At 31.8% G+C, this 72,089-nt stretch overlaps 1 protein-coding gene across 2 annotated transcripts; it reads left to right on the top strand.

The window, feature by feature from the left end:
- Window positions 1-24,842: 24,842 nt before the first annotated feature.
- On the top strand, window positions 24,843-54,396 carry LOC143063041 (LIM homeobox transcription factor 1-alpha-like). Of its 2 annotated transcripts, none has more exons than XM_076234957.1 (9): window positions 24,843-25,020; window positions 37,730-37,918; window positions 46,164-46,381; window positions 46,833-46,981; window positions 47,450-47,527; window positions 49,309-49,429; window positions 50,496-50,531; window positions 51,270-51,344; window positions 52,532-54,396. In XM_076234957.1, exons 2-9 carry the CDS (start codon window positions 37,734-37,736, stop codon window positions 52,714-52,716), a joined length of 1,047 nt encoding a protein of 348 aa, XP_076091072.1. In that variant the 5' UTR covers window positions 24,843-25,020; window positions 37,730-37,733; the 3' UTR covers window positions 52,717-54,396. The 2 variants fall into 2 exon arrangements, with proteins under 2 accessions (XP_076091072.1, XP_076091073.1); XM_076234958.1 differs by having other exon boundaries at window positions 24,846-25,020; window positions 46,845-46,981.
- Window positions 54,397-72,089: the final 17,693 nt, after the last annotated feature.

The raw sequence follows: 72,089 nt of genomic DNA, 5'->3' as shown, positions 1-72,089 counted from the left end.
TATGATAAATATATACATGTATATATATATTTTTAAGTGCCTATAAATAGCAGCACATGACATACAAATCTATGGGAGTGTGGATTAATCAGTACAGAGATTAATTCAATTACACAAATAAAATTATAGATTGCCTAACAATGTAATTTTAACACATTATGTAGTATGTAAATATAAGAATGTAAAGATGTAAGACCTAAAAACATTCGTGACAAATTAATGACATCTGTATTAGCAAAGCAGCCTACTCCATAGCCCGGTTGCTACAAACAATGTGGTCGAAGGAATTGTTTTGTGTTGTTAAGCTGCCAATACAAGCAGTTCTTTCATTAGCTCCGTTACTAAACAAAATTATACCATCTACTCTAATTCCAACTGTAAAACGGAGAACTCAATTTATATATTAACATGTGACACTTGTGGCATTCAGTATGTGGGAGAAACAATGGACAAATTTAATATTCGGCTCAATAACCATCGTTCATTCTACAAAACCAACAAAAACTGTCCTCTCACAAGACATCTTCGTTCAACGAAACATCCTTTTGATAATGTTACTTTCCAAATTATAGAAGTCAACACCGAGTGGGACATCTTCGTTCAACGAAACATCCTTTTGATAATGTTACTTTCCAAATTATAGAAGTCAACACCGAGTGGGACACGACGGCGAGAAGGAGAAGAGAAAACTTTTGGATCCACCAACTCCACACTTTAGAACCAGATGGTCTTAACGAAAAAGACGAGAAAAGATACGGAAAGATAAAGAATAATTTAAAACAAAGCATCGTCCTTTTTATCCCGTAATATTGGCCAGTGAACGTTGCTAACTTCAACTACCAATTATATATTTTCAAGGCAGCTAAATCCAAGTGCAACATATACATTGAGCAGCAAAAGTTTCTTATCATCTACATCCGATTTCACCCGGATAGATGCACGCGTGATAAAGCTAGTTGGTCTGGCGAAATATTGCGTTTATTTTCATCATTTTGTAAATATTTTAAACATTCTTTTATTTACATACTGAATAGTGTGCTAAAATTACATTGTCAGGCAATCTATATATATGTTTATAGATAGACAGATATGTATGTAGGTAGATATATGGTTGGTTACCTGAATATAAAATGGCAACCTTGCAGATAGATAGATATATATGAAAATGAAAAAATGCACCGTGGGATACACTGGTGCTTTAAATTTAGAATGCAGCGTTGGATATGCAGGTGTAAATATCCAAAAATCAAAAATGCCACAGTTAACACTAAAATTATATGCAGCAAATTCTGTCATTTACTGGGGATCTATTCATGATGCTTAAAGTTCAAATAAAAGTCGCTAGCCTAAACAGCAAACACGTTAACATCATCATCAAGTCTGTGTTATCACTGCCACAAACAGAACAATATTGAACAACCTGAAAAATAAATACCAAAGATCAGTATCTTGTATTAAAAAGAAGTTGGAGGGCGGATTTTCAATTTAACCGCTAACGAAATTTAAACAGTTTGCTTGCTGCTTGGAAATTTGGAAAAGGAGTAAATTACGTCACTCATTTTAGGTAAAGCTAAAACATGAAAAACAATCCGAAAGAGGCGAACTTGCAGAAAAAAAGATATGTATGAAAATGTAAAAATGCATCCGTTTTACGTACATCGACATAAAAATGAGATTGTGTCTCATTCAGGGGCTCACAATCACAATTTCTAAAACCCTATTTTTAGTTATTCTCGAAGTGTATTCGCACACCCTTTGTCTTCTGTAAATAAAAACATATTCAAAACAGTGTCGCTTTGGCCATTGCTTGACGACCTAAATTATCCAAATGACTGGGGCAGATAAGGTGAACGTGTGTCTGTAACGACAACTGCTCACTACTTACTTACTATAGAATTTAAACCGTGGGGTCACCAAAGGTTCTTAACGCCTTTAATAATAAAATAATTCGAAAAAATAATCAGGAATAACCTTTATGTTTTGATTATATTATCATATATAAATCAAAGCATCTTGTTATTCCTGATTAGTTTTTCGAATTACTTTATTTAGGTGTTGAGAACCTTTGGTGACCCACAGTTTAAGTGTCTTTAACAAGTATATAGTGAGCAGTGATCGTTACAGACAAACGTTCACATAATCTGTCCCAGTCAATGGGATTATTTAGTTCGTCAATCAATGGCCACAGCCACACTGTTTTGAATATGATTCTATCGATATATCTGCTGTTTTTACAATTGTTCATCTGTTGACTTGGCGAAGCGTTTCGGATTTTTCCTCTAAGCGATGTTGTCTTTATAAGGGGACGTACTATACTAATAACCGTGTATTCGAATAAAACATGCCCACTGACCAAATATTATATATAAACAGTCTCCATGTGTTCACTTTTAACCAATGATATTCTTATAGGAGTTCATACAAAGCCTTTTAGCATTTCCGTTAAACAAAACCTTCCTGTGTAAACCCAATCTAGCATACCTTCTAAAATACAAAATTTTCTGTGGAACTTGTTTATCTATAAATAGTTTCATATATGTAAATATTTTGTATTTTAGTTGACTTACAAGTAGAATTTGTATTGTTATATGTAAATTCTTCAATTACGCTTATTAGATATAGGTAATTAGTTTAAGAAAAATAAGTGTTATAATCCAGATCCTTGAAAGACCATTCAAAACAATCGTATTATAAGTAAATGATATTTCATTAATACCGCTTTTTTAACGCCTGAACCAATTCAGAAATCTCCGGCCTCCTTTGAAAGACTTATTTTGTTTCTAATTTTCACTTATTATATGTTTCGGTGATTTCGCTGAATAAGAACACATTTTCGTTCATGGTCCAGATCAAGCCCGCCTTTGTGTTCAGAATTTTCTCGCGATGTTGAAGTCCAAACAGTTTCCTTGGACGTTTTCTGCACTTGGGTCTGGTTGTTTTCTCTTTAAAACATCCCCCGTTTCCATTCTCATTTTATTATGACAGTGAAAATTTAAGCGGGAACCTTGAAAACCACATGATAAATAAACATATAAGATTTGTATCATTTTTAAAACTTGGAAAACTTATTGAGTTTGAACAAACATTCCAGTGTATGGTTTTAAAAGTCTTGAAATACTTTATAATTCTTTAATCGACGTATTTAGAGCGTCACTGATGAGTCTTATGTAGACGAAACGCGCGTCTGGCGTACAAAATTATAATCCTGGTACCATTGATAACTATTAATAAAATCCTTTGGTTAGTAAAAAACAGACCTAGTCGGTAGCTACATCGAGTTAACCGAACTAAACTAGTCCCCCATTCCACCTAAATGTTCCAAAAGATTAGCTTTGGTTAATAACACGATTTATTTCTGTCATATGTCGTCAACTTCTATTAAGTCAAATATCTGAGTGTCCATCTCCTGAACAACGTATAGCTTCTTCTCTTGAGTCTCTACTGTTGTATTTTATTGTCTAAGAAAAAAAACATGTACAAAGATGTAAAAAAAAACCAAACAAATGGATGTTATCGTTTAAATGCAATAACCTCCTATCGTTGTATTTATAAAAGCTTCGATAACAATATAGACAATGGTAACTGCCGTTATGATAAACAGTGAGTACTTGTGTCATTTTGCATGATTTTGTCGTTAGCATTTTTGATACTGCACTTCTGTGTAATACTCCTTTGGTTTTGATTTTCTCCATAAGGCATGGCATCAAAATGGTGAACCATATGGCTATAGTTCCTCCGTTTGAATTAACAAGAAATGTGTTTCATATAAATTGTATTTATGTAAGATGTAATGAATACTGCGCATAAGGCACCGTTACTTGTATTAAGGCGAAGCGTAAACAATACATAACGATAGTGACGTTAGTAGCACAGTCAGCGAATAGGGTTTGGTATTTTCTCTTCATTGAATAGCCTATTGAAGCGTGATATAGGCATCCAATCAAGTTGCATATAATTCTGACATGTGCCACAGTTTTGTCAATGTAGATGAATTTTGTGCCTTTTCCCGAGTGTTTTTTTACATCGCAATGCTTATGTTATTTCGTTACAGTTTCGATGCCACTGTTTGTGGACGTTTCGTCCCCGAGGGTATCACCAGTCCAGTAGTCAACACTTAAGCGATTAAGTGTTGACTAGAATATCAATAATGTGGTCATTTTTTATAATTTTTCCTGTTTACAAAACTTTGAATTTTTCGAAAAAAAATAAGGATTTTCTTATCCCAGGCATAGATTACCTTAGCCGTATTTGGCACAACTTTTTGGAATTTTGGATCCTCAATGCTCTTCAACTTTGTACTTGTTTGGCTTTATAAATATTATGACATGAGCGTCACTGATAAGTCTTATGTAGACAAAACGCGCGTCTGGCGTACTAAATTATAATCCTGGTACCTTTGATAACTAATTAAAACATATTGTTCTATGACGTCATTTACATTGATTTAAATCAGTAAACTTGCGCGTAACTCATTTATATAAAACAACACGCGAGATTGCTGTATGTGTATGAGAGAGAGAGAGAGAGAGAGAGATGTAAAAAAACATGATAAAAGCGTTAAAAAAACTAAATGGACGTTACCTTGTAAATTCAATTACCTTCTATCATTATTCTATAAAAGCTTCGACAACAATATAGACAATGGTAACTGCCGTTATGACAAAAAAAGTCCTCTGTAGGGTGACAAAAGATCGTTTGCGTTAATAATAGTTTAATTAGCTTATGTACGTTATTTATTACAGTTGTCGTGATCGTGTAAATTACTGATCATAGATGTGCATTGGAAAATAACAATTGAAACTATCTATCCGTATGACTATTGTCAATCTATTAACACCCTGTGGGGAAATTAGAGAGAAAAACGAAATTTGTTTGAGTTCGCCTGGGCAATGCCAGATATTGTCAGAAATTAGCACCAACATATAATTCCATCTTTGTGATTAGTGGCCAACTGCAACCTAATGTAACATTCATGAAGTAATGAGCTTCCAAAATGAAGTTCACAGGTAAATAAAAGAAAACCCTAGACATCGTGCTTCCATGATCCTAACAACAAATGTAATTATAAATAGTCATGGCTTATAAATTTGTTGACCGTGTGCATAGTTTTAGAAACTACCTACAAAATGAACTTCGGTCAACGCTTGTACACCCTAATAAATTTACAAAAAGAAGCATTCAATTTTCAAGTAATAACCCATCAAAGTTAACAGGATTGTTAAAAGTTGTGACACCGAACAAAAAATACATGATTGTTTTATAATATTTCATTTATACATGTTTAATTTGATCTATTACATTTTTAGACCTCGAATTTGATATACACAGTCATATTAATATCAGAATCTCAGACAAACGAGACGATTTCAATCTTGAAATTATTAGTTTCCCCAATCTTAGTAGCAATATACTAACTTCACCTGCATATGGGATATACATTTCTTAACTTAGTCTGTATTCAAGAGCTTGCAGCCCCTACTCAGACTTTGTAAAACGTCATCAGTGTATGAGCAGAAAGTTGAAGACCAGGGATATGTCAAAGAACGTCTCGCCCTTTTCTAAATGAAGTTCACCTGAAAGTACCAAGACCTTGTTGATAAATATTCCGTATCAACCTGACAAATAAAACAAGATGGTCTTAAGGTATAGATTCTCTGTATTAACAGTGTTCTTTTTTTGTGTTTATTAATATTACTTTAACTGTTTGTTCTCTTTTTGTTGATATCCATTTGATGTGGCTCTGTACTAATGCATCTCGTCATTGTGTTTTTGTATTATGTTTAATTTTTGCTTGTGTGCTTTGTCCGTGTGAGTTTTTGTGTTTCTTTGATACATATGACGTGGCTCTGTACTTTAAACATCCCACCATTATGTTATTGTTATAATGCAATTCTTGCAAACTTTGAACGACATAATTTTTGTATATCTCTACCTGTGTGACGTTTACATTCTGACGTCAAACGCATGATTCTACGCCAGAGTTAATGTTTATCTAACCGTTCGGTCCCAGTACTTAACATCGCTCAATCATTTATGGCTTGATTTAACATACATAAATAAAATACAACAATAAGTAAAATATGTATAAGGTTGCTAAATGTGATATATGATTTTTTGCTGCTTCTTTGTAAAATATTTGTTTGTTTTTGTTGTGATTAAGATTATGACACGGTGTTGACTGCTGTACTCCTATTTAGAAATATGATGTCTTTTTGTTTTGTTCACTCATCGTTGTCAATATAATGGAATTTGTTCAACAGAAAAAAAGTACCTCAACAAATATGTCTGCTTCTTTCGAAGGCATATTGTGAGCTTAAATGAACAGTGACCCCATTTTTTTAGTTTATATTTTTTACTAAGTATATGATAAATTTCATTTATAATAGAAGAAAAAACTAGCGAACTCCTGTATTTAAAAAAAATAATTGATACCCTCGAGCTCTCTTAAGTTACACAATATTCTATAGAAGAACCTTTGTTAAGAATAATTACATTCATAACTAAAATGGAGAATGGAAATGGGGAATGTTTCAAAGAGACAACAACCCGACCAAAGAGCAGAAAACAGCCGAAGGCCACCAACGGCCAACCACGCGCAAACATGACCGGGGGTTAAACATGTTTTGTGAGATCCCAACCCTCCCCTTAGCAAATGTAAGAAAAACAAACACACAGCAATACCTGTCTTGTGTATTTCAAAAATATATTTTTTATAATTGGTCTTAGGAATAGTATACATTGACCTTATTACTCGCACATTGCTTTATGATATATTTGACAATCCATAACATAAACAGTACACCATCTGATATGCATTTTGACAATTAATGTCAGTTATGCTCTGAGCCGAAATATTGGAAAATCCATAATGTAAACAAAGGTTCATTTATTGATTTTCAAATTTAGTGTTAACTTTTATCATAAATGCAGAATACTTTCACTTTTCTCGCTGTGTTGAAGAATCGTTGGTGGCCTTCGGCTGTTTTCTGCTCTTTGATCGGGTTTTTTTTTTTTTTGTCTCTTTGATATATTCCCTATTTCCATTCTCATTTTTTTTCCCACTTTCTTATAACTCTTTATAATTAATGATTTCATCGATCGATAAATTAACGTTTACATTCTTATCTCATCAATCATGATTTGTTTGTATATTTTATATAATAGTGTTTATCTTCTTAATCATGATTAACATCATGTTCTTCATCATTATTATATATCTGTTCGTCATGTTATCAGTACAAAACATATTGGATATAATAAATAAGTTTTTATTAAAAAATATTTCTTGACATGTTGGATATAATAAATAAGTTTCACTAAAAATATTTCATGACATGTTGGATATGAAATATAAATAAAATTTCATGGCATGTTGAATACAATATATAAGTTTCACTAAAAAATATTTCATCTCATGTTGGATAGAATACATGACATTTCAGTGCCAAGAAAATTAAATGTATGAATAATACTGTTGTTGAGAAGGAACTTCTTCTTATGGATTACATCTTGGCATTGTCACTTATGACCCACCTTTGGATTCTATTCAGGAGATGCGTTTGAGTAGTCTAATGACCTTTTTTCCAAAAAAAATAAAAGTATTTGTTTTAACTTTCTGGCAAATGCAAATAGTGTTACTATTATTTTCTTTTCTTTTTTAAATATTTTGGTCTCGAGCATCACTGAAGAGACATTCGTTGTCGAAATGTCCATCTGGTGCAGAAAAGTTGGTTCTGCATGTTGGTTCTGCTCGTGTTTACTGTGTTGATTTGTATCTGGCGAGTGGTCTCAATTCCAATCATACTACATCTCTCATTTTTACATTATGCGTTTTCTTCTTCCAAATAGGTGATTTGGTATTTTTTATTTTGGACTTCTTATTGCTTGCTATATGGTATATGTTTATCTCATTGTTTAAGGCCGTTCCGGGACCTATAGTTTCTAGCTGTTTTGTCATTTGGTATCTGGGAAAGATTTTTTACATTAGCAATTCAACCACTTCTTCTTATTTTTTTGCAATATATTGAACCAAACAATGTGATCCAAAAACATGAACTTATAAATGTATAGAGAATAGCAGAAAAGAGGGACGAAAGATACCAAAGGGACAGTCAAACTTATAAATCTAAAATAAACTGACAACACCTTGGCTAAAAATGAAAAAGACAAACAGACAAACAATAGTAGAAACTTCGACCTAGAAGGAAAATCTCATAAAAGAGATACATGTAGTTAGGAAAATTATATGTCTTTCCAAAAGTTTAAATTTCTTGTCCATCTTGCCAAAAATGTATTTCATAAAATCAATTGTTTTCTATTGTCTTTCGTTTCTCTTGTAAAAAGATTTTTAAAACTTAAAATGTTTTTCTCCATACTTCTGAGATTAAAAAAAGATGTTATAACCACAACTGTTCTTGTAATGCATTATGATCATAAGTGACAGTTACATTGCAAACAATAAATGAACACATCACAAGGTGTTAACATTTGAAATTTAAAGGTTAATATAACAAATATGGCAAACTACCGCTAAAAAGTAGGTTTTTGACATTTCCTTCAACTTCGTCTAAGAGAATACACAAGGTGTACAAATGTACTTTATAAAAAGGTTATTTGTTGCGCTAAGTAAAAGGCGGAATCAAAATTTAATGAAACAGTTCACAACTACCATCGCACATAGTTTAAATCTCTGATATCTTAACGACACTCTCATCGGCCTTCAAATCGAAAACAATACAAATATAGAGCTCGACAACCGTAGAATAATATACCAAGATACGTCTAACACTATTTGGTATATTTTGCAGAAACAGTTAGAGACAAGACAATAATGTTTAAAGGTCTACCTCAGATGGACGGACAGACTATTGAGAATGAATTTCAGGAAATGCAACAACACGGTGATATGCGTGCAAATCATACAGGTTAGTTATTTGGCATAACTTTTTGGAATTTTGGGTCCTCAATGCTCTTCAACTTTGTACTTGTTTGGCTTTACAACTATTTTGATTTGAGCGTCTTATGTAGACGAAACGCGCGACTGGTGTATTAAATTATAATCCTGGTACCTTTGATTACTATTAGTGCATCAAATTACACTGTGACATTTTCATCAAATTTTACCAAGGGTGTACGCACAGTTTTAACCTTGTCAAATGAATAATCTCGTATAAATATACAGTTAATTTCTTAACTTGTTCGTTTATAATCTAAGTATTATAAGAAATCAAGGTTAAAACTGCCCCAGGCAAGGTTAATCTTGAATGGATTTGACTACATCTTTAGGGTTTTTTTTTTGTCGTATAGGTTTCCCACTTTTCAATTTTATACATTTGTTTTAATTTTTTATGGGGAAATGTTGTTGAAGGGCAGACTATACATTTGCAGAGATATCAATAGATAACACAATAAAAACAAATGATTTTTTAAGACATGTATATTTAAGATCCAGTTTTAAAACAAAACAACCTATTTTTTTTCATTTGATACGGTCCATCTATTTCTCTAGTTAGTGTTGGTATCTGTGTCGGTATGGTCCACATAGATGACTTTTCGAAAATGTCAATAAATAAATTATCTATCTTAATTTGATTTTTTTGATAATTTTCATATGGCGGCATCGTAAATAATTACCATTCTTTACGACAGACAAAATATATCTGATATGAAAAATACACCATTTCTACTTGCCACTATATAACATGTATAATTCTTCCCAGGTTTTATGAAATTGGTATAATTGATTTACATTAATAATGTCTCTAAAAATAAGTTATATCCAAACTTCTGAAGATGTTTAAAAAAACAACAACAATTTTAAATGATTTTTTGCCTTTTTTGAAGAAACAAGAGTTTGTCAAAGGTCTTTGATGATAGCTAGAAACAGGGATGTCTTTAACAGGATGCCTAGTAGTCTACATCAATTTGATGGACACACTGTAGATGATATTTTCCAGGACATGTTGCAAGGAGGTATGTAAATCGACATTGTATTTACATGAAATATAGATATGTTTATTTCCCCCTAAATGAGATGAGTTTTTTAAGTTGAATTATTCGAAATTATAAAAAAAAAGTTTCGAGTTAAGGATGTTCTCTCCTCTTGTGTTGTGCTATTTTAAGATTTTGCCCACTAACCCCTACTTTCCTTCAATAATTTCTTTTCATGATTTGATTACATATAGTTCAAAATGTCATCTTTGAAAATCTTATTAAATCCTTTTCATTTTTCATCAATTTGAAAAACAAAAGACCATGTTAAGTGTAAGAAAAATTTAGAGGGAATTAAGTCTCGCCAAATTGTCAATGGCAGATATATCAAAGATAATTGCCCCTTGTGCTGATTTTTTTTTTTTCATTTTTAATTCATCCGTGGATCCTTACTTTTTTTATCTGACAGGTTTTCCTGTTTAAATGCCAATGTTCCTAAGCTTAAAAGTTGAAACAAGTCAAGAATGTGACAGTTGTTTTTATTCAATCGATGTGTTTAAGCTTTTGATTTGCTATTTGAAGTGAAAATACATTTTGATTTTTTCTTTTTAGATATCAGTATTTTTGTTAATATACTTTGAACAATACATATTTAATCTATGAATCAATTGTTTGAATCTGAATTTAGAGACACGTAGATTACAATCAATATTTTCAAAATACCTGGCGTTAATGATTCTGGTCTAATGGTCTGTCTGAAACACGTGAAATTCTTCGAGCTACAGATCAGTTTGTATATAAAAATTTACTTTTTTCACAAATAACTCGCTAAATCTGTATAAAAAATAGTACTTAACGATAATTATTTTATCTAATTCATTTTATATACTTCCTTCATTTTCTTTTTTGTTTTGCAAATTTATGCGTATTGCTGGTAAAGTCATATGGAAGATTTCCAATGCAAAGGGAGAAAACTTTGCATCAAACTATACTGTTTGTCTAAAAAGTTGATTGAAAGAGTCCTATTTGGATTTTTTTATGAACGATGTTGTTTCGAGGTCTGATGAAAAAGCACCTTTCAAAAACATGAAACTGAGTGTGAGTGCACGGTCTTAAATGACAATTATTTTCAAGTCGTTTGCTGTGTTTGAGCTTTTGATTTTTTCATTTCATACGGTACATTTCGTTTGAATTTTCTTTGCAGTTTATTATTATTTATTTTTTTTTTTACTTTTTGACCTTTTTACAGAAAATGAAGTAACAAAGATACCAATGGACATGAGAAAGACTGAAATAGACAAAGTAAATAGACAGTCTCGCTGTGTAGACTATATAAATGAACGGAACATTGATGACAGCACATTAAAGAGAATTCACCAAGACGGAAATATGCAAAACACTAAACAATGTACATGTACGTATATTTCTTTCAAAAGTGTATCTGTTACGGAATCCTCTGCAATCCGATGCACCAGATTCCGTGAGAATACATAATTAGTTTAATATACATAGGAATTTTTTACCTTTACGTTTCTTAGCTTGAAACGTGAGGCAATATACATAAGTTATATTCAAACTTTTAAGTCGAAAGCTAACTGACAACGCCATGGCAAAAAACAAAAACGGCGAAATGCAAGCAACAGAACACAAAACACGACGTAGAAAATTCAAAGACTGAGCATCACAAACCTAAAAAAAACTATCGGGTGGCGATTTCTGGTATTCTGAAAGGTTGAGTTGATTTTGCTCCACCTGTGGAACACGTCGTGTTGCTCAGAGAGATATGTTATAAATCTATAAAGAAAACCTGAAAAAAGATGGACTGCATGATATTCACAGATGACAGATTGTTATAAAACTTCAAAAAAGATATGACAAGACAAAGATGAGATGCAAATAAATCAACAAACTGATGAATAAATCAAACTTAACATTACTCATGTTGTATAAGTAAAAGATTTGTATTCCGTCAAATGATTGAATGAGGTAAATTGTGTGTGACGATTAGTTACAATCTTCCTGACATTTGGAACAGAATATCTCAAGATATAAGCCATATAGATGGATATATTATGAATGAAACGCTTATGTGAATAAAGCAAAAAAAAAAGAAGAAAAAAAAGTCCTATAAAAACGTGAAGGTATAATAATTTAAATAATTACACACAGGAAAAAAAGCAAAAGACTGAGCATAATTCTTTTTTAACAGTCAGAGGGATTTCGTTTGATATACTTATTTTTCATGATGGTTTCCAAATTTAAAGAACATGTAGACGGGTCATGTAAAAATGTAGCATATCTCAGTACTTCGGGCATACATCTCATTAAGTTAACAATAGAACACTCTGTAAGATAAACTCCTGTTTCAAGATATAATTTTGGTTCTTTTAATAGATACTGGTGTAAACAACTCTACAGATGTTAAGACGGGAAAGATGTCAAAAGATATTACTAGTATTGATGAACGGTATGAAAATGGTATATTTACAGAAAGACAACAAGGTACACAGTTGGAATTATCAAAGCACCAGACGGGTTAGTAAATTGAAGGTTTACTTAATTCACACAAACGGAAATGTATAGGTGATAGGCATGATTGCAAATATATCATTATGATTTTCCCTCTACATTGTGATATTTGCACAATATTAGCACAATATATACAATATATAGACGTTTTTATGATTCCATGAAATTCCACATGTAATCAGTCGATGTGAGGTGTAGCCTAATGTTGGTCGATATTTTTAAAAAATTATCCTGCAGAAGGAGGTTAATGGTGGCAAAAAGTAAAATCACAAAAATACTGAATTCCGAGGAAAAATTCAAAACGGAAAATCAAATGAAAAATATAAAGCTAAAACAATCAAACAAATGGATAACACCTGTTATATTCCTGACTTGGTACAGGCATTTTCATATGTAGAAAATAGTGGATTGAACCTTGTTTTATAGCTAGCAAAACCTCTCACTTGTATAACAGTCTCATTAAATTCCATTATATTGACAACGGTGCTCGAACGAAACAAACAGACATAATAGATAAAAATGTCAAAAATACAGTTGTCAACATTGTGTTATAATCTTAATCACAAATATAACAAACAAATATGTTTCCATGGTTTGAATCAAATGAACTAGTCGATAGACTACTTTCTGATTGAACATTTGCAGAGTCATCATGTTTGTTTAAGTATATGTAAACGTATTATGTAAATTTGTAATATAACTCATTATTGTAGGTGTTAGCTATTTATTTTTAGGAATTAAACACTGTAAAACAAAACCTATATCGCAATGAATTTAATGTTGGTCTTTTATTAGATATAAAAGAAGCGAACAACGCCATAATGTCAAGTAGTAACTGCATGGATGTTGAGAGGAGAATGATGTTAAAACGTCTATGTAGTATAGATGGACATCCAATGGATCGAATATTTACAGGAATACAGCAAGATGATAAGTTTGAACATTCAAGGAACACAACAGGTTAGTAATTTTAAGTATGAATTCCTTTGTTATAGGAGAGACAATTGATGAACATAATCGCAATAGACTAATTCCATGTTACCTTTTTTACTCCATAGTGTCTTTTTTTCCAGTTTACCCTCTTTGTGGTATAAGGTCAAATAAGAGCTACTTCAAGAAGTAAAATCAAGCTGAAAGTTAGTACAGTAGGGGACGGGGAATTAACTGTTTTATCTTTTCTATACATCTCAAAATTATAGGGAAAAGTTCAACTCCCTCCTCCCCCATTGCACCGATTATGTGTTTGATTTTACTTCTTTTTGTTGATCTTACTTGACCAAGTATCAGGATGTCCTACAACCGAGTAGGTAATCTGTCGAACAATTAGGTAATCCGGATCCAAAAGCTAGTAATAACTTTCATGGTTTATGGTGATTATTGAGGTTGAAATAGTCCAAAATTTATTCAAATTTATGAAAAGCATAAAAGACAAAAAGTAGACAAAACAGGACAATCATTTGTTAAAGCATATATGCACAAAATCTTTATTCGTATAATCAGAAGTCTTGTATGACCCTTTTGGTTGTAAGTTCATTTAAGTAGGGTTCTTGGAACAAAGCTTAACATTAATAGTACTCAAGTTGAGGCCATGTTATGAAGCGTGATATGATTTTTTTTTCAAATTTAAGACGGTTTAATGAAGAGTGCTCCGGATTCTCGAAGTCAATCGTTACCAGGACAAAACCATTCTTTATTTGCTGGTACATCAACATTTCGAAATATAAGGTAAGTACACAAACTGTATATATAATAAATAGACAACATTGCCTTGTCTTTTAACATTTATTTGTCAAAAGAGTAGGTTTAAGACTGAGAAAACCGTATATCAAAGTAAATTGAAATTATCAATAATTATCCATATATAGATTTGTATTTCTTTTTTTAACTTTTGACCATGCTACCAAGGTTCAGTATTCGTTACATTAACGTATAAGCGGGAGGTTTTGCTAGCCATAAAACCAAGTTCAAACAACAATTTTTCTTGAAATGTCCTGTATCAAGTCAGGAAGTTGTTATTACATAGTCCTTTTCTATGTATGTTGGTTTTTGTTTTTGTAGTAGTTCAATGTTTCTGTTGTTAGGTTGTTTCAATTCATTCAGAACCCATACTTTCTCGGATAATAGTATGGACTTCATAAATTTCTAGTTAGGAATAATTTTGATAAGAATCCCACAGAGACATTAGATAGTTATCAAAGGTACCAGGATTATAGTTAAGTACGCCAGACGCGCGTTTCGTCTACATTAGACTCATCAGTGACTTATTAGAATTATCCGATAGTTTTATAGAGAGGCGATTGCGAGCCACAGAGACATTAGAATTATCCGATAGTTTTAATACAGTGGCGATTGTGAGCCATAGAGACATTTGAATTGTCCGAAAGTTTATATAGAGAGGCGATAGTGTCCCACAGATACATTAGAATTGTTCGAAAGTTTTAATAAAGAGACGAGTGTCCCACAGAGATATTAGAATTGTTCGAAAGTTTTAATAGAGAGGCGATAGTGTCCCACAGAGACATTAGAAATATCCGAAAGTTTTAATAGAGAGGCGATAGTGTCCTACAGAGACATTAGAATTATCCGAAAGTTTTAATAGAGAGACGATAGTGTCCCACAGAGACATTAGAATTGTCCGAAAGTTTTAATAGAGAGGCGATAGTGTCCCACAGAGACATTAGAATTGTTCGAAAGTTTTAATAGAGAGGCGATAGTGTCCCACAGAGACATTAGAATTGTTCGAAAGTTTTAATAGAGAGGCGATAGTGTCGCACAGAGACATTAGAATCATCCGATAGTTTTAATAGAGAGGCGATAGTGTCCCACAGAGACATTAGAAATATCCGAAAGTTTTAATAGAGGGGCGATAGTGTCCCACAGAGACATTAGAAATATCCGAAAGTTTTAATAGAGAGGCGATAGTGTCCTACAGAGACATTAGAATTATCCGAAAGTTTTAATAGAGAGACGATAGTGTCCCACAGAGACATTAGAATTGTCCGAAAGTTTTAATAGAGAGGCGATAGTGTCCCACAGAGACATTAGAATTGTTCGAAAGTTTTAATAGAGAGGCGATAGTGTCCCACAGAGACATTAGAATTGTTCGAAAGTTTTAATAGAGAGGCGATAGTGTCGCACAGAGACTTTAGAATTATCCGATAGTTTTAATAGAGAGGCGATAGTGTCCCACAGAGACATTAGAAATATCCGAAAGTTTTAATAGAGAGGCGATAGTGTCCAACAGAGACATTAAAATTGTCCGAAAGTTTTAATAGAGAGGCGATAGTGTCTCACAGAGACATTAGAATTATCCGATAGTTTTAATAGAGAGTCGATAGAGTCCCACAGAGACATTAGAATTATCCGATAGTTTTAATAGAGAGGCGATAGTGTCCCACAGAGACATTAGAATTGTCCGAAAGTTTTAATAGAGAGGCGATAGTGTCCCACAGAGACATTAGAATTGTCCGAAAGTTTTTATAGAGAGGCGATAGTGTCTCACAGAGACATTAGAATTATCCGATAGTTTTAAAAGAGAGGCGATAGTGTCCCACAGAGACATTAGAATTGTCCGAAAGTTTTAATAGAGAGGCGATAGTGTCCCACAGAGACATTAGAATTGTCCGATAGTTTTAATAGAGGCGATGGTGTCCCACAGAGACATTAGAATTGTCCGAAAGTTTTAATAGAGAGGCGATAGTGTCCCACAGAGACATTAGAATTGTTCGAAAGTTAAAATAGAGAGGCGATAGTGTCCCAAAGTGTCTTTAAAGCAGACTCATGTGGTACCTTCTATGTAAGAATTACAATCAAAATACTAAAACATTTAAATGTGAAATTTTTTCTGACTTTACCTTCACTGAGAAATCATAAAACTAAGTATTTGAAAACCATGGACGTTTAATAATAAAAATCGTTCATATGGCAAAAAGAGATCAGACGAATGGCCAAATTCGTCTCTGCCTCAGGGAGATGAGACCTAAGTTTGTTTTAATAATTGCGGATTTTTCAACTGAGAATTTTAAAACGGCTGTGTTACCAGTTTAATCTAATAGTTTGTTTCTATGTATGTTGGCGTTTGTTTCTGTTGCATTGCAGCGTTTCCGTTGTTCCGTTGTTTTTCTCTTACAGTTAATGTGTTCCCCTTCGTGAAAGTTTGTAACCCATATATATTTATTTTTTTCTCGACTTTTGAACAAGGTATATTATTGTTGCCTTTATTTGAAAACCATGCCAGTCACTACGCTCTGATTATTGAGCTAATATTACCAGCGACCCAGTGCTAATTAAACAAACAAACAACACTTTACGAATTTGGAGCGTCCAGAGTCATGATTTTAGACGGGCCTATGGACAAGGATAACAAGGTGTCAAAAAATAGACTCATAATAATCTTATTTCTTGTAAGTACCTGTGTCATCTAATAACAGCATTTGCACATATTAAAAGAGAAATTGGTCGAACTTGGACCGCGTTCACCAGCGTCTTCGTTTTGCAATGCAGTGTCACATATTTCTCAAAAATTGAACTACCAGAAAAAAGTTTCAACCACGGACAAAAATAGACAAACATGCATTTACAACGTGCGTATAGCGTACAAAATATTAACCCTGCTATATATGTCCATACAAATCACAATAAAGTATAAAGAAATATTAACTTTTACATTTCTTACTCACCAGAAGAAAGGTCAAAATACTTTACCTGTTTATATGAAATAATGTCCTACTTTATATATAAACTGTCTCGCCATACTACCAATTCTTTGCGTCAAAAATATACTCGAATTGTGGCAATATGACGACATAATTATACAAGTCAAAACTAACATATCTTTTATCACAAAAAATAGACATTTCACACAGATGTTTTCTGAAAGTAGATATGAGCAAAAAAAAGGTATTTAATACCAACATAACATCTTTGAATAATAAATTTTGTTGCAGAATATCTAAGTATTAATGTCAAGACTTTAGAATAGTAGGTCCATTTCTGTAGTTTTTGCAATTTTGAACTAAAAACAAGATATTTGAAACCTCTATACAAATATGAAATGTGAAATTCAAAATTATAAATACTGACATATATTTTATCACAAAAAATTGACATTTTATACAGATGTTTTCTGAGAGAAGATATGAGCAACTGCCTTACAAAAAAAGGTATTATACCAACATAAACATCTTGAAAAATAAATTGTGTTGCACAATATCTAAATATTAATTACTTAAAAATGAGATAATTTCGGTAGTTTTTGCAGTTTTGTATCAAATTCAACAATTTGAAACCTTAATGCAAATATGACAATACACCTATCTCATGAAATTGCAGGAATTCCGAATACATTTATGGCTCCATTACCCATTTTATAACAGGAGACCTTAAAATCGTTCGTGACCGAATGTTGAAATCATTCCTCAGTAAAGGACCTAAATATCGCCCCCGTCATTATTAATTGGAAAGAATGTCGTAACATCGTCCACGACTCGATCCGTTCTTCCTGCTCTAAATGGACAAAACGAGCGAGAAAGTGCTGACTAGAAATCATTAGATTCTTTTTAAATTCGGCAATGAACATAGGTGATATAGGTATTCAACATTTTAAAGATCATTTTACTCCTAACAACAACCATAATAGTTTCTCGTATTAAGCATAAGCTAAACGAACTCGCCAAGGTATTTGTTTTTATTCTGGCTTTATAATAGATGTAGGAAGATGTGATGTGAGTGCCAATGAGACAACTCTCCATCCAAATCACAATTTAAAAAAAAGTAAACCATTATAGGTCTATGTACGGCCTTCAACACGGAGCCTTGGCTCACACCGAACAACAAGCTATAAAGGATCCCCAAAATTACTAGTGTAAAACCATTCAAACGGGAAAACCAACGGTATGAGCCTGCTTACAATAACATTATTGTAAATTTTACATTGAGGTTCTACAAAGGGAAAAAAATGAATTCACCAATATTCAAACTGACTTCATTTTCGGAAAATGACATCTGTAACAAACATAAACTTTTAGCTACCTCTTTACAAGCAGAATAATGAAAGTTCCTACTATGTACTAGCTTCCGAAGCTGCACAAAACTCGTTACAAATATAGATTTAGTTCGTCTACAAGCCTTTGTCTCACTTCTAAACTATCTTGTCTACTTACTAGTTCACCTTGTATTATAAAACAAACTGTTAATAAGTTGTTAAAGTAAGGCCTTTAAAAATAGTGAAATTAACAACTTTTAGAGTGTTAAAAATTCGTTGAAAGTACTTGCTTATATTGATCATTTCAAAACTGTTCAAAGTTTTGATTTTTCTAGCCTATATACGACTTTGACTCATAATCAAATTAAGAAAACAATTACACATCTGATTATATAGGCATTTTAAAAAACGGAATGCGAATATACATGTTCACACTCTTTAAAGTCATTTTTTTAGTAACAACAAACAATTGAAACTGCCTTGATACTATAAATGCCCTTGAATGTTTACTAGATAACATTTTTGTTCGCCATGGAGATTCCGTATATCGTCAGGTTATTGGAATTCCCATAGCGACTAACCCTGCGCCCCTTATTAATGTATTGTTATGAGTTACAATATATGGCTAGAATCAGCAAAGACCCATCGAAACAAAAATAGCACTTTGTGATATTTAGATGATATATTGACTCTCAATAATGACGGCTTCAGTGAGTACACTAAAGAGATTTATCCTGCCGAACTAACTTTAAATAAAGCTAATACTAACTATGAACACTGTCTTTTCCGTGATCTTGATATCTATACCTTAAACGGGAAGCTTAATATCAGAATTTATGATAAAAGAGATCATTTTCTATTGTTCATTATCAAATTTTAGATGGTGACGTTCCCTTGTCACCATCTTATGGTGTTTATATATCTCAACTTGTTAGATTCGCTCGTGTATTTAATAACGCATTTGATTTAATTGAAAGAAACCTCTGTATTACTGAAAAATTATTACACCACGGTTTTCGATTCACGGTTCACAAACTAGTCAAACCATATTCAACTTTTAAGCATCGGTACAAGGACATCATTCGTAGATATAAATCAACATGCAGACATCTGATACGTTCAATTATTTCGAATTCAATATTTTATGGTAATATTCTTTACAAAGCACAAAAATGTCGGCATTCACCTCAAAAGCTAACCAAACCTTTAAACAGACGTATTCGGAAAGGATATAGTTAAGATACTGTTGTCAGGTCATTAAGGATTACATATTTTGTAATTGATATTGATTCGCTCATAGGTTCTTTGCATTGGAAATAAACACATTTATTCTAAAACCAGTTTTTGTCATGATACGAGTTATGTTCTTCTCATATATATTATGATGGTATAATACTATAATATTCATATAATGAATACATAATCTTTCAATCAGTTTAATTGAGATCTAGAGCTGGCATGTCAGTAACTGTCCCCTGTTATTGTCTCTTGTTAACTTTTCTTACATCGGACTTGGACTTCTTTTAAACTGAGTTTTACTGTGGGTAGTGCTATAAACTCATCATACCAGGACTTGATTTAGTATATACGCCAGACGCGCGTTTCGTCTACAAATGTGTTTCTTTATTCTACATTGGCTAGAGGCATAGGGGAAGGTTGAGATCTCACAAGACTTGTTTAACCCTGCCACATTTTTGAGCCTGTCCCAAGTCAGGAGCCTCTGGCCTTTGTTAGTCTTATATGTTTTTTTTTTAATTTTAGTAAATTTAAATGTTTTGGGCTGTAGTGTGACGTCAATTTTCACTGGACTAGTACACAATTTTATTTAGGACCAGCTGAGGACCACCTCCGGTTGCGGGATTTTCTCGCTGCGTTGAAGACCCATTGGTGGCCTTTGCAGGACTGTTGTCTGCTCATTGATCGGGTTGCTGTCTTTTTGACATATTCCCCATTTCCATTCTGAATTTAAAAAATAAATGTAGGATTCAAAATTTTAAATACTGATAGTTGTCATGCTGATAACTATAGTTATTATTCGCTATTATTATCTATAATACTATTTGGTATTCAAATTCATGAGGCAAAAAATAAACCCTCACCATACCTTCTCCTTTTGAGTGTACGTAAAATTTGACTTTTTGACTTGCACAAGCTAATAAATATCAAAATACAAAAACTGCTACACAAAAAGATATCAATAAGTGAGTGTATTATATGCTTATTCCCCTAATAAATGTGTGGCGTCATTTGTGGTCTCATTTGAGCTCAATAACAATTTAGTCGAAATATTTATGAAATTTAAATTGAGAATGGATAGAGGGAATAGGTAAAAGAAACAACAACCCGTCAAAAGAGCAGAAAACAGCCCAAGGCCACCAATGGGTCTTAAACACAGGGACAAAATCCCATACCGGAGGTGGTCTGTCCCCTTTACAAAATTGTGAAATTATACTAATTTTGCTAAAAAAAATCTTGAAAATGTCTGTTTTCAAATTCAACGATTAGCAAAATTAATATTCATATGGTGTAAGTCCTTTCTTTAGAAGCTTAAAAAAATATTTATAATGACTAACATATTTCTTTATCATTATTTTCTGTTAATTCACAGGTCTAATATAAGACTAAAAATGTGCTGTTTAACTAATATATTCAAAACACAATAAGAAATTTTGATCATATTTTGAAAAATAAGAAACCCGTAGGGTTCGTCCTTTATCTTTTGAATCATATTTACGTCACAGGCTTGCGTATTTTAAGCATGCTGCTTTTGGAGCTAATTGCATTAACTGTGGGGATGAAAACATCACAGGGAGCTTTGAAAGTTCATTAGTCGAATAAATGTCTGCAAAACAATACACGGAAAACAAAAATTGAGTATCACGAGGAACGTCAACAAGCAAGATGCACTCAAGTACTTAAGAATCCGATTTCATTGAACGGGAAGCTGTTCCTTTTCCACAAGTGGCAAACAAAAATTTGTTTTGTATATGATCATGATATATCTTTAGGTTTATAGTTTATGAATAAGTATTATATAGATTATAATAAAAAAAAAGGAGAATTTACAACATTTATACATAAGATAGACTTAAAATATATGTAACTGCAAATGAAATAAATGAAATTTCGTGTGTCCAAAGAGTTAACTTACCTTCATCAAGCCTAGAATGCGTGGATAGTCTACTATATATATATAATAAATAAATATATATATAGCAAAAGTAAATAAACACGGTGTACAGAATGTATATAATAATATTTTTAAATTTGCAAACTACATTTCACATCAAATAATAACAGTTCGTTAAAATATTGTCACTAGCGCTTTCATGCCTTCTGGCAATCTTCAGGCGACGTTTTAACAATGTCCTTGACGACACTGCCGTTGGTAACGTTTATTACGTTACAATAACGGTAAGGGGAGATAAATCAAACGTGTTTACGTAGATCCGTTTAATTTTGGCTGAAAGTCCTATATATATATACTATATAACCAAACAAAGGCCTAACAGAATAAGGAAATTCAACTAAGATTACCTTTTTCTGAGTGAGTTTCAGCCTTTATTTCTAAGTTATAATTTCTATGAACAGGGAAACTAATTCAGTATATAATCGTTTGATACTTTGGGGTTTTTGAATTTGCTATTTAAATAGGGACTTCCGTTTTGAATTTTTCTCGGAGTTCAGTATTTCTGTTATTTTACTTTTTATAAAATCGTGCCAGAAACGACGCATTGACTCCTGACCTGCCGTTACTCTCTGAACTTAAACTCCACAAGCAGTTGTATCGACCTAGTGATAGAAATAAAATTGACGCTTTATAAATTTTGATCGTCAAGAGTGTTTTTGTTTTTCTGATTTAACATTCATCAGGAACGTTCGAACCTAACCACGTAAGGCAAAAATGTGTAAATAGGCTGCAACGTTAAGAGCTATTTGACCAAAAGGACCTAAGCAGTAGAGCAAAATAGACTAGCTTTGCTTATTGTTGATGGCCGAACGGTGACCTATAGTTGTTAATTTTGGTGTCATTTGGTCTCATGTGGAGATTTGTCTCAATTCGATCATCCCACATCTTCTTTTTTATATCAACAGTTCAAGGTAGCTGCAGTATGTCAATAACCGGTAAATACATTGATGACGAGGCTTCTGACCTCAGACTATCTAACAACCAGTTTTAGTTACCTTCTATCGGTGATGCATTTCTATATTATCCTTAATGATACATTGTATGTACAATGGTTCAAGTAGATGTCAATGGTAAATTTACTTGCAACTTACAAGACTGCACCTGGGTGTATGTAAAAAAAAACTTTATTTCAATTATATTTATATGTATATAAGAAGATTGTGCCAATTTGTCATGTCTCCAAAATAGACAAAATTACACAGAAATTAGTGGCAAAAGGTCCCTTTACGATATTCGACATTGAGCTAAGTTCATACTGCATTAAAAGCCCATTAATATGAAGTATTTTATAATTTCCGATTTCTTTACTGTTTGTGCAGATGACATTGACTGACCAAGAAAATCAACATTAATTTAAATAGAAATTCCACTATTATTATCCTAAAACTATAATATAGTATACTATTTTTGATTTTTAAATGATATGCTTTCATGGAAATAAACTGAATTGCCTATTTACCAAAACGAATAAACAAAAAGCTAAAGTTTTTTGAGTCCAAAAATGTTTTAGGGACCAATAAACAGGATTTTGAGATCCCTTTAAGAATTTTGGTTGAAGAGACTTCTCTCTTAGGCAGCAATCATTTGATTTTCTTGGGGGGGGGGGGGGGGGCCTATGGTTTTTTTTTTTGGAAAAAAAAGTTTGTTTCAAGTTTTTGGAGAAAAAAATAATATGTTTTTGATTTTGAGAAAAAACAAAATGTTCGTTTCACCCTCAGCTGCCACTATATGTAATGCTAAAATTGAAAGAAAAAAATTGTTTTCGACTTGTCGCGAAAAAAATAGATTGTTTTTTGTAAATGGCCTTTACAACAATAAAAAAAAACAAAACATCATTCTTCAAATTAGTAATCCTTCCGTTGGTATTAGGATTGTGTAGATTTGTAATTGTTTTCGTCTTTAAACTCATATGGTCTAATTACAAGTGGGGAATATGTTTTCACGCAAGTAAAAACAACTTTAACCCCACCATGTGATGTGTCTGTAACGAGTTGGGCTATTTTGAACCTTGCGTATTTCTGGGGTGTTTTTCTCAGAGTAGTATTGGTCAGTTGTTTTGTCCAGTATTTTTGCAAACTCCTCTTTAAATATACTTAGTATTTAACCGTGTAAAATATGCAGTTATATAAACTAAGTTTTTAAACGACTTTAAGATAATGAAAGTGTAATTTCTATTTACATTAATTTTCATTTTCTTGGAGAATCATCACTTACTACACAGTCAATTTCGATTTCACATACAGGAAGAAGTGAAAAGAAAAGAAAGCGGAAATTATACAAAAAGATAATTTTCTTTTTGTAATATTAATTTATTTATACGATGTATATATGGAGTTAAAAAACTAAGAGACCAGTTTCTAAATGGCTTAAGATAATGATGAAAGTGGAATTTATTTTTTCATTAATTTTGATTTTCTTGGAAAATAATCACTACACAGTCAATTTCAATTGCACAAACAGTAAGAAGAAAAAAGAAAAGAAAACTGAAATCATAATAAAAAAAAATTACTTCATTGCATAAAGGAGTCGTAATCATGACTAACATCCTTTCTCTCTTGTTTTCATCTTCCACCCCAACTAAAACTTCAGTAACCAGATTTGCATAATACGCTTGTATGGTCAGTAAATCAATTTGCTTAATATAATTTAATTATTCTCTATGCATATAAATCAGTTTTAAATGTAAAATTTTTGCTTTAACTTTAATTTTAGGCATATATTTTTTTTATTTCAAATGTTGGCTTTTTATTATCGCTAGTGAATTCTTCATTGGCATACTTCTTTTAAGAGTTCCACAAGTAAAAAAAAACAGTTAGTTTTTACTTTTTTATTTTCTTCTAATATCATACAGACTTATACTTTTAACGCAAGATTCAAATATTTATTTTATACAGGCTTTATATGATATGCGTACGTTTAATATTAATTTGTTTGGGGTTTTTTTTTTTTTTGTTTTTTTTTTTTTGCATTTTTCATCATAAGCATCTTCTGTAATAAAACATATTTTTCTGCATTTTCCCATGAAAAAGGGAAAAATGAAAACGGTGTGAAAATAATCACACAACATCGAACCAGTGACAAACTTGACGATGATAATCCATCTGTTTGTCAACAAATCACTGCTTTCTATTTGTAATCAATAAACACCTTTGATAAAGCAAATGGCCAATAGCTTTTCTATCTCCTTTAAAGGAAGAGCTCCACTAGCTGTCGATCACACATGGGCAGATTGATTGACAACAAGTCGTCAGATTCAATTAGATTTCACATTTCCGAAATAAACATTCTTTGACAAGACGAAAAATTGACCTCGGATAAAAATTTCAAACAGATTCTGTAGTAAATAATTCAAGAAATTTACCCTGGAGCATACTTCAACAATTTGCAGGTAAATATCTTTTTCTTTTTAAATATTTTATACTGAAGATGCATTTTAATGCATTGTATCAATTGATTGTTTTATAGAAAATCAAACTTAGAAATGTAACACAAATTAAAAAACGAATTTAACAGGATTTTTGTTGGTTGTTTATTTGTTTCTGGAAACAGACTGGAATTATTTTTGTTCATTATTATATATTTGGTTAAGTTTGTCTTTCTAAGAGAAAAAAGGCTTGACCACAAACACCAAATCCTGATACAGATGATATTAGACACAGATGATATTAGACGCACTGTTTTGTCTATTTATTAAGAAAAAATAATTGTTAGGTTTAAACACCCAATTTGAAAGAAAAATATTATTTGCTTAAGTTAAATGTTATTTCAAAAAATTTCACAATTCTTTTCTTTTTTCTTTTTTTTCATGATACACTTTTTTTCAAGTTGTATTAACGCTGAAGAGACAAGTTTTATATAAAAGATAAAATAATTATAATACATGTATGTTTAATATAATTGTTTAATCAAATATTAACATGTTTAGTTGTGGATGCGACTTTTATATTTCAATTACCACCCGTTTACATTTTTATAGACTTGTTAATAGTTTACTAACCGTTTGAAAATTAAAAATAAATAAAGATAACTTAAAATTAACAATGTTGTTCACAACTGTCCGGAAGATATATAATCTTCAAAAATCAATTGCAGTGAATGGTATATTTAAAAGTTTACTTATATTACAAATGATTAAAACCTACAGTGCACCAAACACATAGATATAAAATACTCGGGAAGAAAATAAAAAAATAAAAAAACAATTAACAAAATTAGCTAAAGAATATACTACACAAAAAAATCATTTTATGCAAAAAAATTAATGTAAAAATAGTCATAATTTACTCTTTATTCGTATATTGTCCAATAGTCCTAGATTATGACGTGACAAACAAATGCAATCCTCTTGTTTGTTTCCAGAATATATTTTCCAGTGTATGAAAATCTTTTTTATGTTTATAATATAATTTACTTCGTCTGAAATTTGTTTTAAAAATGTTAGAGCAGCACGCTTGCCTCCTCTGTGTGTTTGTTTGTTAGTAGGTTTGTGTGTTTGTTTGTTAGTAGGTTTGTGTGTTTCCTCGCCAAACATGAAAGCGATGCATATCAATCAGTCAAAAAATTGTATGACTGCTGATATAATTTATTGCAAGCTTAAGTGTATTTTTTATATATATTTAAAAGTTTTGAAATTCTGTTTCGCGGTTATAGTCAAAAGCAGTTTCAACTTTTTCAAGATAGTATTTTAATCTTTAAAAGTTACTAATTTAATGTGCGTGCGTGTGTTCAGTACCAAAATAAAGCGGTGAAGAAATAGCACTTGTGCGTTACCTATAATCCAAGAAATATCACAATATGTGAGTGGTCAAATAACGGTTTTATTTATTCGGTTGAATTTTTGGAATTCCCAATTTACAATGATTTACAAATAATTTATAGCAGTCATTCTACTAACGGGAGAATACCACCGGGTGTCGGAACACTTAACTAATAATTATTGAACATTTTCAAGTAATTAATTTTAAGATGCAATCTCTATTTCATCGATGAAATGAACAAAATGATATTTACCATTGAATAGTTCATTTTATCATCTAAATGGCCTTTTAATCACTTGTCATATTTTATGGCATGAAAATCAAACGAAACAACTCGCTTCCATGTTTGACAGAAATAAGAAAATGAACAAATTCAAATAATTGCAATTTTCACCGCATATCATGAAAGTATGTAAATATTTGTTAATTTCCCAAATAAACTTTGTGCATCCTAATCAAACATATAATTTGCATAAAATGTTTAACCAGAGTGTCCGTTCAATTAGTGAATTGCATGTCATAGTATCCTTATCGGTGTTTAACCGTACCTTTGTCGATAGGAAAGTTCTAATTGCAATTAGAGTATTTTCCGACCCAACAATGTTATCAGGTGTTCTATGTTAGAATTTCCATCTGTAGGTTATAAATATGCCACTTTGATAGTGCTATCTTTTGATAAAAATAATATTATATTTTCCGTTCGCGTACTTTAAATGATGAATTAAAAAGTTAAACAACTCGGTTAGCAGTTTGCTAATTTCTCTTAATCACTGTAACTGTGAACTCTTCGAATAAAGTTGTACACGGAACCTTTAAATGTTTATCATACAAACGAAATAAAACGGCGATAAACAGTTAAGTCCTTATGGTTGTAGGTAATTTATATTTTATATACAGTAACTCATCGAAAACTTTTGAGGACGTTAGTATTTTTTTATTTCTGCTCATAATAATCATTAGAATATTCCCCTTTTTTAAGTTGTTATAAATCTTTTATTTATTATTATTATTATTATTATTATTATTATTATTATTATTATTATTATTTCTTTTTTAAAAATGGCTGTGTTGTTTAATATTCAAACGCAGTCACTGAAGTATCATAATGCCGTTTTTGTAATGTATTACGTTTGCAATCCGGTTCTATTTATTATTTTTCTATCTACGCCTAAAAGTCTACTGAAAATGGGGTTGCTTCGACTACCACCCATGCCATGCAATAGTCAGTTTACCTGATACATTTGATACCAACGCCATACCAGAAGACGCCTGTTCTTTTCTACATCAAAATTAAAATCTCTTATTTAAAAACGTATGTGGTCTTTTCTTTCTTACAAGTGCATATATTTGAACAATATCACTAAAGTTATAGAAGGCCCGAGAACACAGTTATTACGTAGTGTATTTCTTTTAGACAATAAATTTAAATTAAAAAAATCGCACCTACTCTTTCTTAAAAAGATTTTTACAGTGTAGTGTACTACCAGTGAGACAAATAATATCAAAATTATAGAAACTTCTACCAGCTCTAACTCAAAATATTGACAATTCTGTGTGTAGGGGGTGTAAAATTCAGTTAGACAGCTTCAGACGTGATAAAATTTGACCTTTTTGAACTGGACCAAATCACTACTTAACATAAAGATTCAGCACCAAATCTTTTTAACATGTAAATACATCCCCCTTCTTAATATTTCATTCATTTAATATCAAGAAATAATTTGGGAAAGTGTATCAAATAAAACATGCAAGTTATACACTGTTGACACTAGGGACTATATTACGATAACTGTGTCCTTGGATGTTCATCATTATTATAATGGGTTTTTTTTTTTTGCATTCCGATAACCGTTAAAGTCAAAATTCTGTACAAAACAAAATGGCGTCTTATTTTGAACAAGCAAATCAGATTTGTCTTTTCATTCCAAAATCAACTTGTCAAAGATCAAAATGGAAGACTAACCCCTATATTCATCATATATTTACTCCATGCTAATTCATATTCTCTCAATAAGTGGTTGACATTCTGGCAATTTATCATTTTGTTTGAACTATAGAAGGGTTATGAACATGTATCAAATAATTTAAAAATAAGAATACATAATATTGTTAGCGGATATTGCTTTTTTCTTCTTTTTGTATCATTGTAAGATTTTTGTTCCAAATATGTAAAGTTTTGGTGGAGATTGCCTTAAAGCTAAAACGATATGCATTAATCCACTCATCTGATGCTTCACGATTCCAAGTAAAAGCAGTATTGTGAACTTCTTTTTGGTATATTGTAGTTTACATAATAACTTTTTATCTTCATAGCCAGTTTTTTTATGTCTTATCGTTATCTTTTTTTTTATATTTTATAGTAAAAAAGTGATATTTTGAATCTAGAGATGGTTCTCACATATGTGACCAGAAATGTCAAACAATGTTCTGTTTTATTTTACGTAGGTTTATCACGCATCGTGATCAATATAATGGAATTTGATGCGACTGTCATACAAGTGGTGGATAAAACCAGGTTCAATCCACCATTTACTACATTTGAAAATGCCTGTATCAAGTCAGGAATATGACAGTTGTTTTCCATTCGTTTGATGTGATTGACTTTTGATTTTGCCATTTGATTATAGGGACTTTCCGTATTGAATTTTCCTCGGAGTTCAGTATTTTTGTGTTTTTGTGATTTTACTTTTTATTATAGAACTATTAGTTTCTACTCTTGTTTGCCATAACCAATTGTAGATCTGAAACATTACATACAAATACTATCAATATAAAAATAAGACGATCTGGTACAAAGTATATGATCAACAAGAGACCACAATTTATTTATTCAATGATTTTTATTTTATTTTATAATTTAAGGCCGAATAAAAACTTTAAAAAGACTGGTCTACTCTTGAAGTCATTCTTGAATTATATGATCTAATAGAATGTTACAAAAGCATGTAATTCATTTCAGAGTGATTATTCAATCACTAAATTTGACTTGCATCTGTCTTTCGTCTAGTATTTGATCCTTTTATATGCCAAAGAATTTAACTTTCAATGCTTTATCGCTGTGACAGGGCTGAAGTCTTGCTACAGTGTTAAAGCCTAATTGTAGCCATGAAAACTTTTAAAAGATGAACTTCTTACACGACTTTTGACCGTTTATTGTGACTTTCAACCAAGTAATGAGGATTAAGATCTAATCCTGAAATATGTTAATGTAAAATGAGACTTTGTAAATATGGTCATGAAATATTACCGCGTGTTTACAAGCCGTTGAAGATGTATTCAAAAGACCATAAATAGCTGCGTCTTTGTGTTGTATCGGCAATCTGCATGACGTCTGCTTGTCTTCTGTATACAAATTATATGCTATTTGGAGACGTCGGTTATGCTTGTATATTTTAACTACATACGGGAATAATATATCAGAATACATAACCATTAGAGTAGATTATTTTGTTTGATCCAATATTTAATAGTTCGAACAAGATAAAGGGTAGTTAAACGAGCGAGTAGGAACAAAAATAAGTTATTATTTTTTGTTTAGATTTTCAATGAAGAATAAAAGTTTATGTCTTGTGTCAACTAGTATATGAATTTCTATCATTTTCCTGTATTTTCTTTAAATTTGTTATATAATATTGAAAGATTAGTTTCACATTATATTGGATCTTTGACAAACGAATTTTTATGGAAATTACATGTACAAGGTCAACTTGTTACCATTCTCACAGCTGCCGAAACTTATTTTAATTTTGACTTGAAATGGCGAAATAAGAGTCTTCGAACAAATTTATATTTAGACGGAAGTGTTTTTAAATTAGACTCTGTATACATCTTCTTAAAATTTTAGTAAACAAGAGAAGAAAATGAAAAAGACATAAAGTAAATAGTTAAATGACAAAGGATCAACACAAAACGAAAGCGGATAAGTTAAAAATAAAATTGAAAAAAAAAAATATAAGAAAGATTATGAAACCACCTCTAATCCACATTTTCCAAAACAAGAAAAATGATTCATCTTATACAACAAAAAGCTCCTCCCTGGCAATTAATTAAACTTTGATTTTATGTATGTAAGAGTGTGGAAAGGAATACAGAATAGTGAACAATTAGTTCACAAAATAAAGAATTGTCCAACAAAATAGACTAAAGAAAATTGAAGAACAAATTTTTCCCTTTAAATCTTCAAATGTATTCATATTGGGTTTTTAATATAATCATTTTTATTATTTTTTTGAGCATACAAACTCAGAATAATTTTAGTTCATACGGTACTTAGAGTAACTGTTTAGCTTTCAGGAAAACTATAAATAAGTGTTCAAATCAGTTATTTTTTTGTTGTTCTTATTTGTTTTATGTCACAAGTATCATTTTACTTGTATGACAATACAAAATTATATTATAACGATTGCGTTCTTATCATTTCTGATTGCTACATAGAAAAAGCTATTTATACTAAGCTTCGAAAGAAAGATGTACTGGTTTGCGCATGTCCGCCTGTGTGTCCTCTAAAAGTCTGTTTATCCTTTCCATGGCTTCATCCCTTTACCGATATGCTTATATTTACTGAAACAAAAGTCAATTATGAATTTTTCATTGCAGTTTCTCGGAAACAGCGTATCAAAGCTGCATGCTATTTTGTATCAAACTTGATGTGAGCATACGCATCTTCGCTATCCAAGGGTTACAATGCAGACCACTTTTCTCCACGTGGAAAGGGGACTGAATCGTAACCCTTGGCTCAATAGCGAAGGTGGATCACGTGGAGAGAAGGGTAACCCATGGAGCAAAGTATATTGTTTCTAACGTTGTAATTTTCATTAAAAAAAATCAGCACAAAGAAAACTGTTTTGTGGATTTCTGGTTAACTTTTATAGATTAAAAACCAGAAGAAATTCTTCTAGTCACTATTGATACCCCTGTATTTATCAGTATCGAAATACTGACTACTCAGATCATGCTGCAAAGGATGTAGGGCAAATGAAATGATAAAAAAACAGAAAAAACAACAACACAGGTAGTCGATTATTGATGGGTGTAAAAAACACATCAGAAATCATAGTATTGTTTATCATAGATCTGAGAGTCCTCCAACAGTGACAAAGCTTGTTGCATTGTTGCATCATCTGTAATGTTATAAAGAGGAGGATCATTTAAGATTTTTTATAATGACGAGGAAAAAAACAAAAAAACAAATAGGTTTGTAAAAAAGTACCTGTTTATCCATTACTGCATCACTTGTTATCACCTTTTCATCGGAGAAAAGTTCCTTCTGTTATTTCTCTTTAATCCTTTAAGCTTAGGATGGCATGCCGTTATATGTTTAGAATCTATTTTTTAAAGTCGTTTACAGTTCTACGCATTTTGTTCTCTTGTGTTGTATTGTAAAGGAGATAAAATGTCAAGGTTTTGTCAAAAATGTGTATAAGTTAAAATACCTTTCAAGAGATGCAAATTCTGTATCCGTTTTTGTACAGTAACATATACTATTCACAGATGTTCGAAAGGTGTTTTTTTTTCTAAATGCAGTGTCAATTTTACATACATAAATATACTGGTGCACTATCAGTTCTCAAGGGTAAATATCAACTCTGGAGTCAGTACTTTGGTACTGACATGATTTATAACAAACTATTAAATTTGAAAATCATAAAGAAATTGAGGATTCATCTTAGATAACCTTAGATGGATAAGGCTGTGTGTTAAGTCCTTTTTTGACCCTTAAGCTCTTCAACTGTTTTGGCTCTTATGTATCCTTTGTTTAATATTTGGCTTTGAACGAAACAGCGTTTTGAACTTATGAAATTTATATAACGTGTTGTTTTAAGTTATTATTTACTTATTTGTCTAAGTGTTGGTCAAGAACTACATTCTTTATTAACTTTGAGCCGTACGGCTCATCAGTATAATCAAGTACATGTTGGCTTAATATCAATTTATGAGAATATTTCGTTTGCAGTTGAATTTTTATCAAAATATCAGCTTTCTTTTTGAAAGTGACTTCCCAAAAAAGGAAATAGACATACATGCACTCCTTGAACTTAAATAAAAATCCATCAAAAAAAGTCATGAAGTATAGACTAGAATATTAGCATAATATTTATATTTATTGTGCAAGCACCTCAACAATTTAACACGCGATTACATGCAAAAAAAGTCCGATTTTAAACCTAAGTGCACACTTTAACGCCTGGCCTCTTCGTATAAAATACGTTTATTCTCGTTGCATTTTAAGATTTCGTAATCACACGGAAATGAACATATTTTTATTTAAATATATATTTTCCCATGCTTTGAACTATTTTATTGTGATTGTGAAATCTACATAACTGGAAAAATAATAAATTTTTAAAGAAAGTGTCCTTTCCGTTTTTATGGTTATTTGGTTTGATTAACTGCTTCTTACTGTAAAGACTCATAATGATTTAAGCACACAACACATTCGATATAAATCCAAGAAAAATAGTACACGCACGGCGAATATTCATATTTAAGCTAAAATAAACAAAAACTATAATATCATGTTGATGAAAAATCCAAACGTAAGGTTTAATAATTTATAGAGAAAAAAAACACATTTAAATTTTACTTACTCATAAAAATTAACCAAAACGTACCTGATACATTTTTTTTAAACTGAACAATTGATTTTAAAACATGTTGTATATATATATATAATTAATTACTTAACACAGTTGAATTAAAAGTAACAAACTCCGTGGATTTTTTTTTTATTTTTGATTTTCCTAAATCACACTAATACTTATTGTGAAATAAGTACTCATACAACATGTTTTTGGTACATATTCAATACAAAAAGATCAAATGTGTTTACACCATTAAAGTTATATTAAAAAGATTCCGTACTAACTATACTAGCAACGAACACACTACTTAACCCTTCCCAAGCATCGGTGGTGGTAACCCAGCAAACAAATTCCGTAAAACATTTAATTACACGACTGATTACAATTGTATAAAGGTAAAGATTTTCACGCATATGTTTTACTTTGAAGTGATGATGACTTGCAAATGAAATGCTCACTGTTTCGGATGATACAAATCGTCTTATTCCAAATAATCAAACAATATCCGCTACAGATGCAAGAATATGGATCATGAAGTGCAAAATATTTAAATTCCCCTTTCTTACTATTTTCATGATGGGATTAAGGAGATGAATTGACGGTATTACGTATCGTATCTATGTCACATATGATAAGTATATAACAGTGTGTGTGTCTATAAAAAGAAGATTTGGTATAATTGCCAATGAGACAACTCTCCACAAGAGACCAAATGACACAGAACTTAACAACTGTAGGTCACCGTACGGCCTTCAACAATGAACACAACCCATACTGCTGTATATTTACAAAATTGCATCCCGCACTGTGATTTGACCCAATGCTTCTGTAAAACTTCGTTTAGTGTATCCTGCTACCAATCGGCAACTACGTTCACGTAGACTTTCGCTAAGCAAGTGAGGTCTTTACTCTAGGCTTGCGTAACAGTACATTATGTGTGTATGAGAGAGAGTGCGTGTACTATTTTTTCTCGAATTTATATCGAATGAGTTGTCTGCTCCAATCATTGTGAGTCTTTACAGAAAGACAGATTTGTTGCGGTTTAATATCAAAGTTTCTAAATATTTCATACTTGCATAGAATAACTTACACGTAGAATAACCTGTGTTTGAACCTAAATATAAAATAAAACTTGTCATTAATTTCAAATAACATGTAATCACAGAAGTCTGTAAGACAGTGATAATTTGTACCATTGATCCAAATGTATTCTTAATAATAATTTTTTCATAACATTTTACAAATTCATCCTAATCATACCTAACCTGCGATAACACCACATCAAATCGCCATCAGTACACGTGCGATGTGACAAATAACATTGTCGTCTGCGTCATGACAGTTTTCGTCGGTAATGCGTTTAATGCAATGGTCATTTTGACACTCTCCTCAAGTAGTGGCATTAGAGATTAATCTATAAGAGCGATAATCGTGCGAATTGTGGCACGTGCATTGTCGGGCGTTATTGTATTTGCAAAATCATGCAGGTTTAAATTATGCTAATAAAACTGACTAAGATTTTGTCACGTGTTGTTATTTTCCAAAGTAGATTTACTGAAATTCATGGGGCAATGAAAAATCTTTGTCAGAATTTTGACATGGTTTTGAGTGCATGATAGGCACTTGAGAATTGATTAGCTATTAAGAGGGAACGTCACTCAGAGGGTTCAATATTGTTTATGACAAATGCCCTGAGTTATACATTTGTACTTGTGATAATTAGATAGTTAAAAAGTTTCGAGAGCCTACCACCGATTGTTCATTTCAAATAATAGTCTTTAAATCTCTTATTTTTATTTCAAATGTTTATAGCACTATTTTTTCCATGATTTTGTGCTATATTGTTTAAATTTTACATTTAATATACGACAGTAATTTTATCGGGTGTTCTGTCAGACTGAGCATCTAAATAGATTGTCATACAGTTGTGCTTTATTTTGTGTTTCTTTTTCTTCTGTTGGGATAACTAAGTAGACTGTATGTTAACTTTAAATTACTGAATTAACACAGAAAACCGCGTGATCTATTTGTACTGTAATTAAGAATTGTGGAGAAGCAGACGATAACCCAAACAACCGATGTTTATGACCGTTCTCAATTATTTTTACATATTTCAGTCGTCTTTGATATAAATATTGTTGAATTCATACCCTTTTCAGAACGGTGATTATTCGAATCTCACAGTTCGTAGCAAATGTCATGACAACCCAAAAGCAGTGTACCCAAGTTCCGAGGTAATTTTCATCTCGGAGCAATCGCGTTGCCTGGGAGTTGATAATCGTCGACGGAAGCTCGCCGCGACTCATACACTTCACTCTTTACCTTTTACAGTGAATAAACTTGGATATTATTCTCATATTATCACAAAATCATGAACTGAACTTTGAAAAATTATGACCACACAAGGTGAAAAGAAAAAGTTTTTTGATCTTCACAACTGCAGAAGTGTCAATATTTTGGTGCGCAGTGAAGAATACGAGGAGGTGTTCCCGTTAGCTGGGTGGTGTCCGTTTGAAAATTCATAATATTTAATCAGTCTTATGCAACGTAATGCTTCAATTATTCGAGGAAAATATTCGTTTTGTATAGCATCTAATCATCTATAACCTTATTATGCATCTACATGGATCATTAGGGGAATAACTGTCTCACGATATTTTATTCCTTTTCAATAAACAAAAATTACGTTTTAATGACGTTATACAGCCTCGCAAATCTCTAAAATTTACAACTTATTTTAAGTGCATACAGTTGTACTTGATACACTGTTTCACCCTATGTTCTTACCTCACAAATGCTAAAAAGAGACTACAAGATGAACATTTTTAGTGGTTTGTTGAAAATAAAGGCGCTTTGCTGAAATCACTCAACTTACTCTGACTTTTTTTTTTTTTTTTGAGATTTCAAGATTTTCAATAACTTAATAATAAAAACCACAATAGTTCGTTTGATAATATACATGTACCCCATCCCTATACCGGCTCATTTCTGCTGTAACGTACTGACAAAGAAAAAGGAATATTACCATATATCTCGTTTAGAGAATATATAGTAATTTTAAAATTCGGACACGAAATACATCTTTTCTCACTATTTTTTTTGGAGAGACTTGTAGATCTACAATAGCTTGTTTTAAAGATATTACATTGGCTGATTCTCCACTGTAGATGTTTCTAAAAAAAATGTTCCTCTAATTTTTGTTTCCCAAAAAAAAAGGATTGAATACAGTTGATTTCGCTTAATTCCTTGTTTTTGTTTTCTGAAATCATAAAAATAATTGAAATTGTAAAACCGTATTGACAAATCACAGTTTGAAATCAAATCCAACCTGTTTTGATTTTTTGGCGATTTTTATTGTTTCCTAATGGTTCTGTTTAATATGCTTTGTTTTAGTGTTCTTGTTTGTTTGTTCTTGTCATTGTATATATTTTTCTTTTGGTCATTGTCTTTACCTGTTTCAAAACGTTCTAGTTGGACTTTGGAATTCTTATGACATTGTTTAATGATTTGCATGCTCTCTTGCAGGTCATCGTGTCTTGGATGCAAAGCTGTTGCATAGTTGATTACTTTTTTCTCACATTTAAAGCATAAACGATTTCTAAGTTCAATCAATTCAATTTGATAATTCTCAATAAACCTTGAAATAACTTATCAAGGTTGGGCAAGCAGTGCAATATCTTTTCTTGTGATTTTTAATTTAGAGATCTCACACTAATTTTACATTATGTAAAACTGACCAACCAAAAATGTGTTCTCGTTAAATCACGGTCACTTCTCGCGATGTTAAGGATAATCCCTTTGTTATTGTTTGTTTATTTTTGACGTGTCATGAAAAGCACCTTGTAATCTTTGACGTCCACATTTTAAGCTTTTTATTTCATGTTCTGTTGATAAACAGTTTGTTTTAAGAATTCTTTTGGTCAATTTAAGCCTTCTTTGTTTGTTTATGGGAATTCGATTTTCACATTTTTAAATCAGTATACTGTAACAGTTAATATTATATCTTTTAAAAATAAATTTTTTTTTGTACTATGATTTCATTTTTTTTTAAAGTTCAAATGTGATAATAGAATGAATTGTTTATTTCATTTTTAAGACGCCAAAATTTGCGACAGTGGAAATATTAAGATGCATTCCAAAATACAAATAAAAGAAATCAATAAGAGACATTTATCAAAAATGAAATAAAGTAAAAGAAATTGTTTCTTTTTCCCTTTCTCTCTCTCTTAAAAATCAGCAAACTATTTGAATTAAACAATCAGGAAAGAAGCTATAAATAAATGGACAAAAAAATGTTTGAATGTATCATAAGTAAATGAAACTGCTTTTAATTTCGGAGCATAAAAACTTTACATTATTTTTTTCCATAAAATGTTTCAAAACAAATTTGGTTTTGAAATTTTGAAAATTTTAAGGATAAGCAAAATTTACTGAAATTCCATCCTTGACAAACAAACAGCATTTAATTTACATCTAGAACAATTTCTAAAAAAGAAATAATTGTCCGCTAGGTTTTTAAGAACAGTGTATAAGAAGAACCAGATTCAAGGTCAATGGCTATGTGGTGAAACAACCGAAAAAGGCGTTGTATTATGATGAAACGACACTTAACATCTACTTTATAGAAATACAAATTCATAGTTAATATAGCCGCTAAATAAATACACGTTGATGCAAAATTAGAGAAACAGTAAGAAGGAAGGAGTATTGAATTTCATAAATTTTAACATGTGTTTTTTTTTTTCTTCTTGTTTTTCAGAGGAATGCCGGCAGCACACAAAGAGATCTGTCCAGGATGTCAACATCCAATCGAAGATAGATTTTTGATGAAACTTATGGACTGTTATTGGCACGAACAATGTGTTCGCTGTTGTATGTGTCAGATGGCTCTTACGAATTCATGCTTTTCAAGAAACCGAAAGCTCTATTGTAAAGTTGATTACCAAAAGTAAGGAACATTTAAATATTTTATTTTTACCAATATTCATTCAATTCCATATATATTTCAGTCAAATTTCTAGAAGCTGTCGCTAGTAAACTGAGAGTATGTCCCATATGACCCACTTTGTCTGTCTTGTCGTCTGTTAGTTAAGGGAGCAACCATTTAACTTTAAGGGGGTTTGTTTTTTGTCATCTGCTTGGCCAGATTTTTTTTAAATCAAATTCGGAATCAGAATATTATTTTTTTAAAATAAAAAAAACCCGTAAGGTATTACCGAAAAACCCTATTTTGAACTTTAACAATCTGATTAAAACTTAACAGAAGAACGATTCGTGGACGGCAGCTTGTTAATGTCACAGGCAAAAGAGAAACTTTCCCGCTCATATTCTGGTCTTTTAAAAAGTTAAAACATGCATAAGGAAGTACACCACTAATTCATGTTCCTATTGCTTTTTATGTTTTATTACTCCGTTTCAAGCAGGCACACCTCTTTTGTTTTAAGTTCAAATAAAGTGGCAATCATTGCATTTCAAAGCAACACGTTATAGTTCAAATAAAGTGGCAATCATTGCATTTCAAAGCAACACGTTATGGTGTCTTGTACTGAAAAAATCAACATACCTTTAATGGCATATAAGAAAGAACTGGTTCCCGGAACTTCGGATGTACCAAAACAGGTACTTCAGATCTGACAAACAGACAAAATTTACCCTCTTTTTAAAATTTGGTGCAGTTTTTTTAATATTCAAAATTAAAAGTCCAAAAGTGTTCTACAATGATCACCAGTCCTTATGCTTTCATTTGATACCAAAAATACCTAAATATTCTACATATTTTGAAAGTAACACTCATGAGTAGGAACTTTTTTTTGTTAAATATGTACTACTTTCTGGTATTTGCTTTCTGGCTGGGCCTGAATTAGTGGTCTTACACCATAAGCAGACACGTAATAACGCACAAAAATATGGTGAATAACAAGAACATTAATGTTGTATTTGTAACTATCGAATCTATGAAAAATTTAATGATAGTTATGCGAAATGTCTGAAACCCAAAACTTTGAAAGGACTAGACAAAATAATAATACTGCTCTACATACAAATTACAGATGATAGTTTCAATAATTATATGGGCGATTTGAAGACTACGTTTGAAAATATAATTGATTATTGGTAGAAAAATAATTTATTTGTCGATTCTTTTCCAAGACTCACTCAAACTGTCGTTCTAACCATTCCATTTTACGACATTTTGCTACAGCTTGGAATATCTGATTGTTTTTATACGCATAATGTTGCCATTTTTATTCAATTTTGATGTTGATTAATCACAAAAAGTCAAATAACAAACTCTGCAAGCGACGTTGACATGATTTCATAGCAATTTGCCTGTCAACGCTGCTAACAGCCTCCTACGATACCAACGATTCAAACGTCACGGTAACCCAGACTAAGAAGTAATGTTTGCCGATTCAATTAAAGGTTTGGTGTATGATCTGAGAACAAATTGTACGAACTATGTTTGTAACAAGTTAGAGTAATTGTTTGGGAATTTATTAATGTTAATAAGGGCAAATTTGGCACGCGACATCTGGTAAAAGTTATTAAACTGCTTTATCGACGTATTGCATAAATCCCGGAATCTCTGTTGGGACACCATCGATTAAAAATTACCGGATATCAAAACCTCTATCAACAAATTATCTTTCAGCCAATAAATCGGTTTACTGTAAGAGATATTCAGTGAAAATTATTAAGCTGCGCATTTTTATATCTAAGGAAATGATAGCTAGTCAATATCTAAATATTGAAAGGGCTCGAAACTAATGTTTCTTTAAACCAATGTATATATGATCAATTTTTAATAAAATTAACATGAAGAGTTAAGTAAATGGTCATAAAAATGACACTGTTCTATTGGTTTATGCAGACCCTATTCGTGAAAGTGACCTGATACTTTAATAACGAATTTGTTCTGTAATGATACGTTTTACTCTTCAAATAATGCAATTTTTAACACATGGACTTCCGTGAATTTCATTAACATGTATTTGCTGAGGCTTCTGTCGTAATCTGTACCCGTTCGTAGACCACCCGATGAATAACAGTTAAATTAAATTCAATATGTTACAGCTTATTTGATAATCAATTTCTTTCAATTTAGTTGTGTAGCACTAAGGGTATTGAAGAGTGAAGAAAAAAACACATGATAGTAAGATTTCTAGCAATAATCATATGTGTACGCATCACGATGCAAACATATATATCGATCCGGGCGCATTGCATTTGCGCCACTTTTAGAAAAATCCAATCCTTCATTTTCGCCACGAAGCTATATTTCATTTGCACCACAAGGTTATATTTCACTTGCGCCACAAGGTTATATTTTATTTGCGCCATAAGGTTATATTTCATTTGCGCCAAAAAATAAAAACTTCATTTGCTCCATTTCACAGATAATATAGGTTTTCCTCATGATATCTGGTACTGAGGTAAAATTAATTTCATACTCGGTTTATTTTTTAAAAATCTTTCAAAATTGATTGCAAATTTAAAACTTCCCAGCTGTTAGTGTGTGTTTTGTGGTTATAAAAACTTTATGTCGTAAATTTGAACAAGTAACTTAGTAATAGACGCAAAATTGCCATTTTTATAGATTTTGGTAAAATTTTATGTATTGATTAAAAATAACAAACCTAAGATAATTTCAAACAAAAACCAAAATTCTAGTTTGATTAGAATATTTTGTAGTCTTTCAAATACAATGTATTCATTTTGGCTAGAAATGTCGTTGGTATGACTATTTTCGGACAACATGTTAAAGTAGTATTATGGAATCAAAATCTAAAAAAACTAGAGCAATGCTTACCCCTGCATATTAGAGGTTTTGATTTTATATTAGAATGAAATTCAAAACAGTGTGGCTGTGGCCATTGATTGACACATTAAAATCATCCATTGACTGGGACAATTTACATGAACGTTTGTCTGTAACGACCACCGTTCACGACGTACCTACGATAGACATTTAAACTGTGGGGTCACCAAAGGTTTCTTTACGCCTTTAATTATAAAATAATTCAAAAAAATAATCAGGAATAACCTTTATGTTTTGATTTATATAATTGATATAAATCAAAACATCGTGTTATTTCTGATTAGTTTTTCGAATTACTTTATTAAGGTGTTAAGAACCTTTGGTGACCCCATAGTTTAAGTGTCTTTAAAAAGTACATAGTGAGCAGTGGTTGTTACATACAAACGTTCAACTAAATTGTCCCAGTCAATGGATGATTTTAATGTGTCAATCAATGGCCACAGCCACACTGTTTTGAATTTCATTCTATACATAAAATGGTTGAACAACCTATTAAAGTATTATAAGACTCCTTACTTTGAGTATCTTTTCCCTATTCTTGTCATCTATCCGATCTGGACACCTATTTCAGATAAATACAAATGATTTTCATATTTTTGACAACATGTAAATTGGGAGTATGTATTTTACCAAATTGACTTCCATGCTTATTATTTCTCATGCATTAGCTAAGTCAGTCGGTAATCTGCTCTTGTAAGTAGACTACCCGATATATAACTGTTAATTCAGTCTGCTACAACTAATGGGTACACATGTCTTCCATTTTTGGTTTTCGTAATTCGTAGATATAGGAAGGTATGTTATGAGTGCCAATGAGACAGCTCTCCACCCAAGTCACTATTTATAAAAGTTAACCATTATAGGTCAAGGTACGGTCTTCAACATGGAACCTTGGCTCACACCGAATAAAAAGCTATAAAGGACCTTAAAATAACTATTAGTGTAAAACCATTCAAACGGAAAACCCAACGGTCTAATCCATATAAAAAACAACAACTACTGAACATCAGATTCCTGACTTAGAAAAGGTGCAAACAATTGGAAAAAATGGGTTTAAACGTTTTAATGGTACCAAACATTCACCCGGCTTATTTGAAACCATAGTATAACATCACAACATAGAAAGACAAACTATAAAATATCAATTGGAATGGCTTTCTCAATAAGAAGACGTATACAGTAACACAACTAAACATATGCTGAACGAATAAATTTGATCTATGATACAATGTTAATACAAAGTTAACAAAAATAAGTGATGGATAATTAAAGTAAAAGTATAATACCTCTATGAAATGCTAAACAATTTCAGAAAAAACATCAACTTTGAAAAAAAATATACATTAGGCTGTTAGTTTTCCTCAATTGAACAGATTCATATTCTCAATGTCGGGGCTTTTATAGCCTACTACTAGTATATCATATGATTTTTTTCACGTTGTTGAAGGTCGTACGGTTGCCTTAAATTGTTAACATCCACTTTATTTGAAATTTGGTGGATGGTTGTCTCATGGGCAATTCTTCTACATGTCCTTATTTTTATATTGAAGTTTAAGAGAGATATTTTAAGAAGATTTTGTTACACGACTATTATTTCATTATATGACAGGAATTTCGACGCTTGTACGATATCTGATATTGTCCTTGACAAGGATCTTAGACTTAATTGGTTTTATTACAAAATAGCAAATATTTTGCCAAATATATTTATTTAAGATAGACAAATACAGGCAAAAATAATTAAAGAATAAAAATTAGAAAATAGCGGGGTTGTAAAAGGTAAAGAATAATAAAAAAATTGAGAAAAATGGTAAAAAAAATATTAATAAAGAAACGAAGACAACCCATCCGCACCATCCTTCATTATTCTTAAGACTAAAAATATCGTTTTCAAGATTTTATATTATTCCTCTTTTAATTAAAGGTGTATTACCTGTTTTCCATTGTTGTTTTAATTTGAATAATTCTCGAATCAATTGGTATTTCTATAATTAATCTTAGTACATTACCGGTTTATTCATTTAATATTTCTACCTCTTTCTTTTTTGCATGTCTTTATAACTTAAACAACGTCGGATTACTTAACTCTTCCACTCCGTCTTTGTTCTCACTCGATTAATAATGAAGAATTGGGAAAACGGTATAAAAAATGTTTAATAAATTCTAGAGGTTCTGAAGGCCTGAAGAAAAATAGTCGCAATATTGAAGAAGCATATTGGATTCTTTTCGTCTTGGCTTTTGTTACTTGAGTCTTAATTGTTTTTTTCCTGGAATATATTAAGACTGGGAATCATTCGACAATTTTAAATTATGATACACAGAAATAAAAATAGATTGTTTAAAAAGGTAGACGTCATTTGCAGATTTTTTTAATATAGGAAACCACACTTTATCATCATCCACATAGATTTTCATGTGAGGGTATGACTATTGGTATTTTGGAGTTTTTCGCTATAGGATAACAATAAAGCCGTATAAGACAAGATTCCTCTTTCAGACTGGCTGAGTAAAAAGGAATTTGTGTAATGTTTATGGTAAACTGGTCAGAATTTAAGCTATCGATATTTCATTTTCTTGAATGCAGTTTTATTGTGTATTGTAAATAATACCATAGGTGTTCCGAAAATTCCCGGCTTACTCACGAGGCGCGAGGCTAGTAGTTTGCTTTGATATAGTTATTGGTTAAAGTCATTTATACTTAAGTATGGCTTCATAGGTTTGAAACAACAATATAGGTTAAATTTCAGTTTACTGCTAAAGTTATTATGCGTATCATCTGTTACGTCTGACACGCATCTTTTTGACGTTTTGTCAACATGTTGTCTTATTTTAGACTATAGTAAAATATGATAAAACAATTTGTACTTTTTTCGGAATAGTATTTGTAGTCTATGGATATAAGTTTTATATAACTTAACTGTTATGATTTTATAAAAAAAAAAAAAAAAAAAAAAAAAAAAAGCTGTTTATTTGTGTGGACTGGTTGATTACACGGTATTGGCGCAATAACGTGCGTAACGTCGTAACGTCTGCTGTTTGCAACCAACAAACAAACTGTGAAATATTCAATGAAGCTCACTGTTACTGTGACAATCGATATTTGAAAACAAAACAATTAGTGTATTTCTTTCTTTTTTTTAACAACCTCAAAATGTCAAGTTAACCCACATACTACATACATGACTTCATTCACGTACACCGGTATAGTCAAGGTTTCTGTACTGCAAACGAAACAATACTTTTTCATTAAAATTGGTAGTGATAAATTGTGTATGCATTTTTTTTCGAGTTAAGTTTTGAATTCTACTCGCAAATACCCAGATTACAATTGCGTATATATTGGAAAGATTAATTTCACTACATTCAAATACGTTGGGCGTCGAAAGTCAAACCAAACAAATAACAGGAATTCAATTTTATTTTGTGCTTAAAGTAAGTTGATACATTTGGTTCACTTATTGTTTTATTTTATCATTTATTACATGTACAAAGAATTGTGCGAATGAAATTCAAATTACAATTTACCTTAAATATTGTTTAAAAATTTCAAGAAATATTCTCTAGTAAATTTTTCACTTATGTAAATGGGCAGTGTTATTTAGTACTTTCGTATTAAGGTGGTTTTCCTGTGAAGACGAAAATTATTCGTGAGATTAGGTTGACTCAATCTATTAAATGACAGCTAAATTCACAGACCATAATGCTTTTTATTTAGTTAAATGTATATAACATGTTATCTAATTTGACGATTAAACAAATACAGCGTACCAAATCTCTGGCATACAAAGAATAAAAGTTAGAAACGAGATGCACCCTAAATTAGAGCACATTTATCTCTGAAACATAATTAGTCTTATTCAGAAGTTTTAAGTCTCTTGAATAACATAATTCCTTCATTTTCCGTATCAAACACCTTAAAACTTGTCTCTATTACAAAACACGCTAATCCGTTCACGCCTTTTCACTGAAGAACAATGGCGGACATTGGAGTTTCCGGAACATTTGCAGGATTTCAATGGCTGATCATTACGACTCTGATTGTTCTTTTCTATGACAGAAATAAATACTGCTTGAATTTGTTATTCACAGTTAGCTGATCGAACCATTTAGTATTGACAAAGAACAAAGAAAATTGTAGAAATCGGCTTACTTTAGCCTGATAAACAAGAACGAGAGCTTTTAGTTAGAAAGTTACATTGAAAAGCTAGCAATAGATTCCTGCGATTTACTTCCGTTTTAGTGTTTCAATGTGAGTAAAAAACGTTGTCTAAGCTATTCGTACGTTAAAACTTAAAACTAAATGCAAAAATGATTCGGTCTCACATAAAAGCTTGATTGAAATTGCTTAATTTTCTAGAAACGCTTTCCAGTTCGTTAAGACTGCGGGCGTTCAGATCATTTGTACGTATTTTGTTGTTTTTGAATTTTTATTTTTTTCTCTGTTATGGTAAATTTATTGCGTCACGTCTTTTGATGTTCAAATGCAAATGAATAGAATTTGTGTGCTGCGGCTTAAATGATGCGAAATAGTTGTCATTGATTTTTTCACATCTCCAATAGTTTTTGAAAATAATAAAAGAATTAAAGCTTAATCGGTTAGCATAATTTGTCAAATTCAACGCCAGTCATTCATTAAATCCCTGAAAAGAGCAATCAGAGAGGTTAGAACGAGATCAGAGTTGTTCAGTCACTTGGAAACTGATACCATCAATTGGACCAAGAGGAACACAATAGGGACTTTGACATGCTTTTTGTGGAAGAGAAAAATACTATAACAAAAAACTATAACTCTTGAAAATTATGACAAGAATAATAAAAAAATATAACAAGAAAAGCAAACTTTTTTTTTTGTAGTTGTGAAAGTAAGGTATTGAATAAAAGTCACTTTGTTTAAAGCAACAGTGTATCTTTTTGCACTAAACACTCTTTGTGGTGAAATGAAGAATACGTGTCAGAAAAACATGAAAATACTGTTTTATGGTGAACGATCTTATTCCCTGAATTTTTGGTCATCCGATGTCGTTTTTTTATTATTCTATGAACATGAGTGTTTCGATCAAACTAGCTAACGAACATTATTTTCGTTGTAATACATAAAATGCAAGTTTGTTCCTTATTTTAAGGTGGCGATATTGCAAAAAAAAAACTCAAGACAAACTATCAAAATGTAAAAATCGTGTGGACCTTTTCACAACATAACAGTGATAACATATAGGTGTTTTATTCCGGTTGAATAAGAAGATGCAGACATCAGTATTTATAAGTCCATATGTAATTGCAACTTCGAATATTCGTCCATTTAAGACACATTAGTTATGTTATTTTATGGTCATAGGTATTATTATTTCTATAAACCTTGGTTTGTTAATTTCAGATTATTTCGTGGAGCGTGCAATGGGTGTGGATTGCACATTTCTCCAAATGAACTAGTAATGAGAGCTCAAGGATACGTTTATCATCTACAGTGCTTCGTTTGTATAGAATGTGGTCAGCCATTACAAAGGGGAGATTACTTTGTCATTCGAGATGGCCAGCTCTTTTGTCGCCTGGACTTTGAAAAAGAATTCCATATGTATTCCATGAGTCCGAAAAGTAAGTTATGAAAACAAAATTCTGGTGGTTTGAGAGTTTTTATACAACCTTTGTTTTACTACATTAGAAGTGTATCATTTTATCAACTTATGTCTGGTTATAAATTCAATTCTAATCCAGTTTTATTGCCATTACACTGTATATTTGAAGCATGTGACACAACATAACAAAATGAAAATTAACAATATCAACAAGTGTATCATGATACTGGTTTAACGTTGCAGCTGAAATTTTAGTCCTCGCTGTCATGTGCAAAATCGACCCCAGTTTCAAATTCATGTCTTTAGATTAACTTCCCGTGTAAATCTTGAATTAGTAATCACAACTAAATTATAAATTCCATTTTTAATTTACATATACATCAAATCTCCTTAATAATTTTATTTTTTTCTGTGCTGTGGAAAGTGTTAATTTACAGGTCATTTGCATACTATAAAATGAGTTAAAACAGGTTACATTTTAGGTGACGATAGCGATGATTATGATGACGGGGAAAGCGATGGAGGTAAACACCCCAAAAGACCACGAACAATTCTTACAACGAGTCAAAGAAGAAAGTTTAAATCAGCTTTTGAGATGAACCCGAAACCTTGTCGAAAAGTAAGATTTATTTACAAATTAACATCGATAGAACAAACGATTAAATTCATTGAAAAGGCCAATATGTACTCCTGATCTCAAAGATATAAAAGACATATTGTCCACTCGGTAATGTCAGTGTAAATGCACATTTCATACGGAACGCATATTTTCATAATATGTCTGCCAAATCAGTTTTGATGGGTCCAAATAAATAATGATTACAGAAGTATGCTTTGTTTTCAATAGTCCAGATTGATCATTGAGGGATCACAGACACGCTTCCCCTTTCCCTCTCGAAAGGATATTTCGCTTCTTTATTTTAGTAAACTGAAAGTGTAAATTGATATATTTTACTTACTTAAATACTGATTAATATTCCTAAATATCGATTCATTTTAGGTACTAATGAATATTTAATTTTTTTTCTATACATAAAATTAGTAACACATATTTTTTTTATTAGAGTCTCAATTTTTTCTATTTTAGGTTAGGGAACAGCTAGCGGCAGAGACCGGTTTAAGTGTGCGTGTCGTTCAAGTGTGGTTTCAAAATCAACGTGCTAAGGTAAGAACAGATCACATATTTACATAGCTAAGCAGTAGTCTGTAAATAAATAGATTTGGATAAAATATTACATGTTTTATAGCATTTGAACATCCACAAAGTTTTGAAATGGGTTTTTAAAGTTAAATTATAGGTGGAAGGATAGCAAATTTTAATAGGAAATAGCAATTACCAAAAAGAATACATTTTAACAACCGAATAGAGTATCGATAGATTTGCTACTTCTGGAGAGGGAAAAAAGCAGAAGAAAAAGACACTAATGACGCAATCAAAAACCATCATAGAAGTTATAAAGTAAACAATGCCAAAAAAGAAAACTACGATTATAAAAACATCACTTCACATTTCATAATTTAATAAAACTAGAATCCAACCACTATGTTTTTGTTTTTTAAGTAAAGAAATATACTTTTCAATTCTTCTATAAACAACAATAGAAGTCGAGCATTTGTTTACAAAATAAAAATGTACTTCTCAATTCTATGATAAGGGGATTGGTTTTGTATCTTCGGTCAACATGTCTATTTCATAGTATCTAATGTGTTAATGTCATACTAAAAAGTTTGAGGTTGCGACCACAGCACCATTGTAGTTAACACTTACAAAATACCATCTGCATCTATGATTGTGTAACTGTTTTACAGTGTTTACATGGAGACATTGCCATTCGAAAAATTAATATTTGACTGCGTTTACCACGCAAGCGATATGTGTGTACGTGTCTTAACCCAGTATAAAGTGGGTAGATCAAAATTTGAGACATTCCTATTTTAGAACATAAAAAACTAATATCTTTGAAGATCACATTTGCCTAGGGAGTTGCAAGTTGCCAACCTTAGTTTTAGATGCGATATTTTGTGAATGATAATGTGATTATGTTTGTATATAGTTTATGACTGTATGTTCTACCTCGATTACCTTAGCTGTATTTGGCAAAACTTTTAGCAATTTTGGTTCTCAATGCTCTTTAACTTTGTACTTTATTTGGCCTTGTTAACTTTTTTTATTCAAGCGCTACTGGTAAGTCTTTTTGTAGACGAAACTCGCATCTGTCGCAGTTACAAAATGTCAATCCTATCTTAGCTTCCTTCTGGTAACCTATGATAAATTAATTGTTGTGTAATTTCTCTTTGGTGAGCAAGAGTGAAGGGTATTATATCCAAGATTGTGCATAGAACGTGGCATGTCGGATATTTATTTATTTCCCTTCAACTGGAAACAGAAAAGCACAATGAATTTACATATACATGACGTAACATTTCAGAGAAGACATAATTTAAACACACAGACAGTTATCAACTTTGAGAAAATAAAATATATTTGATATTAAGTTTAAGAGATATTTTGAAAATTTTTAAAAGTAAAACAAAACTGGGCAAGAACAGTACTTATTGAAGAAAATGACTGTGAAAAGTTGAGCAATGAATGTACTTTAAAAATTACGAAAGATCTAAACCTTTTATTTGTGTAAATGTAAATACCATCTCTGTAAAGTATAAATATAAATACAAGGAGATACCTACCTAGCAGATATATAGATATAGGCAGATGTGGTATGATTGCAAATGAGACAACTCTCCATCCAAGTAACAATTTATAAAAGTAAACCATTATAGGTCAAGGTACTGCCTTCAACAGAGAGCCTTGGCTCACACCGAACAGCAAGCTATAAAGGAACCTAAAAATTATGTATATTTAAAGGACATATGAATTCCTTCCTCCAAAAGATTACTGTATTTCTAGTCCTTTCAGAACTGATTAAAATTCTCTTTACAATTCAGGTTAAAAAGATCGCAAGAAGACAAAGCCAAGACGGCAGTAGTGGTAAAGGCAATAAAAATAAAAATGGCGATTCAAAGAAAGAAAAATCGGACGGTTATAAAAGCGATGATAGTGATCCAGGTAAAGTATTCATGGGGAAATAATTTGAAACTCAAGTTTTATACATGTACCATAATTTGCTAAAAAAAAAAATACTGTCTAAAATACAGCTATCGTACTGTGGGACAATCGAAATCTTTAAAAAAACACGAAAAGACCATGGGAAAAAAATAAATTGACGAAAAGACAAAACAATAATAAAATAAAAAAAGAGCATCACGAACACCACTTATAAATGGAAAGATGCTACGTAGTAGATAGACTCAAAAATCAAAATGGTACAAAATGTCATTTTAGTTCTTCATATGTTCATGACAAACAGAAACCAACTTCGGACCTCATTCCCCTGCTTAGATTATGTACACAAACAGGGGAAACTTGTTTATAAGCACTTAACCCTCCACAAAACTATGTTAAATTCCCATCACACTAGACCAAGCACTTAAACCTCCACAAAACTATGTTAAATTCCCATCACACTAGACCAAGCACATTCCGCTACGATAGTAACACGTTCTAGTTACGATATTGTCACACTTTTGCTACGTCCAATAAGACATTAGAACGACTAACATAATCTTTGTACACTTCTACCAAGACCTTTTCGATCGCATTACTATCTCAATACTAGTCTACTACGATCGAACTACAACTCCACTGCGTTGTCTCTGAAACCTTCTCCATTGGCTTTCCAATTGCATGTGACTTTTGCAATAGGTTTCCAAAACGATGCTTCTACGCATCTAATACGACTAGTTTTGGCTACGACTTGTTTACGAATATTTTAAGCATGTTCAAAGTTGGTCGTCGTGGACTTCCATGACCACGACGACCTCGGTACGTCCTTCTGTGACCTTTCTAAGACTTCCAAAATGTTGCATGATGTAAAGCGGGATAGTGGTCCTTGTATGATTGGGGTATTATTGGCGATTACAGCCTTATAACAACTTAGTTAAAGAAGAAACTAAATGTGTGACATTTTAATAGTATTTGTAAAAAATGTTATTAATTTCATTCTTAAAATTATCAATATTATTATTAATAGTCCCCTTAAATCCTTAAAACTATTTATTTTGATTTTTTTCAGATAGTAATGGTCGACTATGTGACGTAGATTCCATAGGTAAGAAACTCAAATTACAGGATAAAAGTTAACAAAAATATAGGGAATTGCATGTATTTAACTACTGACATATAAGTTTATAAGTGGAAACAGTACATCAAGATTGCAACACATGGGATAAATGTGCTTTAATTAAGAAATGAGCCAATTAATCACATTTAGCGAACGACAGTTGATGACTATTTAGATTTTTAGAATGAAGTAATAAGGATAGTTAACTATTGTAAGAAATATTAGGCAATTCTTAAGTTTAGGTTACTTAAATATAATATACATGCAAAGGAAACATTTGGATTTGAAACAACGAGATAGTAACCTACAAAAAAGTAGAATAACAAAAATATTGGAACTCAGAGGAAAATTCTAAACGGAAAGTCCCTAAGCAAATGGCAAAATAAAAGCTCAAACACATCAAACGAATGGATATCATCTGTCTTATTCCTGACTTAGTACATTGGTACAGGCATTATTTTTTTTAAAGTAACACAAATACGTCTCGAAATAACAGTCATTTGTCAACACTTTTTGATAAACTAATAAATAATTTAATTTCTTGTACTTTATGCTATCATGCTCATATATTTTATAATTTGAAAGTAGCAATTTAAGAATATAAGACAAAAACAATAATATTATTTAGACTATTTTTAACATTGTTCAGACATTAAAATGAGATCGCTCAACTATAATAATGCCACTTCTTTTTTCTTAAATCTCAAATGTTTCATTTCATTTCAGTATCAATGAGTTCAGACAAACATCACAATGGTAACGCAGAACAAATATCACCATTGCCTGCCAGCGAATATCAGGGTAATTATATTAAATTTAATTTTGTCATGATTAAAAACTATGATAGTACACAAAAACTAATTTGTTGAATGATATTGAATCTTATTTCCTCTTAATTTGAATGAGATATATTTGCAACGTTATTGCTATGCATCAAAGAAATATGAAAAGAACACTTAAAAAGTAAAATCCCAAAAATACTGAACTCAGAGGAAAATCTAATCGGAAAGTCCGTAATCACATGGGAAAATCAAATGACAAAACACATAAAAAACGAATGGACAAGAACTGTCATATTCCTGACTTGGTACAGGCATTTTCAAATGTAGAAAATGGTGGATTGAACCTGGTTTTAAAGCGCTAAACCTCACACTTTGGTTCCGTTATATTTACAATGATGCGTGAACTTAACAGACATAATAAATAAAACAGTCAAAATATTGGTACCGCAGTCATCATCGTGTAACAATTTTAAAAGGAACAATTTAACAGAACACAAAAACATTTATCTACAAACACATTCATTGATTCGTTATAAAATGTCTGCGTACGAAGCGGTTTACTTGAATTACCATCATCAGAAATGCCAAAGAATGTATAGGTACCGAAGCACGTGAAGATCTATATGGCCAAAAAGGACATGAAAATATAATATACAATAGATATAGGAAGATGTGGCATGAGTGATAATCAGACCACTTTCCATCCAATTCCATCAAAAAAGTGAAGTCACAAAAATAGATCAACATTGCATGAGGGAGCTGGAACCTTAGTTTTTTGTCAAAAATTTATTATAAACTCATAAACGGAAAATTAAAAAGAGATTGTTATGGTATTACTCACGTAAGTGTCGAAGTACTGACTACGAAGCAGGAGATAACCTGGGGGGGGCTACTAGTATTAGACCAACAAAAAATAGTGTAACATGTTTATTAGGTAGGCTAACAAATATATGATCGGGGGTATTTTTCAAACGGCACGGGTTGCTTTCATTCGATATGGGTTGCTTTCATTCGCAATGAAAACAAATCACAGTATGAAATGGTTCATCCTTCAGTCGGTAGAAGATCAGAATTTGCATGAATTAAACACTTACTGTAAATATAACAGAATTAAACCAGATAGGTGAGATATATTTTGCTAAGCATGAAAGGAAAAACAATTCAATATATTCTCTTGAATAAAATTACATTATTTTTTTATTTTAGAATCAAGATTTGACGAAATGGACGATTCGAGGAGTGTACGGCAAGCAATGGAGGACAATATCAATTGCATCGATCAAATGTTCATGACCGATTCCCATGGACATTCGGCTATGGATACCGGCAATGTCTTAAATCCTATTGACAAACTGTATTCAATGCAAAACTCTTATTTTAGTGTGGAATGATATGGAACTGTGATAAGATATATTATTTGTATGTTTGGTAAAAGAAGATACATGTAGTTGACTTCCGATTTAATTAATATTTTTAAAAAAATATGATTCTATAGGTTATTATAGAACTGGGGGTATTTATTCAGCAATATATAATTATCTTGATATTAATGTGCAATTATGTGATATATTCTGTCTCAAAAGGATTGTACGTACTTTTAATGTTTGTACCCCAAAAAGTGAAAATTACGTCACGTCATTGGTTGAATTCCAATTGTTTAAGCCAATTACAATGTTTTGGTTTCCGCTTTTAGAAATATTATACATTGTGTGTATGTACTAGCCTAAAGATTTGTGCAACTATACTAATAACCTATATATACGAATAAGTCGAAATAATATCGTATCGAAAGAAAAGTAGTTCGGCATTGCAAGTGGTTGTCGTCAGTGTCCATGTTTTTTCTTCTTAAAAATCAGGTAGTACTATTTAAATGTATAATTTTGTACCTTATTAGCGTACTAAACAAACGAAATTCAACCAATAACAACGTAACGTTATTTTCATTTTGGTGTAAGAACGAATAGAAGTGCCACTTTCAATAGTTTTCTTTTCCAATGTTTCAAAACAGTAATTTTTCAGAAGATGTTTTTTGTTCATTCTTGGTATTCCGCGTAGCTTTCTCACAAAATAAGCCAAACTAGTAAATTGATATAAAGAAATTAATTTATTATTCTATACCATGTGCTAAAATATTTAAGTGTAGACTCCAGAGGTATTTAAGTGTAGACTCCAGAGGTATTTTGACCATTCTTGAGATTTGAATCGTTTACATTAAATTTGAAGCATACAACAATAACGTTTCTTTAATTGCTGTTTTGATAAAAAGACCATTTGTTTTTGGTTTATTAGAAGCTAAGCTTAAAAAATATTCTAGCATGCAAGTTTGTATTTCATCATCTCAGATCATTTTAATCATAAATTTATTTACGTAAAATGCTTTCAAACATCTGGCTATGATGAAGATAGATTAAGATGTCAGCTTCGGACGTAGGGAAAATTGTTTGTCTTTCTTAAAAATGAAATAAGAAAAAAATAATACATAACTGCGTTTTCTTTTTATGATTTTGAACATTGCCCTTCCTTTTTAATAGATGTTTCCGCCGCTGTTACTGCCACCGTTTCCGCCATTGTGTCTGTTTCTATACTACATTGAAATTTATTTGAGAATGAACAAATCAATTTTCATGAACATTTTCTCATTCCTGAAAGTTTGCGCATTTTCATTTTGTTTAATATTGTACATTCCAATAATAATTATGTTCTCCAACTCGGACAAAAAACCGTAACCCCTCCCCTCTTTTGAATTAAAATGAGTGCTGCCTGAACAATTTTTAAATATTTCATACTTTGAGGGAACAAGGATCTAAAAGGGTATACATGAGACAAAAATTCACAAGATATGTTCAGACGCGTCAGTGAGCTAACGGATCAATCATGTTATATATATCCAATATTTTCTTTTCAAAAACTCTTAACTTTTGTTTAGTATTTGACATTGAATTACACCAATGACTTAATTTTGTATGGTTTGTTTTATTGTGTTGAAAAATAAAAATTATATTGTGCTTTATTTATTTTATATTGTTATACAAATGTTGTCACGAAAATTTGAATAAAGAATTGATATTTTAGTCTGCTTTTTGTGTTATTCCAAAGACCTTCATGGTTTCTTAAATGCATGAATGCTATTTAGCAAAGACATTATCGAAGAGTCATCACACATATTAAAAAATTATATGGTGATGGAAGATACTCAGTTTAGATTGTCAGTTTATAATATGAATTATTATTTGGAGAAAGCACCTTTTATATCGTAATGAAAGTTTAAAAATACGACATGATCCTATACGCGCTTGCGTGACAGAAAGCATAAAGCATGAAACAATATATTTGTCTAATTAATCTTTTAAAAAAAAATATTCCATTCACATGCACAGTCGCTGAATAAGGAATATCATTACATTAATCAAGGGTGCCGAAGGATAATATATTTAAACAAAATATGAACAAAAGTCATGCACCAACACACGACAGATACAATTCAGCTAGTAAAAACAAAACTACAAATAAAAAAGTGATATTGAGTGTATATCGACAAACAGGCAGATACGCTTATACAAGATACGTAGTCAATAGAGACTACACGGTACTGGATTTTCTCATTGTTAAAGGACGTACAGTTGCCTATAAATGCATTCACTTCATTTAAAGTTTGTTCGGTAGTTGTTTCATTGTCAATCTAAACACATCTCCTTATTTTCATAATAAAACCGAAAAAAAACATTGAAAGACCAACATGCTGTCAATTGACAAAACATACAGACAATCATTAACGGTTAGTTTTTCATAAATATATATGGATATAAAAGAACAAACTTCAAATGTATCATGCGTTGCACATTTTTTATCTGTTTAAAGGATAATAAATCAATAAACCTATTTAGTTTGTTCTTTTAAATTCTTATAAATATCTCATGAGAAAGCAAGACAGGAGAGCAGATGCAATGCAATTTTCAATATGATTAATATTTCAAAGGGGCATAACTCCCAAAGCGAGAAAATGAGCGGACTGATTTATGAGCCAAAAAACTGACCACAACCATTGAATTACATGCTTTTGACTTGGGTTAAGAATAAACATATTTATGGTAAAGCTCACAAAAGAATCGGATCAAAGGTATTACTATTCCTATTCGATTAAAAGAAAGACATTATCATAATACACTTCTTGACTTTAGACAGGCAAGTTGGCATGTGTTAAACCTTTTCTTTTTGGCATTCAAGTGAACCCTCTCCCCTTTATGTCTGCTTATATCAACACGAACTAAATAGTTATACAGTCTTAACTTGTAGATTACTTGTAAACTGGTTACGAAAAAGTTTATTTAATACATGAGGGTAACATATTGACCTATCGTTGTCGCTTTACTTATGTTTTTTTTTTATGAAATTAATTGCTGAATACTTGTCAGGGCCATTATGCGTTTACACCTCCGTTGTCGAACGCGACATGAGATGGTGAACTATTTTGATCGATAAAAGTCCATACCAACACGCGAATTTTAAATAATGCATATCTTATTCGTCCGAATTGCCTTACGTCCTGTAAGCCTCTGGCAGAGATAAATGACTCTTCTGATCTATTTCAATACAAAACTTTAGCGGAGGATTTGTAATGTTTGTACAACGACACGTCGTTGTTTTCACGCGGATGAATCTCCTATTCAGTTATAACACCTCTGACGGAAGGGGTGAATGTTAAGTTGAAATAGGTTGTCAGAAACGGAACTATTCATTTATTCTCTCATTCATAAATGTGAAATGGTTTAAGAATACCCATGATAAATTAACTTTCCCTCAATTTTTCTGAATCACACGTCGAGAGGGTTATTTAAGTGGATTAGGTAGATTATCTAGTGTTAAGGTGAAAAGAAAGATTTTAAGTTTCTAAATTTGAACAATGTATTTTAATTTTAAGACAGATTTCACAATATTTATATATAAGTGTAATCATGAACATTTCATTTATTGATATGTCTGATAATTCAGTTACTCACTTGATGCAATATAAAATTGTTGATTTCAAAAATATTTCTTTTTTTTTTCTTCATATTTTTTCGTCATTTCATATCCGCTATAAGTTTATATGCGTCTCTTCTAATACAAGCCAATAGTATCGTCAAACTAACGTTTAATTGATAAACTGATAACATTTTCCACAAAATAAGAATTACATGCTTTTGTGCAGACAAGTATGGAAGCGTATTAGCGCCACACATTTTTTTCTTCCTATCTTTGCGTTTAACGCAAACCTTTGCGAAATAACGCAAACTTTCGGTTATAACTTTTAAAAACCTTTGCGATATAACAAACCTTTGCGTTATGTTTGCGTTATATCGCAAATGTTTGCGTTATAACGCAAAGAAAGGAAGAAATTTTTTTTTAAAATGTGTGGCGCTAATACGCTTCCATAGACATGGTACAATGTATGTTCCATAGATATAAAAAGATGTGGAATGAATGCCAATGAGACAACTCGCCATCCAAGTCAAAATTTGTAAAAGTAAACCAGTATAGGTCAAAGTACGGTCTTCAACACGGGGCCTTGACTTAACCGAACGGCATGCTATTTTTAAAGGCCCCCAACAATGACTTGTGTAAAACCATTCAAACGGGAAAACAGAGGTCTAATTTATATATATATATATATATATATATAAAGAGAAACACTTATGAACCACACCAACAAACGACAACTACTGAACATTACCGACCGCGCGAAAGATGTATATCCAGTCAAGGTCGTTAAACACTTCCATCATCAACTGAACATCAAATTCCTGACAGGTGCACACTATGGTCGGGTTGTTGTCGCTTTGACACATTCCCCATTTCCATTCTCAATTTTAAATGCAGTGGGTTTACACGTTTTAATAGGTACCAATACTTATTGATTCCCTTGTTTGCCTTTCGCTATAAATGAAGAAAGATGAGCCGGAATTATACGTCAGCGACACAATAACCTGAAGACACGGCATCCATAATATAAGAAACTGATAACAATAAACGTGTAAGCAATTCATGTTTGAATATAGTATGCAATTTAAACAGATAAAGATTGATATAGGATATTGTTGCTTGTTTCTGAATGCTATTTGTCACAATGTGTAATTATATTGTACAAGAAATATTATATTCAAAATAAAATAATATTCAAAATAAAATAGTATTTACACTCAAATATATACCTGTAGATGTCTCAAAATAAGCTCTTCAAATTAATTCAACATTTATTACGTTTTTTATGTCTTTTTGTTTACAGCTGTGCTATTGCCAGTTCTCTCTGCAAAAAAGTGTAATGAAAAATATCAAAGCTTCATAAAATCAGAAGTCGAAGATAACAATACCGAAACCGAGCGTGAATTTATTTTACATTTTGTAATTATTATCCATTACATTGTACGCTCAATCTACATGTATCATCATTCGGGAGCCAGTTAAACTTTTGACAATGATTAAAGTGAAAATGAAAGTACAAATCATTGAGAATAATTATATTACAATTTGTAATAGCGAGTCGAAGGTAATTCGAATCACTTCGAATGAAAATCAATAAGCCAAAAATAATATTAAAGTCATAAATTATATCATTACGATAAAGTATACACTAGGAGGTGACCAGGCGTGCTCCTTTACCGTAAATTCCTGTTTCCTGGCGAAGGCATAGGGTCATCTATCTAAATAATACTTATTCAAACATAAGAAAAATCCGTCTTAACCTACAGACATTAAAACTTCAAAGACTCTTCCTTATTATTGCTATTAAGAGGACGGGATCATTACGAAAGGGCTCATATATTTCACGTTTATCTGTTCCTCAAGTTAACACCTTATGTAAAAAGACATTATAAGGAACATGAAATTTTATATATCAAGCTTTTATAAACATCAAAGAGAATGTTTTATTTATTCTTTCCTCTTTAATTTTGTTTATGAATCCATAATTTTGATTACAGCTTCAATACAAAAGTGGTGTTTTGGAAAGTTTATGAATTTCGCGTTGGTTGTCTGTTTAACTTGTACGGTAGTTTTCTTAAAATTTCAAGATTTGTTGCATTTATTAGTTCTCAGTATAAGTGCTATACAAACACCGAGAATGCGTGTTAAATGCAAGAAACATCAGATCAAAAGTTAAGCTTTAAATAATTTATGACACTGAGTTCAGGTCAGGAAAATATTTGCACTTTTCTGATTTTGTTTTTCTTTTTGCACTTTTCAATAATGAAAAAATCGTAACATTAAAAGAATTGTTTAAGTAAGAATAGTTATTCAAAATTTTGATATTGTATTGATAACGAATTAACATTTAAATTTTACTATATTTGAACAGATATAATTTCTGAGATTATTTTACACACACATGTCTCTTTTTTTATATATATATATATATATATAATTCAATACAAGACAGTACATTCAGTAAATGCATCATATCCTTTTCAAAAGTAGGTGAAGTTGGGGGACATTTGAGATCTTGGAGCGGGCCCTGGTTCCTTCAAGACATTTAGTTTTCATTAATTAGCTTGTGCATGTAATAATCATGCCGAGAACCTCCCATTTCAAAAGATCTTGGAGCGGATCATGGTTCCCTCAAGACATTTAGTTTTCATTAATTAGCTTGTGCATGAAGTAATTCCATCATGCCGGGAACCTCCCATTTCAAAACACTTAGATCCGCCTTGGATAGGTTAGTATTTACGAGGTGAAGGTTCCGTTATATATTTGATTAAAGATAAAAGTAGATATATATCCTCATGATAAAATGACAACAGGTAATCAGGATGTTACTGGTTACCTTTTCAATACGATAAGGATATGTCACGAGCAATGTTACCGGGCTTGACAAACAGCTATCATGTCTATATAAATAGATAAAAAGTGATATCAGTTTTTATAATTAATTTTCCTGTGCAAGAATGGACATATTCGGAAAGGTATTGATTAGCATCTACTTCCCGTACCAAATAAAAGCTTGTCCCTACTGTAGACCAACCGTATGTGAAGGTACATCGATATATTTTTGCCAATCAAACAGGCTACTGTGATAAAATCAGTGGCGGATCCGGGGGGGGGGGGGGGGTTCCGGGGGTTGGAACCCCCTTTTTTTTGGCCGATCAATGCATTTGAATGGGAGCATATAGTTGGAACCCCCCCCCCCCTTTACTCTGGGTTGGGAACCCCCCCCCCCCCCCTTTTTAAAATGGCTGGATCCGCCACTGTAAAATGTACTCAAAACAAATACTTTGTGATCAATTTGTACAACAGTGGTTTAGTGATATTGAAAACTCATCACGAGGACAATTTTACTCAATATTTAAAAAAAAATTTTACTTTAGAAACATACCTTTTAAAACTTCCTGAATATTGCAGGCTTTGGATCACACACTTTAGGTGTTCAAATCTGCGTCTGCCCATCGAAACAGGCAGATGGCAAAATATCCCGAGGCATGATAGAATATGTACTTTGTGTAAGAGTAATATTGGTGATGAATTTCATTTGTTATTTAAATGTACTAATTAAAATGTTGTTGTATTAAGGGAAAAGTTTCTACCAAACTACTACACAGTGAATCCTAATTATAAAAAAAATGGAAGGTCTTCTTTCAATATGTAATGTACAACTGTATAAACGACTTTCTGTATTTATCAAAAACATTGCCAATATGTTCTGAAAATGTTAAAAAAAAACATAATTGTATGTTATTGTTATATATCTTTATGCTATATATATATATCATTGATACCACATAATTACTTCGTCATGTTTATATAATGCTATTATGTATGACCTCATGTTACACATGTATCTGTGTCTGAGTGTTCAAATAAAATCTTGAAAAAATCTTGAATCTTGATAAATCTTGATGGGTCACAAAAAGAAATAACAAATATAAAAACAAAACAAAGCTGATACGTTACTCTCAAAGTCTACGAAATTTTCTCATGAAGCTAACGTAGTTTTTTTTATTTAAGAAAATCTTTAAACTGTTGGCTTAGAGCAAGTAATTAGTTTTTCCCTTCGTATGTTGTCGAGAAATCTTAGTAATTGTCAATGGGTGTGTATTGGGGAAAACTTCAAAGGAAATTTATTTAAAGAGCTGAGATTTGCTATAGAGTATCTGTCACGAAATGAATAGTTAATATATGCTAATAATCAGTATATTTATACAATTATTTGGTAAATAAGTTACAATCAGATTCATCACCAAGACAGCCTTCTTTACCGATTATTGTTATTTAAAAAAGCTGAAAAGCTTTTCAGTGAAAGCGTTGATCAGGTGTGCGCTTTAAAAACGAAAACCACTATTCACTAACTTATGGACCAGTTGGTTTTTCCAATAAATAATTCCGGATTTACATCATATTATAGAAGCGAAACACGGGTTGTATTCAAGAGATAATAATGCTACACAGAATGATTTCTTGTATGGTGTTTACTTCCCATGCTATTAGCATGAATTTGAAATTGAAATTATTTAAAGTTTGTGAAGTTACAGTCCTTTGATTGACATTTAGGCTGATTATACGCCCGTTTCATGATGTTTTCACATCTGAACGCTCGCGTCCTTGTGTGGTCTATATTTTGCTTGTATGATCCATGTGCATGTGTCTTACATCTTTTAATTTATTCCAAAAAATGAATTCATGCAGTATGGGTATTCAAGTTTTATTTGAAATTTAACAATAGATGCAAGTAAAATAAAATGATTTGTCAATCAATTTTATTTTTAACAAGATATTTTGACGGATAGTGTTTTCCTACTACTTATAAAATGAGCGGGGCATATAATCAGATTTTATTATACTTCTTTTAAGATACAGCATTTCTGGCCACACATATTGGTGTTTTATACCTTGTAGCTTCTCTCATAAGCTCTGGTCATAAAAGTGACTTAATTCACCAAATTGACAAGAATTATCGCTCAATTATGGTCCGTCACTGAAAAGAATGACCAAATACACCTGTTAAATGGTCAGTTGATTGAAGTAGTTATGACAAAATATTGCAAATATTCCAAACAATTGCAAAACCTATGAAACGACACTGTGTAAATTATAAATAATAAAATAAGTGATTAAAGATTTAATTAAAACAAAATTAGGAGATGTGGTGAGATTGCCAATGATGTTGAGAACTTAAGTTTGGGACGTGAATTAAAAAAATACCGAAGCAGTATAGAAAGCAATAAAGGCCTAGAATGACAATATGTGAAACAAATCAAACAAGTAAACCATTGACGGTAAAGACGAAAACACAAAAACAATGAAATGATTGGCAAATAAAAACAAAAGACAACCACTGATGTTTTAGACATTCTATTCTTAAAGTGACACCCACAGACATGAATTATCATTGATATGGTAATAATAACTGTTGATTTTTTTAAATACTAAGGCTTTTCTACCTCAAGGATAGATAACATTAGCTGTATTTGGCAAAACTTTTAGGAATTTTTGGTCCACAATGCTTTTCAACTTCGTACCTTTTTTTTTTTTGGTTGCTGTTTTAACTTTGTTTCATTCGAGCGTCACTGATGAGTCTTTTGTTGACGAAATGCGGGTCTGGCGCAAACACAAAACTCCAATCCTTGTATCTATGATGAGTTGTTTGTACTCAATTTAAAATGTCTTACAATTGTTTTAGTAGAGTATAACAAAAATACCGAACTCAAAGGCAATACCAAAACGGGTCCGTTAAAGACTGACCAAATCAAACGCGTTCAATATACATGTATTTGTATATTACACACAAACGCGTTCAATATACATGTATTTGTATATTACACACAAACGCGTTCAATATACATGTATTTGTATATTACACACAAACGCGTTCAATATACATGTATTTGTATATTACACACAAACGCGTTCAATATACATGTATTTGTATATTACACACAGTCGGTACGATATACATGTATTTGTATATTACACACAGTCGGTACGATATACATGTATTTGTATATTACACACAGTCGGTTCGAATGGTGCGGCTATCAAAAACAGAAAATTATAACAAACAAAAAAACAAGATCATCATATGCAAAACATTTCAATCGAAATAAGTTTTTGGCAAATATAAAAAAAAAAGAAGATGTAGTATGATTGCCAATGAGACAACTGTCCACAAGAGACCAAAATTACACAGAAATTAAGAATGTATCATTGCCTATAAATGTAGACGAGTCTATATGGTTCTTCAATTTGGGCTTCAATGTTCTTTAATATGTTAACAAGCAACCTCAGAGAAAATTAATTACCTTTTAAAGCTCAATAGATATTTCATTATGTCCTTGTTTATTATATACTATGCCGACTCTAAATAAAATAAAATTACTAATACCATTTATCATATTTACGTATTTATATAACCCTAGATTTCAAACGTTAAAGTTTGAGCGCTACTGGTACATCCAGGAGATTTTCATTTTTAAATGATATCAAACTTGCGATTTTTTTTTATTATTAATTAAATAAATGACATGAGAAGTCGAAATAAACAAGGACATTCCTGCATTTTTCTTCCTAATCCATTTGTTATTATCGGGAAGTATCTAGGTTAAATGATAATATTAGCCGATAAAACAAAAGACGATTTTTGTCCTATAACAATATCTCGGCAGGAAAATCTCTCAATCCTTTGACATTGATTTTATTTATCCATGAAAGTGAAAAATGGATGAAAAGTTAGTTTTATCTACAACTGTGTGAACATTGGATTGTTAATGATGATAAAACAGGAAACTTACGACACAACACGAAAATGCAACGACCATGATGGTACACTTGCGCTTTTCAAAATTCCATTTGGCCCTTGGTCAAACCCGGCAATGAATTTGATAGACAAAGACAAATTATTTTAAAATTTCATCTTCATTCTTAAATTATTATTAGTTTAAAATGACTGATGCGAAATATTTGTTGACACAAGTCTTTTCGTAGTTGCTCCTACATCGTTTTTATTGTTATCTGTCACATTTGCCTGATCCGGGGTGATCGACATCGATTTACCATATCCAGAGATCAAACTATGTTCATCTTTTCCTTGGTAGAATATAGATTTGATGAGTTAAGTGGATAAATTGATGGAACCCATTTAAAACCTACCCTTTTGTTGGGCTGTCACGGGATTATAACAGACACTATACTTTGATGAAAATTAGGTAGTCATTTTTCATCATAGCATATCGATTGAATATAAGAATAGGACATTCTTTTTACAGATCCTGGTCGTCTTATCAAATGTAATCATCAAAATGTCTTCATATGAAATCATTTTCATGAAACCGTCTACATATTAGCTTATCATTAAAAATGTTCTCTGAGTTTCTTTTTTCTTTCCTTCTTTGAGTTTTTTTCTAGAATTGTTAAAATCATTATTTAAATCTGCTACAAAAAAAAATAGTGCGAGCTGTATTTTTTTTCTTTTTCACGCAAGCTCAAGTCAAAATAGAGGAAACGACATGTAATACACTATATCAAACCATTAGCCTGTTTTCCCTGTGTGTTTCGGGGCACACTTAATATTGAGAAGAGACAACACCCAGATCAAAAAACGGCCAAAGACCACCAATGAGTCTTCAACGCGGCAAGAACATCCAGCACCCGGAGGACCTCCGAGGTGGTCCTTAGCTGGCCCCCTCAATAAAATTGTATATTAGTTCAGTGAAAATGGACGTCACACTAAACTCCAAAACACATAATTGAACTAAAATTTGAAAACATACAAGATTCATTTTAAACTAACAAAGGCCAGAGTCTCCTGATTGAGACAGATGCAAAAATGCGGAGGGGTTAAACATGTTTTGTGATATCTTAACCCCCCCCCCCCCCCCCTTTTCATCTAGAAAATGTAGAATAGAGAAACACATAGCAATACGCAAAAAAAAACTAAGCAAAATGACAATGATACATAAACTAACAAACTAAAGACTATACTAGCAGTTACTGACATGCCAGCCCCAGACCTAAATTAAACTGATTACAAGATTGTGTCTCCATTATATCAAAATCAAGTACAATCCCTTAGGGGTTCAGTTTCATACCATCACAAAATATATATATGAGAATCACATTTCCCGTATCATACCAACAACTGGTTTTAGAATAAATGTCCATAAAATATTGGATGTAAAATACCTGAACGTATCAGATGTCTGCATGTTGATATGTTGATATGTATTTTGTGATATCGAAAACCCTGGTGTAATAATTTTTTCCGTAATATGAATATACATATGTATGCAGACATATCCATGAAACCAAAACGGAGGTAAAATTGCCAACACAACTATGGTCATACAGCAAGAAGAAAATACGGCTTTGTACAGAGTGTATTTGATGAAAATTTATCAAATAAAATATGGATAGTTATGATATGATTTCAATTAAAAATTGCTGAAAAGTTTCATTCATGAAATATTGTTTTTATTGACACCAAAAAATATATAAACCTTTTTAAGATAGTTTTTGTCAAAGAAGGTAAACTAAATAATTTTATTTTCCATCGGTTCATTTATATTTGTAATTGTTGATATGATCGATTTTGTTGCGATATTTATCGCTTTTACACTTAACAGTTTGCACGTGAGTGTCGTAAAACGATTCGATGACAATGGCAGCTATTGTCATTACTGCTAAATTTCCTAGAGACGTACTGCGCATTGATCGTTTACAGTCTTTTTATGTCGGTGGAAAATATTTTCTCCAATGATTTATAATGAAAAATTCTGTGATGACGACTTCCGGTTGTTGTTAAACATTGGGTTCCGATTAGTTATAAATGTAAAAGGAAACAACCATGAGATTAATGCATGCATAATTAATGAAGCTGTCATACTTCTGTAAAGGATTATATGGTTCGTGGTGTTTTGAAACATAAACATACAATTATCAACGTGTATGAGAACTGTAAAACCAATTTTGTACTATAGAAGCGATTAAAACGTCTAAATGACAACAAATAGAATAAAAATATGGAAATTATGTTATTATTTTTAAGGAAAACAATGAGTTTAGCTCTTAACTGGTTCTTTGATACCAAATATGTCATTCGAAATGTAGTTGAAATTATATACAGTTACTATTTTGCCCAATTTTACCAGACAAGCGCCCTTTTCAGAGCAAGAGAACAAACTTTGGTCTCTGGTAGGGTTTGTTTTTATTTAGCTGTTAGTACATCCTTTTTGAAATAACCTTTAGATACTTTTAATACAATAATCTTAAGCATCAAAACCGTCTTTAACTGAGAAGGCTACAAACCTATTGCTGGTTCTTTTCGTTATCTAAATATTAAAAAACGGAGTATTCATAATGACGATGAATGATTTCTTTCGAAACAATGGTTAGTGGGTAGATTTTGCGATTGACAGTTCACTAACAGTGGTACCAACCGAAGTGACACTTAACAATCCTAATTAACGTTTTTTTAATTTTTATGTTTTATGGGTTTTTTTTAAAAGCAATTATGAGGTTTTCCATGATAGGGATAAAAACAATCATATGCTTCAAAATTAGTTCATGTTACTACTAAGCCATTTGATTCAATATTCATCAAATTGAACTCCTTCAAACAATTGTACTTCGTGGTTTTTCGGCTTTCTTTCTGTCACAAAAAGTATACATTTTCAGCTGCAGAGTATCTTCCACAAACTGGTTACATGGATAACATTACCTGCACCCGAACTACTTCACTTAGCAGACGACATTTGTGTTCCACCTACTGATGGAAAGTCAACAGATCAATACATTGTTGATGACAACTGACAGATCCATTGCCCGGATGACAATGAAGTACCCGGATTAAATTCATATTGACCTTCTATTCCGTTCGCTATGCAAGCCCTAACGATTAAATAATTTATATTTCTGAATCGTATTCTTATTCAAAAAATAAAAGTCTATTGAATTGGATATTTCCATACAATTATTCTGTAATGATGTGTTGAAGAGACACGTAACAGTAGCATTGCTGTGTATTTAAATCTTGACGAGCACTTCCGCTTAATTTACTTTGCATTTAAGGTCTTGTGCCATGTCTTTAAAATCGTATTAGGACAAGAATAATGTCATTCAAAATTTATTCATGACAACTGCTTTATTTTCAGATGTATGATGGGTAAAATGGATTATAGTTTATGTCCATATGTTACCTTTTTAATGACCCTTTTAGAAAAGTATATATTGCGTACCTGAGTAAAAGAGACAGAAGATAGTAACTTGGTTGATTTTTTTTTATCAGAGACTCTCGATATATTTATGTTCAAAACATATGAATATTTGAATCATACAAACATCAAGACTATATTCTGAATACACTTATTTTACCCTAGAGCCGAGCTAAGGAGTCTGTTGGTTCCGTTATATCAGGGTCGAAATAAAGAGTACGTTAATGTGAGTTAACTAATATATATCAGATGAGCTAATTTGGACATCAGTGTAAGTTTGATCATTTCAGAGTTGAGATAACCAGTCCGTGAACATGGGTTTATATGTATCAGTCTCGGGCTAAAGAGTCCATCAGTATGTTTAACCATACAAGAACAAGTTAGATCGTATACAGATTACGACGCTAGATTAAAGCTTACGAGGAAAGGAGACAACCGGCCACCGAAAGCTTTATGTTTTGTACAACCTAGGTGGTCGAGTGGTTTAGCGCGTCGGGCATAGTGCAAGGCGATTTGGTGCCACGATATGTCAGTTGCATGAGTTCTAATCCCGGCGAGGGAAGAACAAAAACATTTGCTAACGCAAATTTACAGATCTAACAGTGTTGGACTGATATTTAGACGAGTTATATATATATTACTGTATAAACATTAGGAGATGTGATATGATTTCTATTGAGACACAGTCCGACAGAGTCTAGTTGACGTATAGGCGTAAGCGAATCCATATTATATAGTTGATATAAAAGAAAGGATACGATGTACCCATCCATAACACGAAATCAGTACATGCACAGCAAAAACACAAAAAGGAAAAAGAACAGCGCTTGTGTTGTATTCCAAAGTCACAGTGAGGCCTTTAACTTTGGGCAACACTTCTCATCTCAGTGAAAGTTTAAGGCCGTCTCTAGCACCGGATTGAGTTGAATTATTCGCAAAATCATTATTTAAGTAAACAATTATGTTTTGATAACGCTTCATTGAAAGGCGATACTATATTTCGTTCATAAAAAAAATTACCTCTTGCAATGTTCATGCCTTTCATTACTTTGATTAAACCTTCTTTTTGGACAAGCTTTTACTTTTTGACGACGAAAATGTTATTGTTCATTTTCTTCAAGTTACCCTAAAAAAAACAAAGGTTCGTTGAAATATTTGTTTTAATGAAAATCAACTACCACCATTTTTTTTTTTTTTTTTTTTTTTTTTTTTTGGCAGAATGATGTCTGCTAGACGAGCACATAAAGAATACAATTTGAACTTAATGATAAACTTTGCACGTGTGATAGCTTTTTCAACAAAAAACATAATTGTCCTAATAACTGAGCTAATTGAACTATTTATTTAAGATATTTCTGTTTTTGAGTCTCCCGTATTTGTTCTTATGCAAATGGCCACTTCTAATCGGCTATAATACAATCAATTAAATACTTTTTCTGCTCTGTAAAAATCGAGAGTGAAATAATGTTTTGTTTTCTGTGAAAGAACATAATTTGTCAAGTCGACATGTTCAAGTGGATTGTCTTAAAGGATCAATTTAAATAGTGAAGCTAGAGAGCCGTTATAAAAACATATGGAAATGACAAAAGAGATATCTCACGCCAAAACAGTCCTCGCGTGATTTTACGAGAGGCGGGTTTCCCTTGTGTATTGGCTTGTCAGAGTAATGAGATGTAAGAAATTGTAAAAATCAAAAGAAATAAATCGTCGTACAATGATTTACAGTTTGGTTCATCTAGAGGCTTCATGTTATTTGGAATCAATCTTTAATATGTTTTTACTTCTTGATGTAATTACTGAAAATAATATGCAATAATAACGTGCAATGCTAGAATTATGTATTATCTAATATGAAAATGCTTCTTTGATATTTTCACTGCATACATTTCCAATAAATCTGTGCACATTGAAACGTTAACTTTGTCAATCATGTTTAATAACAAAAGGCTTTATATCGCAGATATAATAATAGATTATTACGCCAATTCGTCCCTTTGTTTGCAATGTAAGATGTTTGGCGTACATTTCCACTTTTGCAGTGCAGTTTGATTAAACTGTTTTATGCCAGCTAATAAAATTCGTGAATGGTGACATTGAAAATATCATAATTACCAAAGGGTTGACACATCTGCTGACAGTCAGTTGCCTCTCAACTGTAATACCTGTCTAAAGTAGCTCGGTACGTTAGTCCGGCTAGTATGGAAATACGCATATCAGAGAATACAGCGAACATGTAACACATTACTAGTAGTATACATTTGGTAAATTACAAATGATCCCCCTTATACGGATAGTTCATGCAAAGATCTCAATTTATAACTGGCTAGTTTTATTTTTCCTTGGTTGTAAGTTCGGACCGAGGTGTGTTTGATATTGATCTTAAGGGATTGCCATTTTCCCTGATCAAGGTTGAACTTGGCGGTCGTCTCCGATTGCCATTTTCCCTGCTCAAGGTTCAACTTGGAGGTTCTTTCCGAGTACTCAGGCTTCCTCCGCAAATAAAAAAACCTTGAAAGCCATGATTTAGCAAAGGTGGGTGAAAGTAGCGTAACACTAGCAACCAAACAAACAAAAAAATCTCTTCTGATATTTCCACGTCTCGTTTTTTTCGTATGCCAATGCGTAGGCCATGCACACTTCACTGACTGAAGTTTATTTGTTGGAATGGATATACTCTCACGGGGAGGGTTGAACGCTCACAAACATGTTTAACCCCGCCACATTCATTATGTGCCTGTCCCAAGTCAGGAGCCTGTAGTTCAGGGGTTAACGTCGGTTCATATCTGTCATATTTGTTTTTCGTTCGTTAACTGTTATAAATTAGGCCGTTAGTTTTCTCTATTGAATTGATTCATTTTTTTTTTCATGTTGGAGCCTTTTATAACCAACCACACGGTATGGACTTTTCTCATTGTTGAAGGTCGTACGGTTGCCCATAATTGCTAACATCCACTTCATTTGAACTTTGGTGGATAGCTGTATCATTGGCAACCATACCACACCTCCTTAATTTATATATGAGGCATTTGTATCATGTACTAACTTTATTTAGCATTTAGTCCATCATTTAATGATCGAATTTTGAAAATGAGTTTTATAATTATTTAGAAAAATATACGCAAGAGTAGTACCTTTATTTGCAGCTGAGTATAGAAGCCTCTTGAACAATGTTAAGTTTTAAGGACTCACAACAGACGAACACAACAGGTTTTGGAGTTTGTCACATGATTCTTGTCTTTGGGTTGTTTTGTGGTCTTGGAGTTTTCCTGTTTTTGGATGAGCGTAACTGTCATAAATTCATATCTTGGACGTTATTGATGAAACTTTCACAATGCTCCTCTAATTTTAAATGACTTAGTGTAACCATCGAAAAAACATTTTTAAACTTTTGACATTGCTGGTATTAAATGCAGCATATTGTATTACTATTTTTACTATTCAGAAAAATCAACCATGCTAAGGAAGTTTATCATAACGCATGTAATTATGTAACTGGGAACTTTTTACAGCTGGTCCATGTCATGTCAGAAATGTTCCTTGATTGGAAGCTTTCTTCATTAAATACCTTGGTTTGACAGTCAGAGTCACTGGCAACAACTTTGTACAATTCCACTCGAATTTCCATGAATTTTCTAATAATTTATCTTGTAAAAGTACATTAATTTTAACAATAGATATAGGAAGATGTGGTGTGAGTGCTAATGAGCCAACCCTCCAACCAAATAAGTATTGTATTAACATAGAAGTAGGCGGAGTGCTAAGCTCTATAACATGTTAAAAAAACCCTTGCAAAAACTCTCTGATGGGTCTATAGACCCGTAAATGGCCTATTGCAAAGACTATTCTGCAAATATCCAATACACTCTCATGAAAGTGGCCATTTCTATAGTATTTAGAAAATAGAAACGTGACTGTCCTGTAAAATATATTCATAAAACAATGATTTTTCTCCTACAAAACATGCAGCTGTTCAATTGATTTAGATTAATTAACCGTGAAATATTCTTTTCACTTCTGCTTGTATACATTTCGAGAATTTATTTCAAAAAAGAAATCTCTCTTTAACTCGTATGTTAATTTCAAGGCTCAATAATTTGAGCGTCCGGATAAACTGTTTACACGTGAAACGAACGATAGTTTTACTCAGCTAAATAGTTCGAACCAGATTTTCAGCCCCGCCCTATTCGTCTAACGGATATTCTACACTTTCAAGATTTGCAAGCTGTTATAATGTCATTAAATTTTAATGCCATTCTGTGTATAATATATTACTCGGTTTAATTCGCCATAATCTTCAACTGATTAGTTTAGTCACACGAATATTTACTTATTCGACCAGCAATTAAGAGTTTGAACAAACAAAAAACAAACAAACATAACAATTGGTTATGTTAAGTACGTATTACAATTTAAGCAAGAGAGTTTAAGTATTATTTAAATGGGATTTTGGCTATTTGTCAACAAGACAGCAAACCATCGACACAAAATATCAAAAGGAATATATGTGCACACATGTATGCAACGATAGATATACCATATACCAAGCTTAACTAATGTTTATATAATCATTGTATGATGTTTTTGTATCTTGCCCGACAAGGGCCCATGATTAGTTTAATAAAATAATGTCTAATGTCTAATGTCATTGCCCCAAGTCTAGAATTGTCAATGATTTAAAAAGACCATTCTTGGATTTTGATACTATATTTTAGTTCCTTTCAGTCATACTGCTTTTCAAATTTTTCGGTTCTTTTACACATACACACCTTGCTTTCAAAATATTCGGCGTTGAGCGTTTTTTAACGTAAAGGTAAATTAGGAAAAGTATGGTGGCCGGTTAAGGCCATTTCGCGTTTTTCATAATTTATAAGGCAAAAACGCGGAATCGCAATGTCGAAAACGTGAAGCGACTCGGACGCATGCCGTTTATACAGTGTTGTTTTCATACTTTTACCAATGACTAAAACGAGAGAGAGTTAACTAAATACAACAACTGATTAGGTTTCTTGGCTCGCACGAATCCCCGTATGGAATTTCGGACCCCATATATACCGTATTAGGTCACTAGCACACTATGTAACTAATAGTACCATTGAAGTCTAAATAATTATGAACAATACAAGAGATGCTAAAGATACCATAGAAAGGGATATTTAAACTTATAAGTCGAAAACAAACTGGCAATGCCCTTGAAAAACGAAAAACGACCAAAAGACGAACAACAGTACACAAAACACAACATAAAAAACTAAAGATTGAGAAACACGAACCCCACCAAAAACCAGGTCCATCTGTGAAACACATACTGGCCAATCAACTCGTTACAAGCTGTTGTGAAACCATATCTAATAGTTTAAAGTCGACTTCTGTGAAACAACTAACGGCCAACCCACTCGCGATAACCTGCGGTTTTCAAACCATATATAATAGTTTGAAGTCGATTTCTGTGAAACAGATAACGGCCAACCAACTCCTTATATCCTGCTGTTGTCAAACCATATTATAGTTTAAAGTCGTCTTCTGTGAAACAGATAACGGCCAACTAACTCGCGATAACCTGCGGTTTTCAAACCATATACATTGTATACTAGTTT

This window comes from Mytilus galloprovincialis, chromosome 2 (genome assembly GCF_965363235.1).
Source record: "Mytilus galloprovincialis chromosome 2, xbMytGall1.hap1.1, whole genome shotgun sequence".
NCBI classification, from domain to species: Eukaryota; Metazoa; Mollusca; class Bivalvia; order Mytilida; family Mytilidae; genus Mytilus; species Mytilus galloprovincialis.
The sequence above is the reverse complement of the archived record's forward strand: the minus strand, read 5'-3'. Positions and strand labels throughout refer to the sequence as shown.

Coding starts and splice junctions, on each gene's coding strand:
- LOC143063041 (XM_076234957.1), top strand. CDS start 37,734: ATGCCGGCAGCACACAAAGAGATCTGTCCAGGATGTCAACATCCAATC. Junction 46,382..46,832: donor GTATTCCATGAGTCCGAAAA/GTAAGTTATGAA, acceptor GAGTTAAAACAG/GTTACATTTTAGGTGACGAT. Junction 49,430..50,495: donor AAGCGATGATAGTGATCCAG/GTAAAGTATTCA, acceptor GATTTTTTTCAG/ATAGTAATGGTCGACTATGT.